This window comes from Bombina bombina, chromosome 5, assembly GCF_027579735.1.
Source record: "Bombina bombina isolate aBomBom1 chromosome 5, aBomBom1.pri, whole genome shotgun sequence".
NCBI lineage: Eukaryota > Metazoa > Chordata > Amphibia > Anura > Bombinatoridae > Bombina > Bombina bombina.
In genome coordinates, this window is record NC_069503.1 from 378,704,389 (window position 1) to 378,776,477 (window position 72,089).

Genomic DNA, 72,089 nt, shown 5'->3' on the forward strand with positions numbered 1-72,089 from the left:
TAATTGTCTAAATTCTGTATTTAAGACTACTGTTATTACTACTGAAGTATTTCCTATTTCTGACTCTATCTCTTATGTGATTGCTAAAGAATGGTCTAAGCCTGGTACCTCTTTTAACCTTTCTTCTAGGTTTAAGAAATTGTATCCTTTACTTGTAGCCAAGGATCCTTTAGATAGGAAGCTTGAATCTTATCCAAGAAGGGCATATTTACATTCTGGCTATATTCTTAGACCTGTTATATCTATGGCTGATGTTGCTGCTGCTTCTACTTTTTGGTTGGACAGTTTAGCACAGCAGTTGTCTTCAGATTCTGAATTACCTAACATCATTGTTTTACTTCATCATGCAAATCATTTTATTTATGATGCTATATTTGATGTTAGGAAGATCAATGTCAAATCCATGTCTTTAGCCATTCTAACTAGAAGAGCTTTATGGCTTAAATCTTTGAATGCTGACATGGTGTATAAAACTAGATTATTATCTCTCTCTTTTCAAGGTAAAGATCTTGTTGGTTCACAATTGGGTTTTATTATCTCCACTGTTACTTGGGAGTAAGGGAGTTTTTCTGACCCAAGACAATAAATCTAAGGGTAGATTTAAAGCTCCCAATCAGTTTCGTTCTTTTCGTCAGAATAGAGAACAGAAAACCACTCCTTCCCCTAAGGCTCTAATTAGAGACCATCTCCAAATTGGAATAAATCCAAGCCTTATAAGAAACCAAATCCTGCCCCTAAACCTATATGAAGGTGCGGCCCTCAAGCCAGTTCTTCTGGTCGGGGGCAGACTAAAGCTATTTCAAAGAGTTTGGACAGACTCTGTCCAAAATCAGTGGATTCAGAATATAATTTCTTAGGGGTGTAGAATAGGATTTAAAATAAGACTTCCTTTGGGAAGATTCTTTCTTACCCATGTAACAAAAAACCCAGTAAAAGCTCAAGTCTTTCTGATATGTGTTTCAAATCTCGAACTTTCAGGGGTAATTTTTCCCAGTTCCACAGCAGGAACATGGATTGGGGTTTTTATTCAAATCTATTCATTGTACCTATGAAGGAAAATTCTTTCAGACCTATTTCGGAACTGAAAACTTTAAATCGTTTTGTAAGAGTCCCAACTTTCAAGATGGTGACTATAAGGACTATTCTGCCTTTTGTTCAGCAAGGTCACTTCATGTCCACAATAGACTTACAGGACGGTTACCTTCACAATCCGAATTATCCAGATAACTATAGTTTTCTGAGATTCTCTTTTCTAAACAAGCATTACCAATTTGTTGCTCTTCCGTTTGGCCTTGCAACAGCACCAAGAATATTCTTAATAGTTTTAGGTGCCCTTCTATCTGTAATCAGAGAGCAGGGTATTGCTGTGTTTCCTTATTTGGACGATATCTTGGTACTAGCTCAATCTTTTAATTTAGCAGAATCTCACACAAAACTAGAGAGAGAGACGAATGAAGTTGGTTTTAGCTTGTCTTAACCTTCAGTCTCTATCAATCGCTTCAGTGGCTATGTGCATGGAAGTTTTAGGTCTCATGACTGCAGCATCAGACGCGATCCCCTTTGCTTGTTTTCATATGAGGCCTCTACAGCTTTGCATGTTGCACCAATGGTGCAGGGATTATACTCCGATATCACAACTGATATACTTAAATCCCATCACTCAGCTCTCTTTGACTTGGTGGTTAGACCATCACCTTATTTTTTAAGGGGCCTCCTTTGTTCGTCCTTCCTGGACTGTGATCTCAACAGATGCAAGTCTCTTAGGTTGGGGAGCTGTCTAGGGATCTTTGACAGCACAAGGGGTTTGGAATCCTCAAGAGGCAAGGTTACCAATCAATATTTTAGAGCTATTTTCAGAGCTCTTCAGGCTTGGCCTCTATTGCAGAGGGAACTTTTCATTCATTTTCAAATAGACAATATCACAGTAGCATATGTCATTCATCAAGGAGGGATTCGCAGTCCTTTAGCAATGAAGGAAGTTTCTCCAACATAGGTGTGTCCGGTCCACGGCGTCATCCTTACTTGTGGGATATTCTCTTCCCCAACAGGAAATGGCAAAGAGCCCAGCAAAGCTGGTCACATGATCCCTCCTAGGCTCCGCCTACCCCAGTCATTCTCTTTGCCGTTGTACAGGCAACATCTCCACGGAGATGGCTTAGAGTTTTTTAGTGTTTAACTGTAGTTTTTATTATTCAATCAAGAGTTTGTTATTTTGAAATAGTGCTGGTATGTACTATTTACTCAGAAACAGAAAAGAGATGAAGATTTCTGTTTGTATGAGGAAAATGATTTTAGCAACCGTCACTAAAATCCATGGCTGTTCCACACAGGACTGTTGAGAGCAATTAACTTCAGTTGGGGGAACAGTGTGCAGTCTCTTGCTGCTTGAGGTATGACACATTCTAACAAGACGATGTAATGCTGGAAGCTGTCATTTTCCCTATGGGATCCGGTAAGCCATGTTTATTACGATTGTAAATAAGGGCTTCACATGGGCTTATTAAGACTGTAGACTTTTTCTGGGCTAAATCGATTCATTATTAACTCATATTTAGCCTTGAGGAATCATTTTATTTGGGTATTTTGATATAATAATATCGGCAGGCACTGTTTTAGACACCTTATTCTTTAGGGGCTTTCCCAAAGCATAGGCAGAGTCTCATTTTCGCGCCGGTGTTGCGCACTTGTTTTTGAGAGGCATGGCATGCAGTCGCATGTGAGAGGAGCTCTGATACTTAGAAAAGACTTTCTGAAGGCGTCATTTGGTATCGTATTCCCCTTTGGGCTTGGTTGGGTCTCAGCAAAGCAGATACCAGGGACTGTAAAGGGGTTAAAGTTAAAAACGGCTCCGGTTCCGTTATTTTAAGGGTTAAAGCTTCCAAATTTGGTGTGCAATACTTTTAAGGCTTTAAGACACTGTGGTGAAAATTTGGTGAATTTTGAACAATTCCTTCATGTTTTTTCGCAATTGCAGTAATAAAGTGTGTTCAGTTTAAAATTTAAAGTGACAGTAACGGTTTTATTTTAAAACGTTTTTTGTACTTTGTTATCAAGTTTATGCCTGTTTAACATGTCTGAACTACCAGATAGACTGTGTTCTGAATGTGGGGAAGCCAGAATTCCTATTCATTTAAATAAATGTGATTTATGTGACAATGACAATGATGCCCAAGATGATTCCTCAAGTGAGGGGAGTAAGCATGGTACTGCATCATTCCCTCCTTCGTCTACACGAGTCTTGCCCACTCAGGAGGCCCCTAGTACATCTAGCGCGCCAATACTCCTTACTATGCAACAATTAACGGCTGTAATGGACAATTCTGTCAAAAACATTTTAGCCAAAATGAACACTTTTCAGCGTAAGCGCGACTGCTCTGTTTTAGATACTGAAGAGCATGACGACGCTAATAATAATGTTTCTGAAGGGCCCCTAACCCAGTCTGATGGGGCCAGGGAGGTTTTGTCTGAGGGAGAAATTACTGATTCAGGGAACATTTCTCAACAAGCTGAACCTGATGTGATTACATTTAAATTTAAGTTGGAACATCTCCGCATTCTGCTTAAGGAGGTATTATCCACTCTGGATGATTGTGACAAGTTGGTCATCCCAGAGAAACTATGTAAAATGGACAAGTTCCTAGAGGTGCCGGGGCTCCCAGAAGCTTTTCCTATACCCAAGCGGGTGGCGGACATTGTTAATAAAGAATGGGAAAGGCCCGGTATTCCTTTCGTCCCTCCCCCCATATTTAAAAAATTGTTTCCTATGGTCGACCCCAGAAAGGACTTATGGCAGACAGTCCCCAAGGTCGAGGGAGCGGTTTCCACTTTAAACAAACGCACCACTATACCCATAGAGGATAGTTGTGCTTTCAAAGATCCTATGGATAAAAAATTAGAAGGTTTGCTTAAAAAGATGTTTGTTCAGCAGGGTTACCTTCTACAACCAATTTCATGCGTTGTCCCTGTCGCTACAGCCGCATGTTTCTGGTTCGATGAGCTGATAAAGGCGGTCGATAGTGATTCTCCTCCTTATGAGGAGATTATGGACAGAATCAATGCTCTCAAATTGGCTAATTCTTTTACCCTAGACGCCACTTTGCAATTGGCTAGATTAGCGGCTAAGAATTCTGGGTTTGCTATTGTGGCGCGCAGAGCGCTTTGGTTGAAATCTTGGTCGGCTGATGCGTCTTCCAAGAACAAGCTACTTAACATTCCTTTCAAGGGGAAAACGCTGTTTGGCCCTGACTTGAAAGAGATTATCTCTGATATCACTGGGGGTAAGGGCCACGCCCTTCCTCAGGATCGGCCTTTCAAGACAAAAAATAAACCTAATTTTCGTCCCTTTCGTAGAAACGGACCAGCCCAAAGTGCTACGTCCTCTAAGCAAGAGGGTAATACTTCTCAAGCCAAGCCAGCTTGGAGACCAATGCAAGGCTGGAACAAGGGAAAACAGGCCAAGAAACCTGCCACTGCTACCAAGACAGCATGAAATGTTGGCCCCCGATCCGGGACCGGATCTGGTGGGGGGCAGACTCTCTCTCTTCGCTCAGGCTTGGGCAAGAGATGTTCTGGATCCTTGGGCACTAGAAATAGTCTCCCAAGGTTATCTTCTGGAATTCAAGGGGCTTCCCCCAAGGGGGAGGTTCCACAGGTCTCAGTTGTCTTCAGACCACATAAAAAGACAGGCATTCTTACATTGTGTAGAAGACCTGTTAAAAATGGGAGTGATTCATCCTGTTCCATTAAGAGAACAAGGGATGGGGTTCTACTCCAATCTGTTCATAGTTCCCAAAAAAGAGGGAACGTTCAGACCAATCTTAGATCTCAAGATCTTAAACAAGTTTCTCAAGGTTCCATCGTTCAAGATGGAAACCATTCGAACTATTCTTCCTTCCATCCAGGAAGGTCAATTCATGACCACGGTGGATTTAAAGGATGCGTATCTACATATTCCTATCCACAAGGAACATCATCGGTTCCTAAGGTTCGCATTCCTGGACAAGCATTACCAGTTCGTGGCGCTTCCTTTCGGATTAGCCACTGCTCCAAGGATTTTCACAAAGGTACTAGGGTCCCTTCTAGCTGTGCTAAGACCAAGGGGCATTGCTGTAGTACCTTACTTGGACGACATTCTAATTCAAGCGTCGTCCCTTACTCAAGCAAAGGCTCACACGGACATAGTCCCTGGCCTTTCTCAGATCTCACGGATGGAAAGTGAACGTGGAAAAGAGTTCTCTATCTCCGTCAACAAGGGTTCCCTTCTTGGGAACAATAATAGACTCCTTAGAAATGAGGATATTTCTGACAGAGGCCAGAAAAACAAAGCTTCTAGACTCTTGTCGGATACTTCATTCCGTTCCTCTTCCTTCCATAGCTCAGTGCATGGAAGTGATCGGGTTGATAGTAGCGGCAATGGACATAGTTCCTTTTGCACGCATTCATCTAAGACCATTACAACTGTGCATGCTCAGTCAGTGGAATGGGGACTATACAGACTTGTCTCCGAAGATACAAGTAAATCAGAAGACCAGAGACTCACTCCGTTGGTGGCTGTCCCTGGACAACCTGTCACGAGGGATGACATTCCGCAGACCAGAGTGGGTCATTGTCACGACCGACGCCAGTCTGATGGGCTGGGGCGCGGTCTGGGGATCCCTGAAAGCTCAGGGTCTTTGGTCTCGGGAGGAATCTCTTCTACCGATAAATATTCTGGAACTGAGAGCGATATTCAATGCTCTCAAGGCTTGGCCTCAGCTAGCGAGGGCCAAGTTCATACGGTTTCAATCAGACAACATGACAACTGTTGCGTACATCAACCATCAGGGGGGAACAAGGAGTTCCCTGGCGATGGAAGAAGTGACCAAAATCATTCTATGGGCGGAGTCTCACTCCTGCCACCTGTCTGCTATCCACATCCCAGGAGTGGAAAATTGGGAAGCGGATTTTCTGAGTCGTCAGACATTGCATCCGGGGGAGTGGGAACTCCATCCGGAAATCTTTGCCCAAGTCACTCAGCTGTGGGGCACTCCAGACATGGATCTGATGGCCTCTCGTCAGAACTTCAAAGTTCCTTGCTACGGGTCCAGATCCAGGGATCCCAAGGCGGCTCTAGTGGATGCACTAGTAGCACCTTGGACCTTCAAACTAGCTTATGTGTTCCCGCCGTTTCCTCTCATCCCCAGGCTGGTAGCCAGGATCAATCAGGAGAGGGCGTCGGTGATCTTGATAGCTCCTGCGTGGCCACGCAGGACTTGGTATGCAGATCTGGTGAATATGTCATCGGCTCCACCTTGGAAGCTACCTTTGAGACGAGACCTTCTTGTTCAGGGTCCGTTCGAACATCCGAACCTGGTTTCACTCCAGCTGACTGCTTGGAGATTGAACGCTTGATCCTATCGAAGCGAGGGTTCTCAGATTCTGTTATCGATACTCTGGTTCAGGCCAGAAAGCCTGTAACTAGAAAGATTTACCACAAAATTTGGAAAAAATATATCTGTTGGTGTGAATCTAAAGGATTCCCTTGGGATAAGGTTAAGATTCCTAAGATTCTATCCTTCCTTCAAGAAGGATTGGAAAAAGGATTGTCTGCAAGTTCCCTGAAGGGACAGATTTCTGCCTTGTCTGTGTTACTTCACAAAAAGCTGGCAGCTGTGCCAGATGTTCAAGCCTTTGTTCAGGCTCTGGTTAGAATTAAGCCTGTTTACAAACCTTTGACTCCTCCTTGGAGTCTCAATTTAGTTCTTTCAGTTCTTCAGGGGGTTCCGTTTGAACCCTTACATTCCGTTGATATTAAGTTATTATCTTGGAAAGTTTTGTTTTTAGTTGCAATTTCTTCTGCTAGAAGAGTTTCAGAATTATCTGCTCTGCAGTGTTCTCCTCCTTATCTGGTGTTCCATGCAGATAAGGTGGTTTTACGTACTAAACCTGGTTTTCTTCCAAAAGTTGTTTCTAACAAAAACATTAACCAGGAGATTATCGTACCTTCTCTGTGTCCGAAACCAGTTTCAAAGAAGGAACGTTTGTTGCACAATTTGGATGTTGTTCGCGCTCTAAAATTCTATTTAGATGCTACAAAGGATTTTAGACAAACATCTTCCTTGTTTGTTGTTTATTCCGGTAAAAGGAGAGGTCAAAAAGCAACTTCTACCTCTCTCTCTTTTTGGATTAAAAGCATCATCAGATTGGCTTACGAGACTGCCGGACGGCAGCCTCCCGAAAGAATCACAGCTCATTCCACTAGGGCTGTGGCTTCCACATGGGCCTTCAAGAACGAGGCTTCTGTTGATCAGATATGTAGGGCAGCGACTTGGTCTTCACTGCACACTTTTACCAAATTTTACAAGTTTGATACTTTTGCTTCTTCTGAGGCTATTTTTGGGAGAAAGGTTTTGCAAGCCGTGGTGCCTTCCATTTAGGTGACCTGATTTGCTCCCTCCCTTCATCCGTGTCCTAAAGCTTTGGTATTGGTTCCCACAAGTAAGGATGACGCCGTGGACCGGACACACCTATGTTGGAGAAAACAGAATTTATGTTTAACTGATAAATTAATTTCTCCAAAGGTGTGTCCGGTCCACGGCCCGCCCTGGTTTTTTTTTTAATCAGGTCTGATAATTTATTTTCTTTAACTACAGTCACCACGGTACCATATGGTTTCTCCTATGCTAATATTCCTCCTTAACGTCGGTCGAATGACTGGGGTAGGCGGAGCCTAGGAGGGATCATGTGACCAGCTTTGCTGGGCTCTTTGCCATTTCCTGTTGGGGAAGAGAATATCCCACAAGTAAGGATGACGCCGTGGACCGGACACACCGTTGGAGAAAGTAATTTATCAGGTAAACATAAATTCTGTTATCTTGGATACTTTCTTGGGCGGAATCCAATTTTTGTCAAATTTCTGCGATTCATATCCCAGGTGTAGACAATTGGGAAACGGATTATCTCAGCCGTCAGAGTTTACATCCAGATGAGTTGTCTCTCCATCCAGATGTGTTTTTTTTTATCTTGTACAGTTGTGGGGTCTTCCAGAAATAGATCTGATGGCCTCTCATCTAAACAAGAAGCTTCCCAGAAACCTTTCCAGGTCCAGGGATCCTCAGGCGGAGATGGTGGATGCCTTAGCAGTTCCTTGGTTTTACCAACCTGCTTATATTTTTCCACCTCTGGTTCTTCTTCCAAGGGTGATCTCCAAGATTATAATGGAACAATTTCATGTGTTTCTGATAGCACCAGCATGGCCTCATAGGTTTTGGTATGCAGATCTTGTCCGGATGTCCAGTTACCAGCCTTGGACACTTCCTTTAAGGCCAGACCTTCTGTCTCAAGGGCTGTTTTCCATCAGGATCTCAAATCTCTAAATTTGAAGGCATGGAAATTGAATGCTTAGTGCTTAGTCATAGAGGTTTCTCTGACTCAGTGATTAGCACTATGATACAGGCTCTTAAGTCTGTTTCAAGGAAAATGTTTCATCGGCTTTGGAAAACCTATATTTTATGGTGTTCCACTCATAATTATTCTTGTCATTCTTTCAGAATTCCTAGGATTTTACAGTTTCTTCAGGATGGTTTGGATAAGGGTTTGTCTGCAAATACTTTGAAAGGACAAATTTCTGCTCTTTCTATAGAAAGATTGCTAAACTTCCTGATATTCACTGTTTTGTTCAGGCTTTTATTCAAACCTGTTATTAAATCTATTTCTCCTCCTTTGAGTCTCAATTTGGTCTTGAAGATTTTACAGGCTCCTCCTTTTGAGCCTATGCATTCTCTGGATATTAAATTACTTTGTTGGAAAGTGTTATTTATTTTGGCTATCTCTTCTGCTAGAAGAGTTTCTGAATTGTTTGCTCTCTCTTGTGAGTCTCCTTATCTGATTTTTCATCAAGGCAAAGCTTTTTTGCGGACTTCATTTAAATTTTGGCCTAAAATTGTGAATTCTAACAATATTTATAGGGAAATTGTTGTTCCTTCCATGTGTCCTAATCCTAAGCATACTCTTGAAAGGTCTTTACATACTTTGGATGTGGTAAGAGCTTTGAAATATTATGCTGAGGCTACTAAAGATTTCAGAAAGACTTCTAGTCTATTTGTTATTTTTTTCTGGCTCCAGGAAAGGCCAGAAAGCCTCTGCTATTTCTCTGGCATCTTGGTTGAAATTTTTGATTCACAAAGCTTATTTGGAGGCAGGGCAGTCTCCGCCGCAGAGAATTATAGTTCATTCTACTAGATCAGTTGCCATTTCTTGGGCTTTCAAGAATGAAGCTTCAGTTGATCAAATTTGCAAAGCAGCAACTTGGTCTTCTTTGCATACTTTTACTAAATTTTACCATTTTGATGAGTTTGCTTCTTCGGAAGCAGCCTTTGGTAGAAAGGTTTTCCAGGCAGTTGTCTCAGTTTGATTCTAGTGCCTTTGATTTGAGTTTTTTTTTAATTTTTAAGAAAACTTAATTATTTTTGGATTTAATTTCTCAGCGGATTTAGCTGTTATTTTGTCCCTCCCTTTCTAGTGACTCATGGATTTCCACATCTTGGGTATTATATCCCATACGTCACTAGCTCTTGCTACTTACATGAAAGAAAACATTATTTATGTAAGAACGTACCTGATAAATTAATTTCTTTCATAGTGGCAAGAGTCTATGAGAACCACCCTATTTTTTGTGGTTATGATTTTTTGTATAAAGCATTTTATTTTTTCCAGTTCCTCTTTTTGTATGCTTTTTACTCCTTCTTTTACTCCTCACTTCTTGGCTACACATTAAACTACGGTATGAGTAAGGTGGGAGGTGTAATTGTATGCATTTTGAGATTTGGGAAACTTTGCCCCCTCCTGGTAGGAATGTATATCCCATACGTCACTAGCTCATGGACTCTTGCCACTATGATAGAAATTAATTTATCCGGTAAGTTCTTACATAAAAAAAAAATCATGCTAGACCACCAACCCACTGGAATGCACTTCTTTGCATTGTCAGACTTGCCTTAATTTGTTCTTCTTTAAATGCTCCCTGAAGATGTCTTTGTTCAAAGAAGCCTACCACCCAACTCAGTAACAAATTACTTCCACTTACCTAATAATTGCCCACATCTAACTCTGTACTAACATAATTTTCACCCTTGCGGTCCTCACCACCTGTTTCTTACCCGCCTTCCCTTTTAGATTGTAAGTTCCCATGGAAATATGGCCCTCAAATCTTCCTGCATTTTTTGATAAATTTTATCTTCTGTTACAAATGCTGTATAATCAATGTCTCTTCCTCCTCGGGTCCCTGGTGCGCTTCAGGTTGCCACAGTATTCTTAGTGTGCTGGGGTTGAATATTTTCTCGTTAAATTCCAAGTTTGTTTATAAGTGCGGCCTATTTTTTCTAATCAGAGAAGCAAGGTCTAAAAAGGTGTAAGTTCAATATCATCTGACACAGATAACTAGATATGTGTTAAAGGATATATATTTTCAAATTAAACCGTAATCAAAATTAATAGCTATAAAAACTTTATCAATCAATTGATAGTTAATAATATTTAATATAAAAAAACAGAAATTAAATGTCGTCCAACGTAGATAATTTAATATGTTAAAGAATGTATATTTTTAATAATATACAAAAGAAAATAAAAAACACATAGATATAAAAAGTGCTTTAATCAGTAAATAGAGATAGTATTGTTAAAACTGGAACATTAGTTTATAACTCCTGTTTATTGACCCGGGTCATGTTATAATTGAAAACCTCCAGTCTTATTTAGATATAAATAACGTTGCCAAATTTGGATATTAAAAGTTCATAAGTGACACTTTACTTCAGCATTGTCTTGAATCAATGTATGGATTTAAAGTATAAAGACGTCCGAGAGTATTGTTGTGGTTACAGCTGTAGGAATGAGGTTTGTGATCGTTAACTAAACCCAAATTTTTTTCTTTCATGATTCAGATAGAGCATGCAATTTTAAGCAACTTTCTAATTTACTCCTATTATCAATTTTTCTATCTTCTCTTGCTATCTTTATTTAAAAAGTAGGAATTTAAAGCTTAAGAGCCAGCCTATTTTAGGTTCAGCACTCTGGATAGCGCTTGCTTTTTGATAACTACATTTAGCACACCAATTATCAAGCATAACCCAGGTTCTCAGCCAAATATGGGCCGGCTCTGAAGCTATACATTCCTGCTTTTTAAATAAAGATAGCAAGAGAACGAAGAAAATTTGATAATAGGAGTAAATTACAAAGTTGCTTAAAATTGCATGCGCTATCTGATTAATTAAAGAAAAAAATTGGGTTTAGTTTCCCTTTAATGATAATACCGGTATAGCTGAAAAAGAGGTTACAGTACCTCTTCTTCCCTTGCTGAGTTGCACCTTTTCTGAAGTATACATTTTACAGCCTCTCCTTGTCTGTATTACAAGTGGATTCATGCAAAGCCTCAGAGCTTCTGTGACGAACAAACCCAAACCACGCGTCAGCTTCCATGCCATTTCAATATGGCAGGGTAGATGGGACAGAGTCTGTATGGATAGTCTTCTCTCTTTACTACTTCATGTAGCTTTTTAAACTTGTGTGAATATTTGATATTGATAGTTAGACCACAATAAACTTGTATTTCCCTATTAATAATGAAATATCTTTATTTTAGTAGCAAGTAACTTTGACAAAAAATGAAATTAAATATTTTCTTGGCAGCAGTTCGCTAATTCAAACACAGCATTTCTCTTAAAAGTAAAGGAAACTCAACATTTTTCTTTTGTGATTCAGACAGAGCATACCATTTAAAAAAAAAAAAAAAAATTTGACTACTATTATCATGTTTGCTTTATTCCCATGATATTGGCAGGAAATAGTGCTTTCATCTGGTGGATAACGTTCTTGCAAAACTGCTGCCATATAGTTCTCCTAAGCATGTATCCCTGCTTTTCAACAGGAGATAACAAGAGAAAAAAGAAAAATTGATAATAGAAGTAAATTAGAAAGTTGTTTAAAATCACATGCTCTTACTGAATCATGAAAGAAAATATTTGGGTTTCATATCCCTTTAAAAGCAACAATGCCATCTACATGTGCAAACTATGTTAAAAAATAATAATAATACTAATCAGTGCAATTATTCAAAATAGGATTTTCAGTCCTTAATATCAATTTTTATCTTAAATGGGTGGATTAAAATAAGCATCAAATATAAATCAAATTTATATGGAGAAAATAACCTCTTAACTTGTTAGACCCAATTGGTTCCTAGTATCAGAGATCAGTAACTATGTAAACATTGGTAAAAATTTCATTGGTGGATTCTTCAATTATTGGAGGTACACATTCATTAAATCCAATCCTAGAGGATACATGCTATGGATAGTAGCTCCCTCCTTCATAACACATCATAATCAATCTCTCATGTTGCTTTTCTATACTTATATCATTTTTATTAGCAGTAATTTGATCTCTTAGCAGTTATTTGGCCCTTACCTTTGATGTTATAATTTCAAAGAAATTAGAGTCCTACCATAGATAGGTTTTTCAGCAAGCAGATTTTTTATTCATGCCAGCTGTTAGTATAGGCTGTATTGCAGCAACCTCTACAGTATGGTGACAGTTTGTGTGATCAGATTTCAGACAACTTTATAAATAAGGATTTTCAACATCTTATAGAACTGATTAGGTCAACTAATGCTTTCATATGTGATGCAATTGTTGATATTATTAGGATAAATGCCAAGAATATGGCCCTGTTTTTGACTAGAAGGGCCTTATGGCTGAAATATTGGTCTCACTAACAATGTCCACAGCACCAAAATATCTTAATAATGCTATGTTTAGTGGTTGATCCCCTTAATCATAAAATATTGGTCAGTTGACTTGGTTTCTTATACCAGACTTTTGATTCTTCCCTTTCAAGGAAAAATTTTATTTGATCCTGGTCTAGTCGTTATTATTTCTACCATGACTGTAGGTAATAAGAAGCCTTTCTCCTTCAGAATAAGAAATCCAAGGGATGGGTAGGGCTTATAATAATTTTCTGTACTTCCATCAGTCTAAGAAACAAAAATCCTTCTCTTCTTCACAAAAGAATGACTCTTCCAGAACTTCCTGAAAATCCTCTTCCAATTGGAACAAGTTTAAGCTTTTATAAGCCTCCTTTTCTTCCAAGTCAGCATGAAGGTGTGGCCCCGATTAGCTATGTTTATGGAAGTGCTTGTTCTGATGAGTGCGGCATCAGATGTCATTTAATTTGCTCAGTTTTCATTGAGACCTCTTCAACTTTGTGTGTTGAGTCAATGGTGCAAGGATTACAATAAACTTTCCCAAAGAATGCTATGGGATTGTTTAACGATGAAATCTCTATCGTGGTGGATAAATCACCAGTCAGTCTCTTTGTGGTCTTGTTTTTTTCCTCCAGCTTGGACAATAATCACAACAGATGCAAGTCTCTCCTGTTGGAGTGCAGTATGGGGGTCCAGGAGAGCGCAGAGAGTTTGGTATCCTCAGGAGGAGAGGTTATCAATAAATGAATTAGAACGTGCAATCTTGGCTCAGCAGAGATGGTCTCTTCTGAAAAGTGAGATTTACCTGCGTTTTTATTCCAACAATATCTCAGCTGTGGTATATTTCAATCACCAAGGAGAACACACAGTTCTCTAGCAATTAAAGAGTTGTCTTGTATTCTTCAATGAGCATCCGCCAATGTATGCATCTTTTCTGCAATTCATATCTAGGCATGAACAGCTGGGAAGAGGTTTATCTCAATCACCAATCTTTCATCCTGGGTAATGGTTTCTTTATCTGACTGTCTTCAATCATATAGTCAAGCAGTGGGGTATTCCAGAGATTTTACCTGTTGGTATGACTAACAATTGGATAATATGAATATACTTTGTATACAATAAATATCAGACTTTTATTTCAACTAGGATGTGTCTGCACCTCTTTTTTCATTTTGATATATTATTCCAGAGATAGACCTGATGGTTTCTTATTTAAACAACAAGCTTTCCAGTTATTTTGAGAGATCCAGGGGTCCTCAGGTGGAGATAGTAGATGCTTTTGCAGTTTCTTTGGTCTTTTCGCCCGTCATGTTTCCCCAACTGTTCTGCTTCCAAGGGTGATAGCTTGAATCAAAAGGAAATTTCCTCTACAATTCTGATTGCTCCAGCTGGGCCTCTTGGTATTTGGTTTGTGGTCTTAGTGCAAATGTCCAGATTTCCATCCATAGCTTCTTCCTCTAAGTCACAGCCTGCTATCTCAAGGTCTTTTATTTTAAAGTTTTAGTTTCTCAACTTGACAGAGATTGAACGTTTAATTCAGAGAAGTTTCTCTGATATTGTTAAATGCTTTGATCCAGACTAGGAAACCTGTCACAAGAAAGATCTATCACAAAGTACAAATGCAAATTATTATTTGGCATTCTTTTAGAATTTCCAAAATTCTCCAATTTTTGCAAGACGGTTTGGATAAGGGCTTATCTTCAAGCTCTTTAACGGGTGGATTTAATCTCTTTTGGTTCTATTCCCCAAGAAAATCACCAACCTTCCTAATGTTCAGAGTTTTGTTTAAACATTAGCCAGATTAACATCAGTAAATTAATCCAATTTCTCCTCCTTGGTACCTTAATTGGTATTGAGAGTTTTGTGAGTTTTGCCGTTTGAAACAATGTATTCTTTAGACATTCATCCTAATCTTGTAAGGTATTATTTATTTTCTTCTGCTGGAAGAGTCTTTGAATGGTTTGCTCTTTCTTGTGAATTTCCTTATCTAATGTTTCATCAGGATAAGACTGTTTTAAGAATCAAATTTGATTTCTTACCAAAGGTAGTTTCTTCATACAACAACAATAGAGAAATTGTAGTTAGTTACAACTGTAACAAACAATAGATAACAAAGGGTCCTTGTCACACTTGTTTGTATCTCAGTGTGTTTGGTTGATGTACAGTATTGTTTGGCTGTAGATTAGGGACCCAGGGAGGAAGAGACCTTGATGTTGTCCTGGGGATATCACCATTTGGCAAAATGCTGTAACTAACTTTTCCATTTTGCTTTTAATCTGTGTGCTTGCAAGAGAGTGCCAGTTGTGTTGTGCTAATAAATTTGTTTTGTAATTTTCCCTATGGGCTATGCACCCAGGCTTGGCTGGTGTTAACTGTCTGAGTCACTCAAAGCTGTGCAGCTTCCTGAGAGTGCTGATGAGGGCCGGACTGGGACCAAAAATAGGACCGGGCATTTTAAGGCAGAGCAGCCCCCACCAATATTTCAAATGACCATATGGAGGACTGACAACTTTTGGTCCAGTGGTCAAGTACAACCCAGAGTCCCTGGGAACAGCAACTGCGCCACTTTGAAATCCAATATTTAATAATGAAAGTGAAACACATAGCATATAATAAATAAAATAAAGCTGTTTAAAATTGAACTTAAATGTAAACTATATAATGGTTATCAGAATCTATACACTGTGCATGCTACACTGTATAAGCGAGGAGTATGTATATGCCCCCACAGCCCCCTTCAATATATTATGCCCTCAGCCCTCCTGTAATACATTATGCCCTTAGCCCCCTTGTAATACATTATGTCCCCTAGCACCATGTAATAAATTATGCCCCCAGCCTCCTTCAATAAATTATGCCCCCCAGCCCCCTTCAATAAATGATGCCTGTAATACATTATGCCTCCAGCCCCCCTGTAATAATTTATGCCTCCAGCCCCCTGCAATAAATGATGCCCCAGCAATAAATTATGCCCCCAGCCCCCCTGCAATAAATTATGCCCCCAGCAATAAATTATTCCCCCCAGCCCGCTGCAATATGATGCCCCCATCCATAAATGATGCCCCCAGCCCTCCTTTAATAAATGATACATCCAGCCCCCTGTAATAAATTATACTCCCAGCCCCCTGCAATAAAATAATGCCCCCAACCCCCTGCAATAATATTATGCTCCCAGAAATAAAATGATGCCTCCCTGCAATATATTCATGCTCCCAGTCCCCTGCAATAAAATGATGCCCCCAGCCCCTGCAATAAAATAATGATCTCAGCCCCCTACAATAAAATAATGCCCCCAGCCTCCCTGTAATAAAATAATGCCCCCAGCCCCAGTGCAATAAAATGATGCCCCCAGCCCACTGCAATAAATGATGCACCCATCTGCCCTGTAATAAATTATACCCCAGCCCCCTGCAATAAAATGATGCCCCCAGCCCCCTGCAGTAAAATGATGCCCCCATCCCCCGTGCAATAAAATAATGATCCCAGCCCCCTTCAATAAAATAATGCCTCCATCCCCTCTGCAATAAAATGATGCCCCCAGCCCCCCTGCAATAAAATGATGCCCCCAGCCCCCCTGCAATAAAATGATGCCCCCAGCCCCCTGCAATAAAATGATGCCCCAGCAATAAAATGATGCCCCAGCCCTTCTGCAATAAAATGATGCCCCAGCCCCTCTGCAATAAAATAATGCTTCCAGCCCCCCTGCAATAAAATAATGCCCCAGCCCCCCTGCAATAAAATGATGCCCCCCTGCAAAAAAATGATGCCACCAACCCCTGCAATAAAATGATGCCCCCTGCAATAAAATTATGCCCCAACCCCCGGCAATAAAATAATGCTCCCAGCCCCCTGCAATAAAATAATACCCCTGTCCCCCCTGCAATAAAATGGTGTCCCCAGCCCCCTGCAATAAAATGATGCCCCAGCCCCTTGCAAAAAAATGATGCCCCCTGCAATAAAATGATGCCCCCAGCTCCCAGTGAAGTCCAGTGATTATATATTAGCCTTCAAAAACAAAAGAAACAAAAAAACTTTTACTTACCATTACCTTCCATGATCCTTCCAAAGGTGAACTCCTTCAGCTTCAGATATTCGTGTGGTGGATGGGAGGAGTAATTCAAGCAACATCCCTCCTCATTGGCTGGTGGGTGGAGAGTGTGACAGGGCTCTATGCTGTGTGCATATGAGTCCTGGGTGGGGGTAAGAGACTGGATGGTGGGTGTGGCTAAAGGATCCAGTCAGTGGGCATGGCTAAGGGATCTTCCCATTGGGTGGGGCTAAGAGATCTGGTCAGGGGGGGCTAAATGGTCCGTTCAAGGGGCAGGGCTAAGGGACCCAGCGGCCCACCGGGCATTTGCCCGGCATGCCCTATGGCCAGGCCTGGTGCCTCCATCCCCCATGAGGGCCATGCAGGGAAGCCGAGAGGATTCCCACCGCTGGATCTAGTGACCCCCGAGAAGGAGAACCTCTCCCGGTTCCATTATAACACGGTCATGGGCATATCAGCATTTGGTCAAATGCTGTAACTAACTCTTGCATTTTGTTTTGAATCTAGCTGTGTGGTTGCAAGAGTGCCAGACTTTCTGTGTATTACGTTAATAATTTTGTTTGTCATTTTGCCTATGGGCGTTGTACCTAGGTTTGGCTGAGGTTAACTGCCTAAGTGCCTAAAAGTTGTGAAGCTACATGAGAGTGCTGTGAGCTTTGCAGGGTCATGGGATGTTTGAGAGTGCAGTCCATTCACATGTTTTTTATATATATATATATACATAATTACTGGCCCTTCCTCTGGTTATTAACATACTTATTGGATGTGAACGGTTACAATTTACATATAATTATCATATACTATAATGTTATTTAAAAGCTAATATGGTGCCTCTCCTTCTAAAGTAAGCATTTACTAATCTAGTCATGTTTCTGGCGTGTGATTGTTCTGTCTTCCAGAAGAAAGGTTAAGTATACTTTTTAATGTCACCTGAAACAATAAACAAGACATTACATACATTCATGTTTTTGTTCAATGTCATGACATTTTCATTTTAATTATTATTATTGTTACCTTGCAGCCTGTTGACATAAACCATTTACATATAGGGCAAAAGGTACATGACTTTAGACTTTTTATTTTCACTGCAGCTGTCAATGAACAGAAAATCCGGTTAGACAACTTTGAAGCTGAAAAATTTATCAAACCTAATCTGCCACCGATTTGATCTTAACTGCTTTCACATTAGGATAAAAATACAATGAAAGCCAAAGCTTGTTCTGTTTTGTAAGCTTGCAACTAATGCAAACAGAATTTGATGATTCAGTGATACACTGTTAATACCCTCAAACCTCAGACAAGATAAAACACTGATGCACCACACAGTATCCATTTGTTATACTAAGAATGTTATACAAGGTCATTTATTTTCATTCTGTGTACAGACTCTTTTACCAAAATACTATCACATATTGATTTTGACATTTACAGTTTTTATTTTGGAAAAGAGATTACATTAAAAAATAGACACCTAGATTACAAGTCTTGCGCTATAGAGGGTGCAAAACGAACGCAACAAAAGTTGCTTTATTTCACCCTCCATAGCGCTGCCATTACAAGTTTTTTTTTTTTTTTTTTTAAATTTAATTTTTTATTGAGGAAATTCAAAATAAACATCACAGTATACAGTACAATATAAACAGGTTACTTTCAAAACATCTCTTGTAAGTCGGTACATATCATTTAAAATTGATGGGTGTAAAAAAAGTAGTATTACATAAGACCCATCCAGATAAAGCATAATTTCAAACATATAAAAAGTGATATTGTGTAATATTTCTATGGCAACACCATCTTAATCTAAACCAATATTAAATCTTACTGGCACTCACAACCTGTATCTTCCTCATTTTTTCTTATATAGGAAGGGGGATTATATGGGCCGCTAAATTGTATCAAATATATAATAAAGAATGGGAAAATGCGAGGGAATCTGTGTTCCGTAGTTTACACTAGTAAACAGATACTAAGGGAGAACCCTTAGGGGGGAATACGGAGCCAAACTACTTATGGAGCAAGATTAGTCAAGTGGAATTGTGAGGGTAGGGACTCTACAGTAGATAGAAGTAACTTAGTATGTTCCCTATCTATATCCTAGATATATAGTCCTAAAATATATCACCTGTGGCATGTAAAATATTGAGTTCCCCTGTTTAGGAAGTGCTCAGGTATATAAAGATGCATGCCTACTATGTTCTGCCATAGTCTGTCTAACATAAGAGGCTAGTATATGTTGGTGGGCTACCCCACAAAACTATGATATACAATGCCTGTAAGTTGTTCATGCTCGATGTGACTATAGCCTTCAAACTGAACTAAACAAAGTAGCTGAACAGGGAACTCCTAACCATAGTCAGCACGTACTATGCTCTAACTTTACTTAGCTGTTAATTAGATAAAAATATAGTAAACAGGTAATTGCCAGCTTATTTCAGTGGTCTGTCTGTCTAAATCAGAAAAACTATCCGTTAAACTACCTACCTCCTAAATGATATGGTATGCTGCCCCGGCCGCAGGCAACATTTACCTGAAATTCTTGTATAGTAAGAGTGGTAGCTACTCCTGTAGGCATAGTTGTTTAGGGTCATAATGTCCTCTTTTGGCTAATTGCATGTTATATATGAGTATCGGTCTCAGAACATGTCTAATGAATAACAAATCAATCAAGCAGCTCCCACACCATAAACCGATCCATGAGCAGTACTTGGCCTCTAAATCTATTCATTGGTGAGTTAGCAAGTGATATATAGCAAATATATAGGGCTGGCATATGTGTATGCCTCTAAATAAAAGAATCAAACTGCAGGTGAAAAATACTCTAGTCACCGGGCCGTGATAGCCCTGCTGGTGGGCCCTGACCTGTCATGCCCCCACTGCACACTCTTACCCCACTGCAAACCAGGTGCAGACTGAGACCAATCAAGGCCCCAGGAACACTGTCTCACACTGACCAAAATGTATTAAATTGTATGCAAATGCACATGGTAGCCTTCCTGCCCTGCCCACAACATGCCCCTCATCCTACAGAGCCAGGACCGCCAACATTAAGGGCCAGAGAAAGGGCACCCAACCTCCAGGGCCAGACCCCACACTCCATGGCCCTCACAGTGACAGACCCCTGCCAGGGCCCCCACTAAACCCACACTTACTTGCTTAGTTACTGATAGTGCAACTGAAAACTCCAGCTTAAGGAATGCACCAAGATCCGTGGAGATACCATTTGTGGCCCCCCCTACTTGCTGGTCCCTCTGCCCAGGTCCTATTTGCCTGGCTGATCAGGCATATATATATATATAAATAAACTACTGGGCCCCGGACATGTCTAGCTAAAATTTACCGGGCCTTGAGGTCACTGTGGTTGAGAACCAGTGGTTCTTACTTAAAACATGTAAGGTAGTATTGGTAAATATAGGCAGGGGTATATAGTCTTGTGTTTATCTGTCACAGTATAAATATAGGCAGGGATATATAGTCTGGTGTTTATCTGTCACACTATAAATATAGGCAGAGATATATAGTCTGGTGTTTATCTGTCACACTATAAATATAGACAGGGATTTATAGTCTGGTGTTTATCTGACACACTATAAATATAGGCAGGGATATATAGTCTTGTGATTATCTGTCAAGCTATAAATATAGGCAGGGATATATAGTTTGGTGTTTATCTATCACAGTATAAATATAGGCAGGGATATATAGTCTGTTTATCTGTCACAGTATAAATATAGGCAGGGATATATAGTCTGGTGTTTATCTGTCACAGTATAAATATAGGCAGGGATATATAGTCTGGTGTTTATCTGTCGCAGTATAAATATAGGCAGGGATATATAGTCTGGTATTTATCTGTCACAGTATAATGGGCACAGATATCCCCTAATGGCTGTATAGTAACCAGAGTCTTTACAAACTAATTTCTGTCTAATGAATATAACTGAATTGTTCTAGCAGGGAAGCGCAGTAACGAAAAATATCTACAGAACTATATCTAGCATAGGGGATGCGGTACACAGCCTGCAATATTCAAATAGTAAAGTGTGGGATTTAAATTAGGTCTCAGAATAATACGTTATCTAGCATACATATGATTAACTATGTTATACATCATAATCTAAGAGAACAATCATACTGACACACAGACATAGCTACTGCAAATCAAATAATAACGTGGGTAACAACAACAAACTAAAGTCTATCTATTAATATAGCTGTAAAATAAATACTTCATGTGCGTAGCTGATTCTACCGTACACCAAGCTCTGTGGGATATGCACTTGGCAACGGAACTAAATGGAGTGTCTCAAACCAACCTATTTACAGTCCATCTCTAGGAGCCTTGTAACATTAAACTACAGAGTCTCTGCAAGGGGTTTAGCATTTTACCCCACTCCTTTTCTGGCCGTTTGTTGTATCTTCGCTGCTGGTGACCTGTGAGGTATAAGCGATCCGTAGCTGTGAGATGTTATAGCTTTAGAGCCCCTATGAGATGTATGGGACCCAAGCAGGCTGTAGTGTTGCTCGTTTTCTCCGGTCACCGCTCCAGGACCGGGACTTCCTCTCCTCTCCTCTCGTAGGTCAGCAGGTGGGTATTTAACTCCTATGAGCCGCCCATCCGTCTTCTCAAAAATTCTCCCCTCCTGGGCCTGTTCCACCCTCTCAGCACTAGAAAAAGACCAGGTCAGTATCGTAGAGCCAGATCGTGCTGATGCTAGAGAGCTACGCATATTGATCCACTGTTTGGGTTTAGGTGGGTATATCTTCAGTGACTGCCTAGCATCTATGTACTCACCATCTCTAATTGTATTCAAAGTGATCGCCACTGTGTCATCAGGCTTTGCACGCTCAGTTAACACAGATAGCGGTCCTACGCCATCTTGGAGCTTATATGGTGCTGTGGAGCGCAGAGACCACTTGGAGATTATTGTGAGCATGTCAGAGAGGTGGCTCTCAAATATGGCAGATATCATATCCTCAAGTGTTTCATTAGCCATTTCCCTCAGCTGCAGATAGTAAATTAGCCGGTAATTGGATACGGTCTGTACTTTTGGTTGCTGCGTAGGCTAAAAAAGATGGCCACTCTCAGGGGTTCCTTTCACCAGGTCATGTTCCGTGAAAGTGAGGAACTGTCCATTAATCATTCCCCTTTTGGAACTTAACTATTCAGGTCTCCTGGACTCACCAATCTCCCCATGATGATGTCAAATTTGGGCTTGAACGGACGCTAAGGTTACTTTTGTAAAGATAATATAACTGGAGCTCTTGCAATGCACGTCCGTTCAGCTCCACAGTTAGCTCCGCCCCCCGCCATTACAAGTTTTTAAAAAGCTGCCTTGTGCATGCGATATGGTTGCAATGAACTCCATACCGCACAAAATCCAAGGGCTGAGAATACGTGCTTGTGAACGCTTTCCCCATAGACATCAATGGGGAGAGGGTGTTAGGTTTTTTTCTAACACCTGAAGCACCTAATGGTGATCGCCGTAACGCAACCCCATTGATGTCTCTGGGGAAAAAAACACCCTAACATAAACCCTAAGTCTAAACACCCCTAATCTGCTAACCCCCGACATCGTAGACAACGAAATAAAGTTATTAACCCCTATTCTGCAGCTTCTGACATCGCCGCCACCTATATAGTTATTAACCCCTATTCCGCTGCTCCCCGACCTCGCCGCCAATATAATAGTTATTAACCCCTATTCCCCTGCACCCCAACATTGCCCACACTATAATAAAGTTTTTAACCCCTATTCCGCCGCTCCCCAATATTGCTGCCACTATAATAAAGTTATTAACCCCTATTCCCCCCGCACCCCAACATTGCCGCCACTAAATAAATTTATTAACCCCTTATTAAAATTACAATATCGCTATCTTAAAATAAATAAAAACTTACCTGTGATATTAAAAAAACCTAAGTTTAAACTATATATTAAACTAACATTACTATTATACCAAAATTTAAATAACTACAAATGAAATAAACTAAATTACACATTAAAAAAACCTAACACTACTAAAAAAAAAAATCTACAATTACAAAAAATAAAAAATACTAGATTACAAAAAATAAAAACGACTAAATTATGAAAAATAACAAACGAAATGATCCAAAATAAAAACAATTACACCTAATCTAATAGCCCTATAAAAATAAAAAAAGCCCCCCCCAAAGTAAAAGAAAACCCTAAGCCTACAATAAACTACCAATAGTCCTTAAAAGAGCCATGTAGGGTATTGCCCTAAAGAAATCAGCTCTTTTTCCTGAAAAAAATACAAAGACCCCCCAACAGTAAAACCCACCACCCAACCAACCCCCCAAAATAAAAAACCTAGCTCTAACAAAAACCTAAGCTACCCATTGCCCTGAAAAGGGCATTTGTATGGGCATTGCCCTTAAAAGGACATTCATCTCTTTTTCATTGCCCTGAAAATGGCATTTAGCTCTTTTAAGAACGCCCAAACCCTAATCTAAAAAAAAAAAAAACACCCAAAAAAAGTTTAAGAAAACCTAACACTAACCCCCGACGATCAACTTACAGATTCTGAATTCCGGACATCCAGACGGCCAAGTCTTCATCCATGCGGCAAGGTCTTCATCCAGGAGGCGTCTTTTATCTTCATCCAGGCGGCATCTTCTATCTTCATCCTGGTGGCGAGGAGCGGGTCTATCCTTTAAGACATCCGGCGCGGAGCATCCTCTTCACCCCCGTACACTGAATTTTCAATGCAAGGAAGCCTTTTCAAAATGGCATCCCTTGCATTCCTATTGGCTGATTTGATTTTTGAAATTCAAATCAGACAATAGGATAAGAACTACTGAAATCCTATTGGCTGTTCAAATTAGCCAATTGGATGAGAGCTACTTAAATTCTATTGGCTATTCAAATCAGCCAATAGAATTTCAGTAGCTCTCATCCTATTGGCTGATTTGAACAGCTAATAGGATTTCAGTAGCTCTCATCCTATTGGCTACAGGTATGTTTTTATTTATTTTAAGATAGGGATATTGTAATTTTAAGTTAGTGGGTTGTTAGGCTTAGGAGTTAATAGTTTCATTTAGTTTTTTTGCAATGTGGGGGGCTGGCAGTTTAGGGGTTAATATGTTTATTTAGTGGCAGTGATGTGGGAGGCCAGAGCTTTAGGGGTTAATAACTTTAGTGGCAGCGATGTTGGGGAGCGGCGGAATAGGGGTTAATATCTTTATTTTAGTGTGGACGATGTTGAGTTGCGGGGGAATAGGGGTTAATAACTTTATCATAGTGGCGGCGATGTCGGGGAGCGGCGGAATACGGGTTAATAAATGTTATTAATGGCGGCTATGTCGGGAGCGGCAGATTAGGGGTTAATAAATTTAATTTAGTGTTTGCGATGTGGGAGGGCCTCAGTTTAGGGGTTTATAGGTAGTTTATGGGTGTTAGTGTACTTTGTAACAGTTTAGTTATGAGTTTTGTGTAACAGTTTTGTTGCGCAAAAATGATCTGACTATGAAAGGCTGTACTTAGTATGCGCTTTACTCATTTTCCTTATATCACATGTTGATTCAACTCTCTGATATATACACAATGGTCATCCTTATTATTATGATACTCATAGACATATATCCGCCTGATTCTTATTATCAACCCACTATTGACACAACTATGATATATTGTGAACGCAATTATGGAATAACAATGATTTCTTAGTGTGTTACTTATGGTTTAAATACTATTGAGTGATACATACACTTATGTTTGATACACTGTTTCTTTATTTATTTTTTTATCCTATATAATGGGGATGAATATGCACTATATATATTTTAGTTTCCTTGTTTATTTGTATAAGTGTGTATATGATAGTAACCTGGTAACTATTGCCATGGAAACACAGTTTTGGAGCTATTTTCTGTAATTGTTTGATGGGCAGGGCTTAGCACATTTAAGTTGCACTCTGTTCACTTGCACTAATGTCTGGTCTGAGGAAGGGGTCTGTTAACCCCCGAAACGTTACCACAATAAATAATTCATTTCCATATCCAAATCCAGTGAGTGCAGTCCTTGATTGAAGAAGATTATATATATATATATATATATATATATATATATACGTCATGTGGTACTTTGCCTATCATACCGCATAATGCATATATACGTCTGAGCTGTAGGAAGCTCCAGCAGTCTCGGCTGAAAAGTTACAGTCGAGAGCTGGAGTTCCTGAGCTCCAGGCATCTGCCTGCATATGGAATTGTGCTCCATTTCCATATGAAGGCAGATGCTTGATCGTTAAAGACATTGACACTATGTAGGTCACCATCTGTAATGATCACCTTCTTGGGATTGCGGGAGGTGGGTGGACGGCATAAGACAGATGGGGTGAGGAAAGACCCCTACGCTACAGAAAAAGGGAGAAGGATAAATAAACATAAATGGGGTGGGGGTCAGGGAGGTAGAAAGGTTGAGGATGGATCACTACACTGAGAACAAAAGAATAAAATAAAAATCTGCATACTGGCAGACTTTCTACTAGTACCTAAGATGGTGGTGGCCAATGGTGGGGTGAGGGAGAGAAGAGAGCTGTTTGGGAGTGATCAATGCTTTTTCAACTATTCAACTTCCACTTTGGCGCACTTGGCTTGAGCGGAAGTCAGAGCAGGGAGAAATTCTATCGCGAATGGGAGTTACAGCGTTTTTCTTTCAAAAATATTTTAACCATTCTAACAGCTGCCATTTCATATATCTCACAGAAATATTTTGAGTAATAGATCCCTTAAAATTTTGATCCTGTTAACTGGTAAACTTTTAGATCCTTTTGATTCTCCAATTAATCCAGATTTTTTACATTGTTATGGGTCCCTTTGGAAATATCAGTGATAATTAGTTTAAAGGGACAGTCAAGTCCAAAAAAAACTTTCATGATTTAAATAGGGCATGCAATTTTAAACAACTTCCCAATTTACTTTTATCACCAATTTTGCTTTGTTCTCTTGGTATTCTTAGTTGAAAGCTAAAACTAGGAGGTTCATATGCTAATCTCTTAGACCTTGAAGACTGCCTCTAATCTGAATACATTTTGGCCACTAGAGGGCATTAGTTCACATGTTTCATATAGATAACATTGAGCTCATGCACGTAAAGTGACCTAGGACTGAGCACTGATTGGCTAAACTGCATGTCCGTCAAAATAACTGAAATAAGGGGCAGTCAGCAGAAGCTTAGATACAAGATAATTACAGAGGTAAAACATGTATTATTATAACTGTGCTGGTTATGCAAAACTGGGGAATGTGTAATAAAGGGATTATCTTTCTTTTTAAACAACAAAAATTCTGGTGTTGACTGTCCCTTTAATCAAATACAGGTAAGTACAGGTAACCTTTTTGTCTATATCATTCATATTTTGACCATAACTTTAGCTGATACTTTGTCTATAAAGTTACTCTTGAGTGCATCTCCTTTTTAATATATAAATATTATAAACTTATTATCATAGCTAATAAGAGAAGTTACTTATTCAGATTGTACTTGGCTGAGGACTTAAATAAACATAAACAGATGCAGTTGCCTTCAGTGCTGCAAGGAAATGGCCTAGTAACTGGAAAAAGGTGGACTAAGGCATTGCCTGGAATAGACACTAAGACAACTAAAAATGATCAGAGCTCAGAAAGTGTATTAAAGCCAAATTCCATGCAAACCCAAGTTCAGCATATGATACTGTTTCCAGGTCAGCCAAGCAGCACATACAAAGTAAAGGGAATTAGATGGGTAAACCAGTTAGTTTTCACTATTTCCACATCCCTCAGTCACTAAGCAAAACCCTTTGATAGAATAATTGAGGTGCTGTGGGCCTTCAGGGGCTACTACTATAGTCTCCATTCTTGACTCTGCACATTTTCCCTTTCCCCGTTACAGGCTGTGCACCACTCAACCTTCTTTGTCTCCAGGGTGCATCCTTTGGCACTGGTTGCCGATCACTCCCAGACTCAAGAGGATACTAAACCTGTTTTTCTTTCAGTCTTGAGCATCCACTGACATAGGCTGGATCCTTCTCATTTGGACTCTTGTAAGGAAGCTCCTCTCTTTGGCTGAACCTCTTTTTCTCTTCTCTCTGTTATCCCGGCACAGCCAGTCTCACAGGCTATTCCCTTCCTAATCTTCTCACTGTCAAGTTGTGAGGCATGGCAGGATACATCTTGGAAATGACTGGCTTGTTCATTTACTTTTTCATAGTGTTTCAACTGGCAGAAAACACATTTTTTAAACCCATAAAACATGTATTTTTTACAGTTTAACTTATGCATTTGTTATGTAGTTAAGGTGTGGTCATTTTTAATATGTTAAGCATGTTTTTATACTGCCTTATCAATTATCATGAAAGAAGTGTTTGTGTTTGTTTAGCACAGAAAATATTTTGCTTATTTAAATACATCAATAGATAAGAGGAAATTGCATTCCAGAAAATATATGCCATGAAAATGTTATTTGTTATTAATGTACTGGTATTATTGTACACAAGTTCACATATTAAACAAAATAACTAGAGACAGGTGAATACCTATATTTATTGCCTGTATTTTATATAATTACATTATTATTATCAGTTATTTGTAGAGCTTTAGTGTTATTGCATAGTGCTGCTGTGAAATATATATATTTTCTATCATGTTATTTATTTTTCTTAGTGCTCTAGCTTGTAGTAAGAAAACAAAAATGCTTCAGTGAAAACAAAAGATAAATAGCTTTACATTGTAATTTAACACAGAGTAGCATTTGCCAGCATTTATTCCATTTAAAATGAATGTATGACCCCATAACAGGGTGTGGCTCCAAAGGAGTGGTGGTTAAACATCAGAAGGTAAAGTAGCTGCAAGGTGTTTATACCTGTTCTAATGTAGGTGTGAAGGTACTACAGAGGCATGCATCTGCTCTAGAGCAGTCACATGGGGCATACATACTTTCCTTAGATCTAATGTAGGTACTACAGAGGCATGCATCTGCTCTAGAGCAGTCACATGGGGCATACCTACTTTCCTTAGATCTGATGTAGGTACTATAGAGGCATGCATCTGCTCTAGAGCAGTCACATGGGGCATACATACTTTACTTAGATCTAATGTAGGTACTACAGAGGCATGCATCTGCTCTAGAGCAGTCACATGGGGCATACATACTTTCCTTAGATCTAATGTAGGTACTACAGAGGCATGCATCTGCTCTAGAGCAGTCACATGGGGCATACCTACTTTCCTTAGATCTGATGTAGGAATGTAGGATGATAGAAAATGCAATTTTAAGCAACTTTCCAGTTCAGTTCCATTATCAAAATGTCCACCACCTTTATATAAATATGCATTTCTGAGGCTCCAGATCGTACTGCACATGTGCAAGAATTCACAGTATATATGTATATACATATTGATTAGTTTATGGCTGTCACATTATTTGGGGAATTAAATGTAAGTATATTTGAAATTTGTCAGAAAAAAAAAAATCTACTACTCATTTTAAATTTAGTGATTTTGCATTGTCTTTCTATTATACATTTGGTTATGCAATTCTACTGTATTTAATGGTCCTGATTTAGGGCTCCATGTACTAAGCAGTCAGCGAGCTACCCGCAACAAATCTCGCGTCAAAACTCACAAACTGATATGTACAAAGCCGTCAACTATGTTAAAACTCGCATCTTTAAAATTGCGAGCGTACTTATCCGCCAAACCTCTCTACCTCTCCATTTTTCACTGTAATTAGACACATTTGACCACCAACTCGCCAAAAACGAATGTACTAAACAATCTATTTGTCCGCTCGCGTCAATCTCCACCTCCACCTCGTTATTTTTGCCTTGCCACCTTTTAGGTGGCGGGCAAGGTACAAAACAATAGGAAAGTCACTCTAGACGCCAGTCTAGACATATATAAAAGGCAGTAATATCAGCATTGTACTTACATTGTTCATTTCAGCAGCTATGGAGAGAATTCTGTATTTGTTTATTCTCCGTGTGATGCAAATCCGATCTAGAAGACAGAATACTGGAAATGTCGCTAATCGTATGGTTAGAAGAAGGAGAGTTCGTGTCCCCCGTGTATTCCTTCCACGGGTTGGTTTGCACGGCCTTTCTGACCGAGAGATCATACAAAGATTCCGCTTGATCATGAATCCATATTACACCTGTATCGAGAGATTGAAGATCATTTGGAGCCGATGACGGCTCGTTCACAAGCTATTCCGGGACTTCTGAAACTATTAGCTGCATTGCATTTTATGGCAACAGGCTCCTTTCAGGCAGTTTCTAGCGTCATTATTGGAATGAGTCAATCTGCTTTTTCACGCCACTTATCCAAAGTCATTGGGGCTATGATGGTTATTTTTCATCGATATGTTTGTTTGCCATCTACCCCTGAAGAATGGCAATCTATTAAGTCAAATTTCTATAGGATGGCTGGGATGCCCAATGTCCTAGGTGCCATAGACTGTACCCATGTTGCTGTAAGACCACTTCAAGCTCGTGAGGAGATCTATAGGAATAGAAAGCATTTCCATTCCTTGAATGTCCAGATGGTCTGTGACCCCAACATGAGGATTATCAGTGTCCGTTCTAACTTTCCTGGCTCCTGTCATGATTCTTACATCTTAAGGCAGACTGGGTTATACCGGAAGTTCGAGGACGGAAATATGCCTGAAGGATGGCTTCTAGGTAAGCATAACTGGCGTCTAATTTGTCTCTCATTTCAATGTACAAAAATTGCGCCCAATTTGTCGACTGTAATCTGTATACTTTAAATTTGTATTGTATAGTTCTCAATCTTTATAATTATTCTTATATTAATATTTATATTTATTATATCTTCTATTAGGAGATGGAGGGTACTCATGTACAGAATGGCTGTTGACTCCCTATAACAACCCACAGACCAGAAGTCAAGTACGTTTCAATGAAGCTCACCGATCTACCAGGGGAGTTATTGAGAGGACTTTCGGTCTTTTGAAAATGCGGTTTCGATGTCTTGATCGTTCTGGTGGTGCTATGCAGTATGCACCAGAGAAAGTTGCAAAAATTATATTGGTTTGCTGCATACTGCACAATATAGCAATTAAAAGAGGCTGTCCATTAGAAGATGAAGATCCAATAGATGCTGATGATTTACCAGAAGAAATATGTGTAGACCAAGCTAATAGGCGTGGTATGGCAACAAGGGACATGGTTTCCGAACAATATTTTGAAGATTAAAGTTTCGGTTGATCAATAAAAAACTTTCATGTTTTTCACACCTTGCATGTCACGTGTTAACAATTGGCCAGACAATTCAACTGAAAGTTAAGTACATCAGCTTAGTCGCGGCGAGCGAGGCGTCAAATTTATCAATATTCCGCCACTACTCGCGGCGGGCTAGACGTGTCTATTTATTGTGGGATTATTAGTACATAGCAACAGCGGACACCATTTCGCCCACAATGACGGATGAATTGACGGCTTAGTACATGGAGCCCTTAGGCTATACAGTACTGACAAAGGCACACATCTGCTCTGGGAACTGATCAGGACATAAAAGTGTAGCAGTGAACATAGGGACATACATATGCTCTTGGGCCTGATATGAACATAAACACATATCAGGGGACATACATCTGCTCTAGAACCTGGTCACTGATCATTCTGGAAGAAGGTACAACAATGTTCAGAGTAAAGTCATTTTTTTACTGGTACAAAGCTATTGCAACTTCTACAACGAAAATGTACATCTATGTATGTTATTTGTATTCTGTTGGAGATACTTTTGTGTGGCCAGGCATGTTTTTTTATATTATTAATAGGTCTTCATGGCAAATAAGCAATATATTATCCAGTTTTTTTTGGAAGCAAACTCTCTATTATAAAAAAAAATTCTTAGATGATTGTTTAGATAAGCATGATCTATTAGCATGGTTACTGAATATTATGCATTACAAGTATAGGATTTTGAAATTTCAACACATTTTGTGATTTGTTTGTGCAAGACTACATGCCCATTTTTTTAAAAAAATCTAATAACAAGAATAAAGATTAATACAGAAAAGGAGAAGCAAAACTAAAAAACAAACATACATAATTTTGTTGGGGTTGTAGAATAAAAAAAATATTTGTATATAGGTTGAATTGGCATTCAGGGCTAGATTACAAGTGGCGCACTAACGATTGTGCGCGGGTGATTTAAGAATATCTCAAACACTTTAATTTGCACAAATTAAGTGTGTTGGGTTAACGCAACTTGAAACCTTGTGTAAAGGTTTAGGAATAAAAAAAAAGTTGCACGAAACACAACATAAATGGTTTATGGATAAAAAAAAGTTGCACGAAACACAACATAAATATATATAAAAAATAACAGTTACATGCATATAAATACTACCTGAAAAAGTAATTAGTCATATAAATATTAATAAAAAAATATAAGGGTTCAAAAGTACATAGTATATAGCCATCACGCTACGTATATATATATATATATATATATATATATATATATATATATATATATATATATATATATATATATATAAGAAGTAAGTGAGTTGAATCCAGCACCATAGGTTTTAGTAAAGTTTCTTTCCCACCTGTGTGCACGTTACCAAGGAGTATCAGCCAAACTCCAGTGTATACAGTCCATGTAGAAAATAAGGTAACAGCACCACAGCACACAATCTTCTTTTAAAGGTGAAAAATCTTTATTTGAGGTTTAGCAACCAGTAAAAAAGCGACGTTTCGGACCTACATAGTCCTTAATCATGCATAAGTTAAAATCAAACAAACAGACTTTAAAAAGGGTATCTGGACCAATCATGCTTCAATTCTCAGTGTTAATTGGTTTAACCCATACCTATCCAGGTTTGTAAATTTCAACAACACAGTGACCTCTAGTGGTACCAGAATATATTCCATCATTTAAAACCATTATAAAAACAAATACAAATCATAATCTCTATTCAGACCATATGGATGTAATGTGTTCAGACGTTTAATCCACCATACTTCTTTCTGTTTTAGTTTTAGTTCCCTATTACCCCCTCTTCTATGATGGGGGATATGGTCAATCACTTGAAAGCGAAGCTGACTTACTGTATGGCCCATATTTGTAAAATGTGCTGATACTGGAAGTGACATATCTTTTGATTTAATGGATGCTTTATGTTGACTAAACCTATCCCTGGCGGCTTGGGTGGTCTCGCCAATGTAACAAAGGCCACATGGGCATTTAAGTAGGTAGATTGCATAGTTAGTTTGGCATGTATATAACCCATTGATTGTATATTGCTTTCTTTTGTCATTTTGTGCTAAGAATTTCCCTTTAATAACTGAATTACATTGGGCACAGTGTAAGCAGGGGTAACAGCCTTTATTAGGGGTAGTTAAGTAATTTACATCAGACATTTTAGTTGTACCTATGTCAGCTTTTACTATGTGATCCCTAAGATTTTTTACCCTTCTATATGATGGCATAGGAGGGAGTTTAAATGATTCTATCTCTGGATTATATTTTGACAAAAGGTGCCAGTGTTTTCTTACTATTCTAAAGATGTCATTACTCTTGTCACTGTATTCCATTGAAAGCACTAATCTATCTGTTCCTTTCTCTGTTGGTTTTTTATCATGTATTCTATCCAAATCCTGAATGTTTTTAGCGATATTTTCTTTTGGATATCCTCTTTGGATAAATTTATTGCCCATAGACACTAGTCTTTCTGGCAATACTTTTTGATCTCTAACTATTCTTTTAGTACGCAAAAGTTGACTCCTGGGTATGGATTTAAAAACAGTATCAGGATGGAAACTTTCATATCGCAGCAGAGTATTTCTATCTGTGGGTTTTACATATAGATCTGTACTTAATGTATTTCCATGTCGATATACAGTTGTATCCAGAAAGTTAATCTTTTGGATAGAGTAAGTAAGGGTAAATCTTAGGCCTGTCATGGAGGCATTGATATCCTCAACAAACTGTATCAGGGACTCCAATGAGCCCCCCCATATGCCAAAAATATCATCTATATACCTTAGCCACAGCTTACAATGGCTGATGAATGGCTGATTAGTGTAGACAAATTTGTTCTCAAAGCCACTCATGAACAAATTGGCATATGAGGGGGCTACATTGGAGCCCATGGCTGTTCCCCGCTTTTGCATGTAGTAAGTGTCTTGAAAGAGAAAATAATTGCAATATAGGACAAGTCTTAGCATGTCATCAAAAAAATCAATCTGAGATAGATTATATAAGCCACTGTCACTCAAAAAGCTTTTCACAGTCAATAGGCCTGCCTCATGGGGAATAGAGGTATATAAATTTACCACATCCAGTGAAAAAATTAACCAAGTATCCTCTATTTCAATCCCCATAAGTTTTGAAAGAAAATCATTTGTATCCTTAATAAAGGATTTTTGTTGTTTGACAAATGGAAAGAGGACTTTGTCCAGAAAGATAGAGATATTAGAAAAAATAGAATCGGTACAGGCCACAATAGGGCGTCCTGGTGGATGTAATAAGCTTTTATGGACTTTGGGTAATGTATAAAAAATTGGTGTTATAGGGTATTTGTTATACAAAAAATCATAGACCTGTTTAGAAATAATGTTATGTGTCAAAGCTCTATCTAATATGCCCTTAAGTTCTCTTTGTATTTCTTTAAGAGGATCATGATCCAGTATTTCATAAACCCCTCCATCTGACAGCTGTTGTAATATCTCCTGCACATAATAGTCAGTGTCTAACACTATTATTGCTCCGCCCTTGTCAGCATTTTTTATGGTGATATTTTTGTTATTTTTCAAAGTAGATATAGCCTCCCATTCCCCTTTTGTGAGGTTATGTTGTTTTGTGTAAGGATTTAATCTAGTTTTTTTCATTAGATTAGCAACATCTTGTTGAACAAATTTAACAAATGTTTCTACACCTGAGTTGCTTGTTGGAGGTACATATGAAGATTTTTTGTGCAGATTTAACTTTTTCAAATTCAAACATTCACTCTGCATATCATCTTCATTTATTGCATTAGTTTCACTTACATTGGCTACATTTTTACCACCATATATTGTTTTCAACCTTAGCAGTCTGAAAAATTTGTATAGATCTTTATCAATTTCAAACTCATCACAATCTTTCACTGGACAGTATGACAAGCCCTTCATTAAAGGGACACTGGACCCAATTTTTTCTTTTATCATTCAGATAGAGCATGCAATTTTAAGCAACTTTCTAATTTACTCCTATTATCAATTTTTCTTCGTTCACTTGCTATCTTTATTTGAAAAAGAAGGCATCTAAGCTTCTTTTTTGTTTCAGGACTCTGGACATCACTTTTTGTATTGGTGGATGAATTTATCCACCAATCAGCAAGAATAACCCAGGTTATTCACCAAAAATGGGCCGGCATCTAAACTTACATTCTTGCATTTCAAATACAGATACCAAGAGAAGGAAGAAAATTTGATAATAGGAGTAAATTAGAAAGTTGCTTAACATTGCATGCTCTATCTGAATCACGAAAGAAAAAATTTGGGTTCAGTGTCCCTTTAATAAGCTATGCTCATTATCTGTAAGCTTATATTTAGAGATATTAATAACCAGATTAATTTCAACATTTGCCTGTGGACTAGCATTGGGTATCACTGGTATAAACTCAGACAGTGTACTATCTACTATGTCACATTCTAAGGAGTTAATTTCAGGCAGTTCATTTTCCCTTATTATACCACACTCTAAGAGGTTAATCTCAGGCAGTTCATTTCCCTCAAGTGGATTTTCAGATAACACTGGAGTACTAGCAATATTAGACAGTTCGTTCCATTCATTTCCCTTTATGAAGTTAGTAACAGGCAGTTCATTTTTGTTAAACAGTAAGGGGTTAACAACCGGCAACTTTTTTACCTCTATTGTTGCTTTCTCATACCCCTGCGATGTCTGGCTCCTCTCCGTGACCGCTGCGGCTGCCCTTGCTGGTTCCAGGAACTCCGTGTGTGCATCTTGTACTCCCTTTGATCGGCGGTGCTTCCGCCCTCCCCTCCGGTGTCGCCTTCTGAGCCTGTGTCTAAAAAACTCTCGCCGGATGATGAGCTGTCTTCCTTTTCTTGCGCTGCTGTAGTTCTCGGCTGTCTCCTCCAGCGTGGGCCCTCACGTCGTGACGTCTGGTCATGTGACCACTGGTACACTCGGTTGTTAGCATAGTCCGTTTCATCCCGTATGAATTTAACCCTTTTCCTTTCTTCCAGGTCTGAACGGTATTGTGCCAGTAATGCATCTACTTCTTCTTTAGTAGTTTTCAGCATATCCAGGGTGAGTTTAGTTTCCATTATTCTTTCCACTTCTGATACGGTTTTTTTCTGTTTCTCAATTTCCAGTTGTAGGCACTCCACGGTCAGGACGATAAGGTCAAATGAGCACTTATTCAGAATGCTCTCAAATTTATTTTTATACATTTCATTGTTAGATAGAATGGTGGGCCTCAGTTTAACTCTTAAGCCTCTGGGGATCCTTTTAATACGGTAGTATTCTGCAAGTGTCACAGAATGCAGTTCCAGAGATATCAATTTTCTTTTTGTTCTCTCATACTCTTTTTTAGTGTCTGCTTCTGCAGTGACCCTTAAGAAATTCCTTGATCCCAGGGCCAATGAGGTGATGCGTGCTGCATCTATGTCTGAATAAGAGAAAGTAGAAGGCTGCTTGTCCTCCATTATGTTTTCACTCACTACAGGTGCTCGTGACTCTGCTGATTCCATAAACAAGAAGTAAGTGAGTTGAATCCAGCACCATAGGTTTTAGTAAAGTTTCTTTCCCACCTGTGTGCACGTTACCAAGGAGTATCAGCCAAACTCCAGTGTATACAGTCCATGTAGAAAATAAGGTAACAGCACCACAGCACACAATCTTCTTTTAAAGGTGAAAAATCTTTATTTGAGGTTTAGCAACCAGTAAAAAAGCGACGTTTCGGACCTACATAGTCCTTAATCATGCATAAGTTAAAATCAAACAAACAGACTTTAAAAAGGGTATCTGGACCAATCATGCTTCAATTCTCAGTGTTAATTGGTTTAACCCATACCTATCCAGGTTTGTAAATTTCAACAACACAGTGACCTCTAGTGGTACCAGAATATATTCCATCATTTAAAACCATTATAAAAACAAATACAAATTTATTCAAATCTATTTGGATAGAATACATGATAGAATACATGATAAAAAACCAACAGAGAAAGGAACAGATAGATTAGTGCTTTCAATGGAATACAGTGACAAGAGTAATGACATCTTTAGAATAGTAAGAAAACACTGGCACCTTTTGTCAAAATATAATCCAGAGATAGAATCATTTAAACTCCCTCCTATGCCATCATATAGAAGGGTAAAAAATCTTAGGGATCACATAGTAAAAGCTGACATAGGTACAACTAAAATGTCTGATGTAAATTACTTAACTACCCCTAATAAAGGCTGTTACCCCTGCTTACACTGTGCCCAATGTAATTCAGTTATTAAAGGGAAATTCTTAGCACAAAATGACAAAAGAAAGCAATATACAATCAATGGGTTATATACATGCCAAACTAACTATGCAATCTACCTACTTAAATGCCCATGTGGCCTTTGTTACATTGGCGAGACCACCCAAGCCGCCAGGGATAGGTTTAGTCAACATAAAGCATCCATTAAATCAAAAGATATGTCACTTCCAGTATCAGCACATTTTACAAATATGGGCCATACAGTAAGCCAGCTTCGCTTTCAAGTGATTGACCATATCCCCCATCATAGAAGAGGGGGTAATAGGGAACTAAAACTAAAACAGAAAGAAGTATGGTGGATTAAACGTCTGAACACATTACATCCATATGGTCTGAATAGAGATTATGATTTGTATTTGTTTTTATAATGGTTTTAAATGATGGAATATATTCTGGTACCACTAGAGGTCACTGTGTTGTTGAAATTTACAAACCTGGATAGGTATGGGTTAAACCAATTAACACTGAGAATTGAAGCATGATTGGTCCAGATACCCTTTTTAAAGTCTGTTTGTTTGATTTTAACTTATGCATGATTAAGGACTATGTAGGTCCGAAACGTCGCTTTTTTACTGGTTGCTAAACCTCAAATAAAGATTTTTCACCTTTAAAAGAAGATTGTGTGCTGTTACCTTATTTTCTACATGGACTATATATATATATATATATATATATATACATACATACATACACACGTGTGTGTGTATAATCTAAATAATAATTCTATAATCATATTTAATGTTTTTTATTGTGTATTTATTGTAAATATTTCACATTACAATTTCCTTCTTCATATTAAATAAATGTTTATACCTGTGTATCTATTCACGTAGATATATAGGTATAGATAGATATATATTACATTATCTTTATCAGATATATATATATATATATATATATATATATATATATATATATATATATATATATATTTAATAATAATAAAAAAATTCTATGTGAAGAACATTGAAATATAAAATATGCGTAGCGTGATTCGGGTTTTGCGCTTTATGTCTAATGCGGTGTTGGGTTACCGCATGTGAATAATTTAGAAAAAAAGAAAACAGAGGCGCCACCATGGCCCAGTACCACCAAGACAAGTAGATGTGAAGACAAATAACAATAGATATACTCACAAACATACAGCACACAAGTGGTGCTATTGAGGCGGGCTGGAACTTCACAGTAGTCCAGCTCACTGTTAATCCTTAGCAAAGATCCAGTAGAGATTCCTAGGGAGGCCTGAGGTGAGATGTATAAAGGAAAAAAAGGCAAACCAACAAGGCCCAGTAACGTTTGAGCAAAGGGAGGATGTGACCTAATGAGTATACTCACAGGATCCAAAGCACCTCCAGGTGCAATACCAGCAAGCTGGAACCACAAAGTCGCCCAGTAGACAATCCACAACAGGTAATCCCCAGCTTCCAGCTAAGAGAGATTATAAAACAGAGGATAGTGCAATGGTGCACCCCAAATAAATATTGGGTAAAATACCCCACAAGCAAGTGTATGTAAAAATCATAAAATATTTAATAACACAGCGACGCGTTTCTCAGCCTCCTATGGGCTGTTTCATCAGGCTATAATAAAACATTAAAATATACACTTGCTATATAACAAACTAAAAGACCCTAAAGTGATCTGATAGGACAATCAATTTGAATTTGCACCAATGTGTGATCAGTAACAATCAATTGCTAAGGCAACCATAATTGGCAAGGGAGTGGACAGGTGGACACAAGCATGCAAATAATTAACACAGCAAAAAAGTCCTAAGTATATCACCCATGCAACAATTCGTAACTATAGTAACCCAAGATCAGCATAAAACAAATAAATTCATACAAACAATTCATTAAACACTCAAATAGACATAATACATAAAGGTTTCATTGACACATGTAAAATTATATAAAAATCTATTCCATTAACCCCTGATACAGAGGCTGATAGATAGCAGATAACCATATTCACAGAGAATATATAGGGAATATATATTATATATTAATTAATACATAGACCATCTGTATTACAATGACGTTCTTAACCCACAGTAAACAAAACATCTTATCCCAAAGATTGATAGTAATAAACTCATAAAAGATCTTTTAGTTGATCTGTAATTAAAAAACATGACCATCAGTAGGTAATATTAAGTAAAGGTAAACAACCCTATGTGGTCTCATGAGCTGTGTGTGGAAAAACTGTCTTGCTCTTTACGGTGATGCAAGTATTGTGCTTAGTTACCTGCAAGGGATGAACGTCGCTTCATCGTGTGATTATTACATTAGCATACTTGTATAATACAGGGGCATCAGCTTATCTCAAACCCGAATTGATTAAAGAATACTTTTTAAAAGAATCAACGCCGTTTAAAGCGTAATCCTCTTTGTATTGTGTCATTTGACATATAGTGTCGATGCCGGAGCTTCCTCCAATAGTCTTCCCTAGTTTAGGGGGAGTGTGTGTCAGCTCCAATCAGCCTTCATGTCATGAAAAGGATATGTTTCTATTCCAATCAGCGGCCATTACACTAGCCATACTAGTGTGTGCGTATTCTCTAAGGGGAGCGTGTCTAAGGGCCAATCAGGGACGAGTAATAGGACGTACTTATTAAAATCTCCACAATTATTGGTAGGTAAGGATAGGTTTAAAAGGCATGTAAACCCACTCCAGTCAGCCTTTTTATCATGTAATTCAAATCCAATCGGCACCCATTTAGCTAACCAATAATAGTGTGTACATATTTTCTAAAGGGAGTGTGTTTTAAAGCCTATCAGAAGCGACAGGCAACGTTCCTCTTAATATCTCTATGGCCATTGGTAGACCGGAATACAATATGGGTGTATATTCTGCCGATACGAGACAGACCCAATCTAGTAGTTACAGGAGATGTTGGTATCGGTATCTGTATTGCACAAATACCGTGATGAGTAATGTTGACTGTTTAATAAAATATATATTACATCAGTATGCTAATAAAATGCAATATATCCTAAAACTGTTTGTGGTACTATTAATGGCTCTCTATCATTTGACGATCTAATGGTGAAAGAGTGTATACTAGTGATAAAATTAATATGGATCAACCTTAACTAATGAATCCAATGTTAGCAATCTCATATATCCAAATATATCATGTCATAATGAAAAAAATGTGACCCTTTGTGTCTTACGGACGGTTGTATGTGACAGAATGTGACACAACAGTTCATAAGTGAACATAAGTGTAGAAATCAAACTGATCTGAAGAGTGAATTTGAATTCTTAGTAATAATGGACTCAGATCTAATAAAGTTTGTTGCAGATAGACTGCAGTATGTGTCTATGATAAAATGTGTCTGGTTGATAAGAGAATTAGTAAGTGAAAAATGATGTGAAAAAGAACCCTATGTAGAGTGTAATATAACCTATAAATAAAATGTTAGGTGTCTTACTAGTAAGATGTGAATAAATATGAAAATATATAAATATAAGTGGGAGTGGAAGTGAAAAATTCAAATATTAAATTGAAATAATAATATTATTAGACATTAAGTGGTAATTATGAATGGTATGAAGTGTATATAATATAGGTGATAATAACAAATCGACAAGAGCAAATACAAAATAATAAGGTTGTAGTATCTTAATGCAATCACAGTCAACATTGCATCTAAAGAGTGTCAGATAATTAACCTACAATGAAGCAATATATAGTTGCACCAGTGACATAATGATGTCAAAACAGTCTCTTGTTATCCGTAAACAATCCCATAAAGTAGCATCTACATTCATTTGCAAATTAATAGTAATAGTGATATCTTACCCAATCTATCATATTTATATCGGGTTGTTCTATAGATGGATAATCCCTAAAACGGTTACTCTGGTAACCCTTCACTGGTGTGTTATGTAAACATGAAATATTATTTAAAAAAATTATAATTATTATTAATTATTATAGATGCTTTGAAATATACATATATTCTATGGATTATTTATAATTTTTTAGTACATCTATAATAATTATTTACATTAATTATTAAGATTTTCCAATATTTTATAATTAATAAATATATAACGCACCTTAAGATTACTCATGTAGGGTTAGCGCGCATGAAGAACTAATGTACTCCCGTCGGTTTTTTTGTGCAAACATATTTAACATATCTATCTAAATAGTCTTATGTTAGGCAGTTATGTTAAATTTGGAGTTTTATAGATGCCTAGTGGATTGTACAAGAAAATCCCAATGAACCATTTGGGAGATAGATGCCTTTTAATTCTGAGTTTTCTTTGGTGGACAGTTTGATAAATTTAGATATAAGTAAGTAATTTTGCTAGGAAGTGACTAACTTGTTTTGTTTGTTTTGACGCTGTCATCAGATGTGCAATGGGATGTGGCTATTGAAATTTGTTGAGGAAAAATATCTTTCTTATTTACATAGAGATGTTTAGGTGATATTTTCTAGTCAGCTTTTTACAGATATGCTGCGTTACTATTTTACAGATATGCTGCGTTACTTTCAAGTGTTTCAACATTTGGGTATCATGTGCCTTTAAAGTCTATATAGTGGTGGACATAATGAACAGAGGGCCCTAGTGCAATAATTTTTTTTGGGCCCCCCAAGACATCTTACATTTGCACATATATATAAAACTTTTGAATAGTGAATGCATACCCTCTGCATTTGTGTGTGTATGTATATATATATATATATATATATATATATATATATATATACACACCAACATGTTGTTGTATTTTGCCCAGAAATCAACTTCACCCAGCAGTGATTCAAACCTTCTCCCAGCTGATGAGTGGCAAACACCATGAAACAGTCTGTCCTGGGATGGTTCTGAATCACTGTGCTAACCCTAGCTAAGCTTATAATAGAATTCTATTCTATCTGTTGGTGGTTCCCAAAAAAGAGGGAACTTTTTCGACCCATTAAAGTGTCTCAACAAGTTTCTCAGGGTACCGTCTTTCAAAATGGAAACCATTCGTTCCATACTTCCTTTGGTTCAAGAGGGTCGGTTCATGTCAACCACAGACTCAAGGATCCGTAGCTTCATGCTCCCATCCACAGGGATCATCACAAGATCCTGAGATTCACCTTTCTAGACATTTTCAGTTTGTGAATCTTCCGTTTGGTTTTGCCACATCTCCCAGAATTTTGTCAAAGGTTCTGGGGGCTCTCTTTGCAATGATCAGGTCTCAGGGAATTGCAATGGCGCCCTATCTGGACGACATATTGGTTCAGGCGCCATCTTTTCAACAAGCAAACTCTCATACAGAGATCTTGTTGTCTTCTCTACGTTCCCACGGATGGAAAGTGCATCTGGAGAAGAGTGCCCTTGTTCCAGCTACAAGGGTGGTTTTCTTAGGAACCATAATAGATTCCCTATCTATGAAAATTTTTCTGATAGAGGTCAGAAAATCCAAAATTCTTTCCACTTGCCTCTCTCTTCATTCTACTATTCGGCTATCAGTAGCGCAATGTATGGATGTAATTGGTCTGATGGTCGCTTTCATGGACATCATTCCCTTTGCTCGATTCCATTTGAGAGCTCTGCAGTTATGCATGCTCAGACAATGCAACAAAGACCATCCGGATCTGTCTCAGAGAATAGATCTAGACCAGTCGACAAGAGACTCTCTCCCATGGTGGCTTGCTCAGGAGCATTTGTCTCAGGGCACATGCATCCGGAGAACTTCCTGGGTGATAGTGACCACAGATGCCAGCCAGCTAGACTGGGGAGCAGTCTGGGACTCATTAAAGGCTCAGGGACTATGGACTTGGGAGGAGTCTTCTCTTCCAATAAACATTTTGGAGTTGAGAGCGATTTACAATGCTCAGATAGCTTGGCCTCAATTGTCCTTAGCTCGGTTTATCAGGTTCCAGTCTGACAACATCATCTCAGTGGCTTACATCAACCACCAGGGAGGAACTCGGAGTTCCTTAGCCATGAAGGAGGTGGCTCGGATTATTCAGTGGGTGGAAGCTCACAATTGTTGTCTTTCTGCCATCTACATTCCAGGAGTTGACAACTGGGAAGCGGATTTCCTGAGCAGACAAACATTTCATCCTGGGGAGTGGGCTTTCCATCTGGAGGTGTTCTCCAGGTTAACCCTCAAGTGGGGGGAGCCGGCAGAATGCCAAGCTTCCAAGGTACGGTTCAAGGTCAAGAGATCTGCAGGCCACTCTGATAGAGGCTCTGGCGGTTCCTTGGGTTTTCGGTCTAGCATACCTGTTTCCTCCGTTTGCGCTCATTCCATGAGTCATTGCTTGTATCAAACAGGAGAGAGCGTCAGTAATTCTAATAGCTCCTGCATGACCTTGCAGGATCTGGTATGCAGACCTAGTAAATATGTCATCTCTACCACCTTGGGGCATGCCTCGAGGAAGGATCTTTTAACTCAGGGACCATTCCTTCATCCAAATCTCATTTCTCTGAAGCTGACTGCTTGGAGATTGAACGCTTAGTTCTGGCTAAGCTTGGGTTTTCTGAGTCGGTCCTTGAGCCCATGCTACTGGCTCACAAGCCTGTTACTCGTAAAATTTACCATAAGGTATGGCGTACATACCTTTATTGGTGTGAATCCAAAGGATACTCTTGGAGTAGGGTCAGGATTCCTAGGATTTTGTCTTTTCTCCAGGAAGGTCTGGAGAAAGGGTTGTCATAACTACAGAAAAAGACAAGAGGCGCCTCATAGGGGGAGTATGTCTAAATAGAGGAATACCCTTGATATGGTGACAAGTGGCAACTCGCATTAAGATGGGCACTACATGTACAGAAAGGGTTGTCAGTCAGTTCTATGAAAGGTCAGATTTCTGCTTTATCTGTTATTTTACATAAGCATCAGGCAGATGTGCCAGATGTTCAATCTTTTTGTCAGGCCCTGGTCAGAATCAGGCCTGTGTTTAAACCTGTTGCTCCTTCTTGGAGCCTTAACCTTGTTCTTAAAGTTTTGCAGCAGGCTCCGTTTGAGCCAATGCATTCTATAGATATTAAGTTGTTATCTTGGAAGGTTTTGTTTCTTATTGCTATCTGCTAGGAGAGTTTCGGAACTCTTGGGTTTGCAGTGTGATTCGCCTTACCTTATCTTTCATGCAGATAAGGCGGTTCTTCGTACTAAAGTGATTTCGGATAGAAATATTAATCAGGAAATTGTTGTTCCTTCTCTCTGTCCCAATACTTCTTCTCATAACATCTATTGCACAACTTGGATGTTGTGCGTGCTCTAAAATTCTACCTACAGGAGACTTAGGGTTTTCGCCAGTCTTCTGCCCTATTTGTTTGTTTCTCAGGAAAGCGTAAGAGTCAGAAGGCTACTGCTATTTTTCTTTGCCTCTGGTTGAGAAGCATAATTGGTTTTGCTTATGAGACTGCTGGTCAGCAGCCTCTTGAAAGAATTATAGCTCATTCCACTAGGGCTGTCTCTTCTTCTTGGGCTTTCAGAAATGAAGCTTCTGTGGAACAGATTTGCAAGGCTGCAACTTGGTCCTCTCTGCATACATTTTCAAAATTTTACAAATTTGATACTTTTGCCTCACCTGAGGCCTCTTTTGGGAGAAAGGTTCTTCAAGAGGTGGTGCCTTCTGTTTAGGTCTCTCTGTCTTCTTCTCCCTCCCTATTCATTCCGTGTCCTTTAGCTTGGGTATTGGTTCCCACTAGTAATTGGAATGACGTTGTGGACTCTCCATATCTTAGGAAAGAAAAAAAAATTGATGCTTACCTGATAAATTTATTTCTTTCCGTATATGGAGTCTATGATCCCACCCTTGATTAAGACAGTTATTTTTTACTAAACCTCAGGCACCTCTACACCTTTGTGTTATTCCTTTTTCCATTTCCCTTCGGTCGAATGACTGGGATTATGGGTAGGGGAGTGACACTTAACAGTTTTGCTGTAGTGCTCTTTGCCTCCTCCTTCTGGCCAGGAGTGTTATTCCCACTAGTAATTGGAATGACGTTGTGGACTCTCCATATCCGGAAAGAAAGAAATGTATCAGGTAAGCATACATTTTGTTTTTACATGTTTTCAGCTAATTGACTGCAAACGGCTCAAATGCACTTATATATATGTCTATATATCTGTACATATGTGTTTATATGTGTAATATGTCTGTAAATACATATATAAACTTAGAAATACATATGTATACACCTCTCTACATATACATACATATACATATTTAGATATGTATGTATCTCTATGTTAAAGCCCTTTTTTCCCCTAACACCTGAGACCTCATACCTTTGAGGCCTTATAACATTTTATTGGCACTTTTTAGAAATCATTTTTATTAGATAGTGTTAATAGAAGTGTACTTTTAAATGTAATTTTAATGTGTTTTGTGCAACTTTTTAGTTGAGCGTAACAGTTCACCAGAGCTCTGGAGCTCTGAGGTTGCGCTATCCCGTTGTGCGTTAAATTCAATTGTGCTCAATCAAAAGTGTTTACTTTCAACTTGTAATATGTGCGTTATTTTCGGCCCTCACACAGAGCTGTGATAAATCCCTTATGGCTCGTGAATAACAATTAGCATGCACACGTAATCTAGCTCTAAGAGGTTAAAAAAAAGTGTGTGAGTGATAACAGAGGGTTTGAAATTGTATAACAGGAGAGCATAACTCGAGCCAAAAATCATAAGTAGGAAGGGGGAGGTTACACAATGGCTCTAATACAGCAGGGAAAAGCTGGCTAGGAACATAATACTAGATTAACTAGGCTGCTAAAAAAAAAAAAGGTCAGCAAGGGAAGAGAAAAGCATGCTGAGCTGCTGCTGACAATATGAGATTAGCTTTAGTATCATCTGGAATAATAAATCACTCCTGCCTTGTCTAGACTCAATGCAGACAACAGAGATGGCTCCGCGCTGGAGGGGGAGGGCAAAGCAGGAGACATCTCTCAGTCTGACTGCACTGTGAAAGACAGGGAAACAGTGCAGCCGGAAATGTCATGCTACACTCGCTGTGCATCCTCCTGCTTTAGGACAGCAGTGTGTACACACACACACACCCTGCTTTACTCCAACCATTTTTACTTTCATTGCACTGTGGCTGTATGCATGTAATGAAATGTGAACATTTTAATAAATTAAAAAACTTCAAGAACTGTGAGAGGCCTACTGCTGTGCTATTGGATGCCCCCCTGCTAGGGTTGCCACCTGCCCTGGTCTGAGGCTCTGTGTCCCGGAACTAGCCTCAAATTCCCCGGGCTAAGCACTCCCCTGGCACAGCAGTGATTCAAGCACAGACTTTACAAAAAATAAGCTGACCAGTGGAGCGCTTAGCCTGGGGTTACTAACCAGGTAGGTGGAGGAGAAGCAATATAGCAAACAGGCTGCCAACCTGTAGGTTGTCACTATAGTGACCGTGACGCCCATCCTTTACGCTGCTTCCGTCTGGTAGGGTGAAAGGTCAGGAGTGTCACGGTGTACTCTTGCTATACATGTGGGTCTCGCTCTGCTGCACTATGCTCTCCTTGTTATCTCGGTCCCTAATCTCTGCTGCCCGAATTGCGGTAGCCCAGATCTCCAACTGTGCTCCTTGGTCCCCTGGGCCCTGCACGCTCCTTCACTAGATCTATATGGAAGGTCGGGGGGTGGGGCAGGTTCTCCGCTTAAGCCGACTTTCCTTTACCCTCATCGGGACTTCCCTGCTGTGTGTTGTATATTATATATATATATATATATATATATATATATATATATATATATATATATATATATTATATATTTCTCCTACATTGGTGTGTCCGGTCCACGGCTTCATCCTTACTTGTGGGATATTCTCATCCCCTACAGGAAGTGGCAAAGAGAGCACAACAGCAGAGCTGTCCATATAGCTCCCCCTGTAGCTCCGCCCCCCAGTCATTCTCTTTGCCGCTCTGTACAAGTAGCATCTCCACGGGGGTGGTAAAGAGTATGTGGTGTTAGTTGTAGTTTTTTATTTCTTCTATCAAGAGTTTGTTATTTTAAAATAGTGCCGGTTTGTACTATTTACTCTGCAACAGAAAATGAAGAAGATTTCTGTTAAAGAGGAGTATGATTTTAGCACCAGTAACTAAAATCCATTGCTGTTCCCACGCAGGACTGTTGAAACCAGAGAACATCAGTTGGGGGGAACAGTTTGCAGGCTTATCTGCTTAAGGTATGATCAGTCATTTTTCTAACAAGACCATGTAATGCTAGAAATTCCCTCTGGGAGAGGTAAGCCATTTTTTCTTAGACTTTGTATAAAATGATGGCTTATATTTAGGGCTCTATGCTGGTTGACACTATTGTGGGCTTTAAAATCGATTGCTTTTTAGCATGTTTTTCACTATATATAAGGTGTTTTTTCAGACTTTAAAACACTTTTGGGGTTTAATTTCGGCCTGGCACTTATTTGGACACCTAAATCTAGTCAGAAAGGCCCCTCCACCCTGGAATGAAGAGGGAGGAGGCCTCTTTTTCAGGCCTCAATTGCGCAGTTGATTTTGCCTAGGCAGTCCATGCAGCTTCATGTGGGGCATCAGAAGGACTCCAGAGAGGCTTATTCCTACTAAAATAATCCCTAAGCAAGGTAAAGACTACAGGGGAAGCTGTAGCATAGTACTGTAGTGTGTTAACCGGTTAATAACTGTTATTAGCTCCGGTTTGGGCATTAAGGGGTTAATTGGTCTGAAAATTTGTGTGCAATCTTTTCAAAGCATTAAGGCTCTGTGGTGAAAATTTCATTAAAATCGGATGTTTATTTCATGGTTTTTTGATGTGTCAGTAATAATGTGTGCTCTTTTATTATTTAAAGAGACAGTAACGTTTTTGTCAAAAATAATTTTTATTGCATTGTATTTCTGTTTAAGCCTGTCAAACATGTCTGAATCTTCAGATAGACTATGTTCTGTATGTCCAAAGGCCAAGGTGTTTCCCCCATTAAATTTATGTGTGCAGTGTGCCATAGCGTCCAACTAGCTTAAGGACAGTACAATCACACTTAAATATATAGCCCAAGATGATTCTTTAGCTGAAGGTAGTGAAGATAGCTTGCTTTCCTCTCCTTCTGTGTCAACACCAGCTATGCCCGCGCAGGCGATGCCCAGTACATCTAGCGCACCAATTGCGATTACTATGCAACAATTAGCATTTTTTATCAGAACTACCAGCCTTTCCTAGGAAGCGTGATTGCTCAGTTTTAAACACAGACATTGAGCAAGCAGACGCAGAGGATAATTTATCTGTAGTGCCCTCACATCAAGCTGACTTGGCGGTGAGGGAGGGCCTGTCTGAGGGAGAAATTTCTGACAGGAAAAGTTTCTCAGCAGGCAGAGCCTGATACTATAACATTTAAATTTAAGCTAGAACACCTCCGCGCCCTACTTAAGGAGGTCCTAGCTGCACTTGATGATTGTGATCCTTTGGTGATCCCAGAAAAATTGTGTAAAATGGACAATTTCCTAGAGGTCCCAGTACACACTGTTGCGTTTCTGATACCTAAGATAGCGGATATAGTGACTAAGGAGTGGGAGAAGCCAGGTGTTCCTTTTGTTCCCCCTCCTATATTTAAGAAAATGTTCCCCATTGTTGACCCCAGAAGGGACGCATGGCAGACGGTCCCTAAGGTAGAGGGGGAAGTTTCAACGTTAGCTAAGCGCACAACTATTCCAATAGAGGACAATTGCGCTTTCAAGATCCTATGGATAAAAAATTAGAAGGGTTGCTTAATAAAAATTTTGTTCAGCAAGGTTTCCTTCTTCAACCAATTTCGTGCATTATTCCTGTCACCACAGCGGCGTCTTTTTGGTTCGATGAACTAGAAAATTCGCTCCAGAAGGAGACTCCATATGATGAAGTCATGGACAGAATTCACGCACTGAAGTTGGCTAATTCCTTTATTTTAGATGCCGTTTTTCAATTAGCAAATTAGCGGCGAAAAATTCAGGTTTTGCAATAGTGGCGTGCAGGGCGCTTTGGCTAAAATCTTGGTCGGCGGATGTGTCGTCCAAAACAAAATTGCTTACTATTCCTTTCAAGGGTAAGACCCTATTCGGGCCAGAATTGAAAGAGATTATTTCAGACATCACTGGGGGAAAGGGCTATACCCTTCCACAGGATAGACCTTTCAAAGCAAAAAATAAGTCTAATTTTCGTTCCTTTCGCAATTTCAGGAAAGGACCGGCTCCTAGCTCTACAGCCTCTAGACAAGAGGGTAACACTTCCCAGCCCAAACCAGCATGGAAACCATTGCAAGGCTGGAACAAGGGGAAACACGCCAAGAAGCCTGCTGCTGCTACCAAATCAGCATGAAAGGATAGCCCCAGATCCGGGACCGGATCTGGTAGGGGGCAGACTCTCTCTCTTTGCTCAGGCTTGGGCAAGAGATGTCCTAGACCCCTGGGCTTTAGAGATTGTCTCTCAGGGGTATCTCCTAGAATTCAAGGACCTTTCTCCAAAGGGAAGGTTTCACATGTCTCGCTTGTCTTTAGACCAGACAAAGAGATGGGCATTCTTACATTGCGTAGAAGACCTTTTAAAAATTGGAGTGATACACCCAGTTCCAAAAGCAGAACAAGGACTGGGTTTTTACTCAAACCTGTTTGTAGTTCCCAAAAAGGAGGGAACGTTCAGGCCAATTCTGGACTTAAAGATCCTAAACATATTCCTCAGAGTTCCATCATTCAAAATGGAAACAATTCGAACAATTTTACCAATGATCCAGGAGGGTCAACACATGACTACCGTGGACCTAAAGGATGCATACCTGCATATTCCGATCCACAAAGTTCACCATCAGTTCCTAAGGTTCGCCTTCCTGGACAAGCATTATCAGTTTGTGGCTCTTCCCTTCGGATTGGCCACTGCTCCAAGAATTTTTACAAAGGTGTTATGATCCCTTCTAGCAGTGCTAAGGCCAAGGGGCATTGCGGTAGCACCTTACCTAGACGACATCTTAATTCAGGCATCTTCCTTCCACAAAGCGAAGGCTCATACGGATATTGTTCTAGCCTTCCCAAGGTCTCACGGGTGGAAGGTAAACGTAGAAAGAAGTTCTCTGTCCCGGGTCACTAGGGTTCCCTTCCTGGGAACAATAATAGACTGGGCCCTTGTGCAACTGCACCGACTAAACCACTAGTTGTTCAGCCCCTGAGTCTATAAACTATCGGCTAGATTACGAGCCTTGCGTTAGGCTTAAAAAGCAGCATTGGCCGATCCCGACGCTGCTTTTTAACGCCCGCTGGTATTATGATTCTAAAATTTACAGGTGTACCGCCCACTTACGTCAATTGCGTATCCTATATTTTCAATGGGACTTGCATAGCGCCGGTATTACGAGTCTGACCAAAAGTGAACTCTTAACTAAAGTGCTAAAAAGTACACTAACACCCATAAACCACCTATTAACCCCTAAACTGAGACCCCCCCCCCCCCCCCACATCGCAAACACTAAAATAAATATTTTAACTCCTAATCTGCCGAACCGGACATCGCCGCCACTATAATAAATATATTAACCCCTAAACCTCTGCACTCCCGCATCGCAAACACTAGTTAAATATTATTAACCCCTAATCTGCTGTCCCTAACATTGCTGCCACCTACCTACATTTATTAACCCCTAATCTGCCGCCCCCAACGTCGCCGCCACTATATTAAATGTATTAACCCCTAAACCTAAGTTTAACCCTACCCCCCAACTTAAATATAATTACAATAAATCTAAATAAAATTAGTACAATTAACTAAATTATTCCTATTTAAAACTAAATACTTACCTATGAAATAAACCCTAAGCTAGCTACAATATAACTAATAGTTACATTGTAGCTATTTTAGGGTTTATGTTTATTTTACAGACAACTTTGTATTTATTTTAACTAGGTACAATAGTTATTAAATAGTTATTAACTATTTAATAACTACCTAGCTAAAATAAATACAAAAGTACCTGTAAAATAAAACCTAACCTAAGTTACACTAACACTACACTATAATTAAATAAATTAACTAAATTAAATAGAATTAATTCCAATTAAATAAAATTATCTAAAGTACGAAAAAAAAAACACAAGATTTTTATACTAATTACACCTACTCTAATCCCCCTAACAAAATAAAAAAGCCCCCCAAAATAAAAAGAAGCCCTACACTACACTAAATTACAAATAGCCCTTAAAAGGGCCTTTTGCGGGGCATTGCCCCAAAGTAATAAGCTCTTTTACCTAAAAAAAAATTACAATTCACTCCCCAACATTAAAACCCACCACCCACACAACCAACCCTACTCTAAAACCCACCCAATCCCCCCTTAAAAAACCTAACACTAACCCCTTGAAGATCACCCTACCATGAGGCATCTTAACCCAACCGGGCCGAAGTCCTCAACGAAGCCGGGAGAAGTCTTCATCCATCCGGGCAGAAGTCTTCATCCAGACGGCATCTTCTATCTTCATCCATCCAGCACGGAGCAGGTCCATCTTCCAGACATCCGACGCGGAGCATCCTCTTCATCCAACGGCCGACGACTGAATGAAGGTTCCTTTAAATGACGTCATCCAAGATGGCGTCCCTTCAATTCCGATTGGCTGATAGAATTCTATCAGCCAATCGGAATTAAGGTTGAAAAAATCCTATTGGCTGATACAGTCAGCCAATAGGATTGAAGTTCAATCCTATTGGTTGATCCAATCAGCCAATAAGATTGAGCTGGCATTCTATTGACTGTTCCAATCAGTCAATAGAATGCCAGTTCAACCCTATTGGCTGATTGCCTTTTTTTTTCAACCTTAATTCCGATTGGCTGATAGAATTCTATCAGCCAATCGGAATTGAAGGGACGCCATCTTGGATGACGTCATTTAAAGGAACCTTCATTCAGTCGTCAGCCATCGGATGAAGAGGATGCTCCGCGTCGGATGTCTTGAAGATGGACCCGCTCCGCGCCGGATGGATGAAGATAGACCTTTGCATCTGCTGCACAACTACTTTTTGCTTCTTATTGATAAAAATAACAAAATCTCTACCTGAAAACAAAATGTGAGTGGTGAGCATAAACTGCTCGTTGGCACCGCACCCCTCCTAATGCAAAACTCGTAATCTAGGTGTATATGTTTTATATTACCACCAGTTTACACAGTGGTAATATAGAACATTTCAGATTTTAAATTCATAACATGCATTTCAGAAAATTAAATATGATAATGTTATATTATTTATGTCAGTTTTAATAGGGGCTTGAAACATAACTCATTGACTTCCCATTGACTTCATTTTAAACTGTTTTTTTTTTTTTTTTTGCAAATGTTTAGGAATGGAAACCCAGAGGGCGACCTGTAACAACACGATCTGGGCTCAATATCGCTTCCAATCACAAAAGGCTCACTAGTTGGATTAAACATACTGTCAATGCTATTCAGCTGAGTGCATAGATGCAGCCCAAATCGTGATGTCATCGGTGAGTGGAGCTTGGCAGACATTTCAAACTGGCCAGAAACACTATTCATTTTAAAATGACTTTTTTACAATTGCTGCTGAATGATATAGAAAGGGGTGCAGGAGACTATTTGCAGCTTAATCTAAGGTAAGACTTTAAGATGAATAAGGTGTAGACTGTCCCTTTAATGTTATAGATTAACAGATATTGCTTAGCATCATCTATAAGATATCATCCTAATTGCACCATCTGTGTATGAAAATTGCATATTGTGTTACTATTATACATGTCTGTAATTTCTTTCAGATTATGAAATCTTGTAAATTCTGAAGTCATTTGGACTTCATATATTAAAGCCCAGGCCCCAGAAGGACAATGTATCCCTCCAGGAACCTTGTCCGCCAGGCATCACTGCAAGTAGGCCGCATTCGCTGCCCACATTTGACATTGCACAAGTAATTGATTGTGCAGCTGCCCCCCATGCTCTCGCGCAGCCAATCATTTGAAAGCTAGGTTTCTAATCATCCCGATCAGAACTGATTGGGATGATTTAACTCTGCAAGACTTGAGGCATTGGAGAGAATAAGTAGCAGTGATCTTAAGACCGCAGCTACTTAACTAGTGTTTCTGGCCTGCTCTGAAACACTCGACCCCAGAAGATGCATCTGCAACTGAATAAATAGGGCCCAATATGTTTATACTCTTAAACCTCTCACAGTCCAAAAAAACACACACGGTTTGCGCTGTTACAGAGAGGTGTGCATAAAAATATACAATATACTACTATATTAAACTGCTATCCACAAGGAACTAATGGAGATGATAGATAGATAGATAGATAGATAGATAGATAGATAGTATAATACATTTAACTTTCAAGAGAATAATGGTGCAAAGCCCTCTGGACAAAATATCATTCAGATTACAGTAATGCTACTTTGCAGCAGGTAGCTTACTGCATACATGTATGAGTTATCATTTCAATATCAAAGAATTATTTGAAGCAAAGTTTACGCTCTACAGTTAGCTTCAGAGCTTTTTATTCAGCAAAGAATGTTGCCTTGCCTGGATAGGCTTTCTTTGAGACCTGCAGAGACTTTATACCATGATCCTATATCTCTTGGTTACATCTGAGCTAAAGAACATAGACCTTTGACACATTTTTTTTCAGGTAGAGATTTTGTTATTTTTATCAATAGGAAGCAAAAAGTAGTTGTGCGGCAGATGCAAAGGTCACACAATACCTTGTAAAGCTGTTGTGGTGCTACACAATTCAAATATTAGTCAATAGCACAACATTGCTACAGGCTTCAGAAATTACATGCAATTTATACCGGTTTCAGTCAGACTCCTTTGCACTATTCATAGCTTAAAAATCTCTCTTTATTCAACATTCATATTATGCAGCCAATCTCCTAGCTCTCTAAAGTTTGGCACATTGGTCCAAATGTCTTGGATATATTAATATATTCTCTATCAAAATGATGGTCTAAACTGAAAATAGTCTTCAGCAGTCTTATGGCTGCAAATTTCATAGGATTATATAGGCGAAAAGAGCCCAACAGTAGTTTTGCACCCGCTGCAGACCAGTAATTTAAAACCGGGAAAGCACATGATTCCTATAATTCCTGAACGTTCCTGAAAGCTGTTAAAAAAGATTAAGTAGTAATCAAAAAAATAAATGCAATTTGTGAAACCCAAAAGGCAAAGGGCTAAATTCATAGATTCTCATTATGCGGCCAAGGGGTCCTGTTGTTCAGGCAAAATTATATTAAAAATTACCTTGACGCTCATTTTACCTTACTTTTCTAGTCAAACACTAGTGCCCATTCCTGCCATTAACATTTACAGTTGTATTAAATAGCCCAATACATGATCTGTCACATTACAAACTTGAACTGTGAAAAACATGGAAAAAAGTAAATACATTTGTAAATGTGTGTATATGTTGAACATGCCTGTTTTGTTATTATATAGTAGTCTCACTGGATAGAATGGTATTTGCATCAGCAATCCCACTGATGAGAAAAAGTTTGATGGTGGGCATTTTAAAGTATTATCTATCAGCCAGATTCCGAGTTTTTATGGCTTTCTCGCTAATAACTTGCAAGTTATTTCCACCGCTCACCTTTAATAGCGCTGCTATTACAGGTTTGCAAAAAAAACGGCGTTTGCGGGCGATATGGCTGCGTTGAGCTCCATACCGCACACAAATACCAGCTCTGCTTAGAGCTGCTTTGACGTGCTCGTGCACAATTTCCCCATAGACATCAATGGGGAGAGCCGGCTAAAAAAAAGCCTAACACCTGCAATGACGGAGCGTAAAGCTCCATAACGCAGCCCCATAGATGTCTATGGGGAAAAAAAATGCATGTTTAAACCTAACACCCTAACATAAATCCTAAACACCCCTAATCTGCCGCCCCCAACATTGCTGACACCTACATTACACTTATTAACCCCTAATCTGCCACCCTCAATGTCGCCGCCACCTACATAAATTTATTAACCCCTAATCTGCTGCCCCCAACGTCTCCGCTGCTACTATACTAAAGTTATTAACCCCTAAACCTCTGGCCTCCCACATCACTAACACTAAATATATTAAACCCTAAACCTAACCCTAAGTCTAACCCTAACACTCCTAACTTTAATATAATTAAAATAAATCTAAATAAAACCTACTATTAATAACTAAATAATACCTATTTAAGACTAAATACTTACCTGTAAAATAAGCCCTAAGCTAGCTACAATATAACTTATAGTTACATTGTAGCTATCTTAGGTTTTATTTTTATTTCACAGCTAAGTTTGTATTTATTTTAACTAGGTAGACTAGTTAGTAAATGGTCATTAACTATTTTCTAGCTACCTAGTTAAAATAAATACAAAGTTACCTTTAAAATAAAACCTAACCTGAGTTACACTAACACCTAACATTACAATAAAATTAAATGAAAAAAAAATACATTTATCTAAATTACAAAAAAAAATAAACACTAAATTACACAAAATAAAAAAAAAATATTAAAAATAAAAAACAAATTACTCCTAATCTAATAGCCCTATCAAAATACTTCCAGCCTACACTTAACTGCCAATAGCACTTAAAAGGGCCTTTTGCGGGGCATTGCCCCAAAGAAATCAACTATTTTACCTGTAAAAAAAAAAATACAAACAACCCCCCAACAGTAAAACCCACCACCCACACAACCAACCCCCCAAATAAAAACCTACCTAAAAAAACCTAAGCTACCCATTGCCCTGAAAAGGGCATTTGGATGGGCATTGCCTTTACAAGGGCATTTAGCTCTTTAACATTGCCCACACCCTAAGCTAAAAATAAAATCCACCCAATAAACCCTTAAAAAAAAAAACTAACACTAACCTCCGAAAATCCACTTACAGTTTTGGAAGACCGGACATCCATCCTCATCCAGCCGGGAGAAGTCTTCATCCAAGCGGTAAGAAGTCCTCAACGAAGCCGGGAGAAGTCTTCATTCAAGCGGCAAAAAGTCGTCCTCCAGGCGGCAGAAGTCTTCATCCAGACGGCATCTTCTATCCTCATCCTTCCGACGCGGATCAGCTCCATCTTCAAGACATCCGGCACGGAGCATCCTCTTCATACAGTCCCAGCCATACACTGAAGGTTCCCTGTTGGTTTTTTATGGGTTTATTATTATTATTGGGTGGGTTTTATTTTTAGCTTAGGGTTTGGGCAATGTAAAAGAGCTAAATGCCCTTTTAAGGGCAATGCCCATCCAAATGCTCTTTTCAGGGCAATGGGGAGCTTAGGTTTTTTTAGGTAGGTTTTTATTTGGGGGGGGGCTTGGTTGTGTGGGTGGTGGGTTTTACTGTTGGGGGGTTATTAGTATTTTTTTTTTTACAGGTAAAATAGTTGATTTCTTTGGGGCAATGCCCCGCAAAAGGCCCTTTTAAGGGCTATTGGCAGTTTAGTTTAGGCTAGGGGTAGTAGATTAGGTGTAATTAGTTTAAATATTTCATTAATGTAATTTATTTCATTTTAGTATAATGTTAGGTTTAACTGTAAGACAGGTTAGGTTTTATTTCACAGGTAAATTTGTATTTATTTTTACTAGGTAGTTAATAAATATTTAATAACTATTTACTAACTAATCAACCTAGTTAAAATAAATACAAACTTACCTGTGAAATAAAAAAAAACATAAGCTAGATACAATATAACTATTAGTTATATTGTAGCTAGCTTAGGTTTTATTTTACAGGTAATTATTTAGTTTTAAATAGGAATAATTTAGATATTAATCGTAATTTTTATTTGGAATTATTTTAATTATGTTAAAGTTAGTTGGTGTTAGGGTTAGGGTTACGTTAGGGTTAGGTTTAGGGGTTAATAACTTTAGTATAGTGGCGGCGACATTGGGGGCAGCAGATTAGGGGTTAATAATATTTAACTAGTGTTTGCGATGCGGGAGTACGGCATATTAGGGGTTAATATGTTTATTATAGTGGCAGCGATGTCCGGAGCGGCAGATTAGGGGTTAATAATTTTATTTTAGTGTTTGTAATGCGGGAGGGCCGGGGTTTAGGGGTTAATAGGTAGTTTATGGGTGTTAGTGTACTTTGTAACACTTTAGTTACGAGTTTTATGGTACAGCTTTGTAACGTAAAACTCATAACTACTGACTTTCAGGTGGTGGTACAGATCTTGTAGTTATAGGCTGTACCGCTCACATTTTGGCCGGATAGGCAAACTCGTAATACCGGCGCTATGGAAGTCCCATTGAAAACAAACTTTCTCCTGTTAAGTGTGGTCAGTCATCATTACTTCTGGGATATTATCTCCTCCCCTACAGGAAGTGCAAGAGGATTCACCCAGCAGAGCTGCTATATAGCTCCTCCCCTCTACGTCACCTCCAGTCATTCTCTTGCACCCAACGAATAGATAGGATGTGTGAGAGGACTGTGGTGATTTAATTAGTTTATTAACTTCAATCAAAAGTTTGTTATTTTATAATAGCACCGGAGTGTGTTATTCATTCTCTGGTAGAATTTGAAGAAGAATCTACCGGAGTTTTTTCTATGATTTTAGCCGGAGTAGTTAAGATCATATTGCTGTTTCTCAGCCATCTGAGGAGAGGTAAACTTCAGATCAGGGGGCAGCGGGCAGATTAATCTGCAAAGAGGTATGTAGCAGTTTGTTATTTTCTGACATGGAATTGATGAGAAAATCCTGCCATACCGTTATAATGTAAACTCAGCCTTAAATGCAGTAGATGTAGCTGGTATCAGGCTGTCATGTATGTATATTTTACACTTCAGTATGCTGGGGAATGGTACTTCACTGGATTTTTACTGTATGCATAGACTTAACCTAATTTGCAGGGACTTGCAATAGGTTTTAAATAACAATTAATTTATTGAGGTTAAACGTTTTTTTTTGCTGGCATGTAAAAACGTTTATTTCTCTGAGGTACTGGGTGAAAAAATGTTTTGGGCACTTTTTTTTCCACTTGGCAATAGTTTTTGTTTAAATTAAAGCAGTTCACTGATCTCTCTCACTGTTATGTGTGAGGGGGAGGGGCCATTTTTGGCGCTTTTACTACGCATCAAAAAAAACTCAGTCAGAGGTTCATTTTCTTCCTGCATGATCCGGTTCATCTCTACAGAACTCAGGGATCTCCAAAGCCTTTTTTGAGGGAGGTAATCATCACAGCAGAGCTGTGAAGATTGTAGTTGACTGTGATAAAAAACGTTTATTTGTGTATTTTTTTCTGCTGCCTGGGTTAGTTATCCTTTGCTAATGGGAACAATCCTTTGCTAAAATTGTATATTTCTGACAGAGATTGATGCTATAACTTAATTATTTTCAACTGTCATAATTTTTTCTGTGCTTCTTATAGGCACAGTTCGTTTTCATATTATTGTAAATTACTTAAAAAAGCATTTCCAAGTTGCTAGTTAATTGCTAGTGTGTTAAACATGTCTGATTCAGAGGAAGATACATGTGCTATATGTGCTAATGCCAAAGTGGAGCCCAATAGAAGTTTATGTACTAACTGTATTGATGCTACTTTAAATAAAAGTCAATCTGTACAAATTGAACATATTTCACCAGACAACGAGGGGAGAGTTATGCCGACTAACTCGCCTCACGTGTCAGTACCTACATCTCCCGCTCGGGAGGTGCGTGATATTGTAGCGCCGAGTACATCTGGGCGGCCATTTCAAATCACATTACAGGATATGGCTACTGTTATGACTGAAGTTTTGGCTAAATTACCAGAACTTAGAGGCAAGCGTGATCACTCTGGGGTGAGAACAGAGTGCGCTGATAACATTAGGGCCATGTCAGACACTGCGTCACAGGCGGCAGAACATGAGGACGGAGAACTTCATTCTGTGGGTGACGGTTCTGATCCAAATAGATTGGATTCAGATATTTCAAATTTTAAATTTAAGCTGGAAAACCTCCGTGTATTACTAGGGGAGGTGTTAGCGGCTCTGAATGATTGTAACACAGTTGCAATACCAGAGAAAATGTGTAGGTTGGATAAATATTTTGCGGTACCGGCGAGTACTGATGTTTTTCCTATACCTAAGAGACTTACTGAAATTGTTACTAAGGAGTGGGATAGGCCCGGTGTACCGTTCTCACCCCCTCCGATATTTAGAAAAATGTTTCCAATAGACGCCACCACACGGGACTTATGGCAAACGGTCCCTAAGGTGGAGGGAGCAGTTTCTACTTTAGCTAAGCGTACCACTATCCCGGTGGAGGATAGCTGTGCCTTTTCAGATCCAATGGATAAAAAATTAGAGGGTTACCTTAAGAAAATGTTTGTTCAACAAGGTTTTATATTGCAACCTCTTGCATGTATTACACCTGTCACGGCTGCAGCAGCATTTTGGTTTGAGTCTCTGGAAGAGACACTTCAATCATCTACACTAGATGAGATTACAGACAAACTTAAAGCCCTTAAGTTAGCTAACTCATTTATTTCAGATGCCGTAGTACATTTAACTAAACTTACGGCTAAGAATTCCGGATTTGCCATTCAGGCACGCAGAGCACTGTGGCTAAAATCCTGGTCAGCTGATGTTACTTCTAAATCTAAATTGCTTAATATACCTTTCAAAGGGCAAACCTTGTTCGGGCCCGGGTTGAAGGAGATTATCGCTGACATTACAGGAGGTAAAGGCCATGCCCTGCCTCAGGACAAAGCCAAACCTAGGGCTAGACAGTCTAATTTTCGTTCCTTTCGTAATTTCAAAGCAGGAACAGCATCAACCTCCTCTGCACCAAAACAGGAAGGAGCTGTTGCTCGCTACAGACAAGGCTGGAAACCTAACCAGTCTTGGAACAAGGGCAAGCAGGCCAGGAAACCTGCTGCTGCCCCTAAGACAGCATGAATCGAGGGCCCGCGATCCGGGACCGGATCTAGTAGGGGGCAGACTTTCTCTCTTCGCCCAGGCTTGGGCAAGAGATGTTCAGGATCCCTGGGCGTTAGAGATCATATCTCAGGGATACCTTCTGGACTTCAAATCCTCTCCCCCAAGAGGGAGATTTCATCTGTCAAGGTTATCAACAAACCAAATAAAGAAAGAAGCGTTCCTACGCTGCGTACAAGATCTTTTATTAATGGGAGTGATCCATCCAGTTCCGCGGTCGGAACAAGGACAAGGGTTTTACTCAAATCTGTTTGTAGTTCCCAAAAAAGAGGGAACTTTCAGGCCAATCTTGGATTTAAAGATCCTAAACAAATTCCTAAGAGTTCCATCGTTCAAGATGGAAACGATTCGAACAATTTTGCCCATGATCCAAGAGGGTCAGTACATGACCACAGTGGATTTAAAGGATGCTTACCTTCACTTACCGATTCACAGAAATCATTACCGGTATCTAAGGTTTGCCTTTCTAGACAGGCATTACCAGTTTGTAGCTCTTCCATTCGGACTGGCTACGGCTCCAAGAATCTTCACAAAGGTTCTGGGTACTCTTCTGGCGGTACTAAGACCGCGAGGAATTTCGGTAGCTCCTTACCTAGACGACATTCTGATACAAGCTTCAAGCTTTCAAACTGTCAAGTCTCATACAGAGTTAGTACTGGCATTTCTAAGGTCGCATGGATGGAAGTTGAACGAAAAGAAGAGTTCTCTCTTTCCACTCACAAGAGTTCCCTTCTTGGGGACTCTGATAGATTCTGTAGAAATGAAGATTTACCTGACAGAAGACAGGTTAACAAAGCTTCAAAATGCATGCCGTGTCCTTCATTCCATTCAACACCCGTCAGTAGCTCAATGCATGGAGGTGATCGGCTTAAAGGTAGCGGCAATGGACGTAGTACCTTTTGCACGCCTACATCTCAGACCGCTGCAATTGTGCATGCTAAGTCAGTGGAATGGGGATTACTCAGATTTGTCCCCCACTCTAAATCTGAATCAAGAGACCAGAAATTCTCTTCTATGGTGGCTTTATCGGCCACACCTGTCCAGGGGGATGCCATTCAGCAGACCAGACTGGACAATTGTAACAACAGACGCCAGCCTACTAGGTTGGGGCGCTGTCTGGAATTCTCTGAAGGCTCAGGGACTATGGAATCAGGAGGAGAGTCTCCTTCCAATAAACATTCTGGAATTGAGAGCAGTTCTCAATGCCCTTCTGGCTTGGCCCCAGTTAACAACTCAAGGGTTCATCAGGTTTCAGTCGGACAACATCACGACTGTAGCTTACATCAACCATCAGGGAGGGACAAGAAGCTCCCTAGCAATGATGGAAGTATCAAAGATAATTCGCTGGGCAGAGTCTCACTCTTGCCACCTGTCTGCAATCCACATCCCGGGAGTGGAGAACTGGGAGGCGGATTTCTTAAGTCGTCAGACTTTTCATCCGGGGGAGTGGGAACTTCATCCGGAGGTCTTTGCCCAGATACTTCGACGTTGGCGCAAACCAGAGATAGATCTCATGGCGTCTCGTCAGAACGCCAAGCTTCCTCGCTACGGGTCCAGATCCAGGGATCCGGGAGCGGTTCTGATAGATGCTTTGACAGCACCTTGGACCTTCGGGATGGCTTATGTGTTTCCACCCTTCCCGATGCTTCCTCGATTGATTGCCAGAATCAAACAGGAGAGAGCATCAGTGATTCTAATAGCACCTGCATGGCCACGCAGGACTTGGTATGCAGATCTAGTGGACATGTCATCCTGTCCGCCTTGGTCTCTACCTCTGAAACAGGACCTTCTGATCCAGGGTCCATTCAAACATCAAAATCTAACTTCTCTGAAGCTGACTGCTTGGAAATTGAACGCTTGATTTTATCAAAACGTGGGTTTTCTGAGCCAGTTTTTGATACCTTAATACAGGCTAGGAAGCCTGTTACCAGAAGGATTTACCATAAAATATGGCGTAAATACTTATATTGGTGCGAATCCAAGAGTTACTCATGGAGTAAGGTTAGGATTCCAAGGATATTGTCTTTTCTACAAGAAGGTTTAGAAAAGGGGTTATCCGCTAGTTCTTTAAAGGGACAGATTTCAGCTCTGTCCATTCTTTTACACAAACGTCTGTCAGAAGTTCCGGACGTTCAAGCTTTTTGTCAGGCTTTAGCTAGGATCAAGCCTGTGTTTAACCCCTTAATGACCACAATGTACCCTGTATGTCACTGGTCGTTAAGGGTTTTTTCAGGACATAATAGCACAAGTCTAGCAAGAACACGCTATTAATGCCCTCCCTCCAGCAGGCTTTGTGGAATAGAGCAGTCTCAACGCTGGTGGCAAGTCCACGCTATAAAACAATAAAGTCCCAAAAAAAGGCCAGTGACATACAGGGTACGTCGCTGGTCCTTAAGGGGTTAAAACTGTTGCTCCGCCATGGAGTTTGAACTTAGTTCTTAATGTTTTACAGGGTGTTCCGTTTGAACCCCTTCATTCCATTGATATCAAGTTGTTATCTTTTAAAGTTCTGTTTTTAATGGCTATTTCCTCGGCTCGAAGAGTCTCTGAGTTATCTGCCTTACATTGTGATTCTCCTTATCTGATTTTTCATTCAGACAAGGTAGTTCTGCGCACTAAACCTGGGTTCCTACCTAAGGTGGTCACTAACAGGAATATCAATCAAGAGATTGTTGTTCCATCCTTGTGTCCTAATCCTTCCTCGAAGAAGGAACGTCTGCTACACAATCTAGATGTAGTCCGTGCCCTGAAATTTTACCTACAGGCAACTAAGGAGTTTCGTCAAACGTCTTCCCTGTTTGTCGTTTATTCTGGCCAGAGGAGAGGTCAAAAAGCTTCGGCTACCTCTCTCTCTTTTTGGCTTCGTAGCATAATACGATTAGCCTATGAGACTGCTGGACAGCAGCCTCCTGAAAGAATTACAGCTCATTCTACTAGAGCTGTGGCTTCCACTTGGGCCTTTAAGAATGAGGCTTCTGTTGAACAGATTTGCAAGGCTGCAACTTGGTCTTCTCTTCATACTTTTTCCAAATTTTACAAATTTGACACTTTTGCTTCTTCGGAGGCTGTTTTTGGGAGAAAGGTTCTTCAGGCAGTGGTTCCCTCCGTATAAAGAGCCTGCCTGTCCCTCCCGTCATCCGTGTACTTTTGCTTTGGTATTGGTATCCCAGAAGTAATGATGACCCGTGGACTGACCACACTTAACAGGAGAAAACAAAATTTATGCTTACCTGATAAATTCATTTCTCCTGTAGTGTGGTCAGTCCACGGCCCGCCCTGTTTTTTATGGCAGGCTAAAAAATTTTTGGATTATACTCCAGTCACCACTACACCCTTGGGCTTCTCCTTTCTCGTTGGTCCTTTGGTCGAATGACTGGAGGTGACGTAGAGGGGAGGAGCTATATAGCAGCTCTGCTGGGTGAATCCTCTTGCACTTCCTGTAGGGGAGGAGATAATATCCCAGAAGTAATGATGACCCGTGGACTGACCACACTACAGGAGAAATGAATTTATCAGGTAAGCATAAATTTTGTTTTTTGAAAGGTGCGGTAGTTACGTTGCGTTACGGCCAAAAATGTGTGCGGTACAGCTATACCTACACCTGTAATACCAGCGGTAGTGAAAAAGAGCCATAACGCTGCTTTTTCACTTATAACGCACAACTTGTAATCTAGCTGTATTTATTTAATTTATTTATTTAAAGTATGTCCTGGGTCTACAAAACATTGCGTCGATACAATAGGGTACAATAAAATACAAAAACAATATTAATACACATTATATACAAAATTTAACATAGAACAGGTAGGAAATATGTAATCAACCATAACAGGTGCATTCTCTTTTGAGATATGTAGAGAGGGATCTCTTAAAGGATTTTAGACTTGTGGAAGGTTTGAAAGTGTGCGGGAGGTTGTTCCAAAATTGTAGTGCTCTGTAGGAAAAGGAGGATCGAGCTGCTTTCTTTTTGTATTGAGGCAAACTAAATAATGTGCTGGTACTGGATCAGAGGTTACAGGAGGTGGGAATAGCTGGGGAGAGCATTCTGCTCAGGTAGTGTGGGAGCTTCCCAGAAAAGCTCTTAAACACAAGGCTGGAAAGATGGAGGGTGCGCCTGGATTTCAGCGACAGCCAGTTTAGTTCTTTTAGCATGTCACAGTGGTGGGTCCTGTATTTACATTGTAGCACAAATACAATGTATTAAGTTTATTAAGGTGAGTTTGCAGTGCAGGTGCATACACTACACCCCCATAATCAATGATTGACATCAGCATTTGCTGTACAATCTTTTCCTTTACTGTAGGGCTGAGGCAGGATTTGTTTCTGTACAGGGCACCTAGTTTTGGATAAAGTTTAGATCCAAGTTTTTCTTTGTGGAAGCCAAAAGATAGAATGGGGTCTAACAACATAGCCAAGTATTTGAAAGAGTGGACTGCGATCAGTGTGCAATTTGATTTTGTTTTGATGCATAAATGTCAGGGTTTTTACCTGTTTTGTTTGCCATGTGCTGCTGGCAGCCATTTTACTCACCTCACTTGCAGACTATGGTGCATTGTGGGGGATGCTGCTCATTTCCTGCATTTCCTTTTATGGCCAGGCTGGTGTGAATCATCCATGCGACACAGCTCTTGCCTGGGCTAATCCCTTGTGGGAGACTAATAAACCTGTGATTTCAAATTACCCTAAATTTGTGGTCTCCTTTCAAAGGGTATTTGATGTTCCGGCTCGATACCTCCTCTGCTGCTAAATGACTCATGTCCATTCAGCAAGGTACAAGATCTGTTGCTCAGTATGCCATTGAGTTCCGTACCCTTGCCGCAGAGGTAGGTTGGAACAATGAAGCCCTTGTTAAAGCCTTCCTTCATGGGCTCTCTGATGCGATTAAAGACGAAGTTGCTGCCAGAGATTTACCAGAGGATCTTGAGGCATTGATGTCTTTTTTTTATCCTAATTGACATCAGACTAAGTGAGAGGCCCTCTTTCAAGGAGCGCATGTGGAAGCCTCCTGTTCCATTGTCTACTACGTGTTCGTTCCCACCCATGCCTCCTTCTCCTCCCTTGCCTCCTGGTCCCGAGTCACCAGGTACTGCTGAGCCGATGCAGTTGGGATTCACGCGTCTCTCCGTGGCGGAGAGGACCTTTAGGAGGAGAGAGGGGCTCTGCCTCTACTGTGGGTTACAGTGCTACCTTTTGAAGTATTGTCCTACACGGCCGGGAAACGCTCACACCTAAGGTTCTGTCGGGGGCAGACCTTGCGTGGTTTGTCCTCGTCCCCGGAAACGCTAAAGAAGAAACCTTTGGTCACGGTTGTCCTTTCCTGGGTGGACTCCTCCATAGTTACCCAGGCTCTTGTTGACTGCGGTGCTTCTGGCTATTTCTTTGACAGTGCTTTTGTATCAAAACACTCTATTCCTGTTTTGCCTCGGTCCGTTCTGCTTGCTATTGAGGCCATTGATGGCAGGCTCCTTCAGCCCGCACTTGTTACTCACGAAACTGCTCCGTTATCCATGGCTGTTGGGGTCCTCCATTTTGAAACCCTCCAGTTCCAGGTGATAAATTCTCCGCATTTTCCGGTTGTTCTGGGTTATCCCGGGCTCCAAAAGCACAATCCCAGTCTCGATTGGCGCAGGTCCAAAATTTTGTTGTGGTCTCCGCAATGTATTTCCACTTGTCTTCGGAAACCAGTTAAAGTCTTGTGCACTTCTTCGGTATCTCAATTGCCAGAGGAGTACAGAGAGTTCCTAGACGTTTTTGACAAGGTGCGTGCCGGTACGTTGCCTCCTCACCGGTCTTACGATTGTGCCATAGACCTGCAACCCGAAGCCATTCCTCCTCGGGGCCGGGTTGACCCTCTGTCTGCTGCGGAGAATTGTGCTATGGAGGAGTATGTTGCCGATGCTCTGTCACGGGGGATCATGCGCAAATCCTGCTCTCCTGCAGGGGCTGGCTTCTTCTTTATGAAGAAAAAGGGTGGCGAGTTAAGACCATGTATCGATTATAGGGGTCTTAATCGTCTTACCATTAAGAATGCTTACCCTATTCCGCTCATTACGGAACTCTTTGACCGCCTCAAGGGAGCTATGGTCTTTACTAAACTTGATTTGAGAGGAGCATACAATCTCGTTAGGATCAAGGAGGGTCATGAATGGAAAACAGCATTTAACACCAGGAGCGGGCATTATGAGTATCTTGTAATGCCCTTTGGCCTATGTAATGCTCCTGCTGTTTTCCAGGAATTTATAAATGATGTCCTATGACATATGTTGCAACAATGTGTTGTGGTGTACTTAGACGACATCCTCATAACTCACCCACACTTGAGGCCCATCGTTCTGATGTTACACGGGTTCTTCAGAGACTACGTGAGAACGGCCTGTTTTGTAAACTCGAGAAGTGTGAGTTCCATCAGACTCAAGTAACCTTTCTAGGTTATGTTATCTCCGTTGCAGGGTTCTCCATGGATCCTGACAAGTTATCTGCAGTGGCCTCGCCCAGTTGGTCTTCGGTCTATTCAACGTTTTTTGGGGTTCGCCAATTACTATTGAAAGTTTATTAAAAACTTTTCTTCCTTGGTCAAATCTATAACAGATATGACCCGTAAAGAGAATGATCCACTCCATTGGTCACCTACTGCTATTAAGGCCTTTGATAGTCTTAAGACTGTCTTTGCTGCCGCTCCAGTTCTGGCGCATCCTAACCCTGTCCTGCCTTTCGTTCTTGAGGTCGATGTGTCTGAGACTGGAGTAGGTGCCCTCTTGTCTCCAGCGGAGAGCAATTATGAAATTGGTGACAGGGAATTACTGGCTATAATTTTGGCACTCAAGGAATGAAGGCATCTTCTCGAGGGTACTAGCGTGCCAGTGCTCATTCTTACTGACCACAAGAATTTAACTTATCTTTCTGAAGCAAAACGTTTGTCACCCCGACAGGCCAGATGGGCGTTATTTTTGTCTCGGTTTAATTTTGTGGTCTCCTACCTGCCTGGTAGTAAGAATGTTAGGGCTGATGCCCTCTCTCAACAATTTTCGCCTCTGTCCAAGGAGGAGTCTGTACCTACTCCAGTTATACCTCCTGACCATATTTTGGCTACGATACGTACTAATTTGACTTCTCCCTTGGAGGAGGAGATCCTGGCTGCACAAACCAATGCACCTCCTGAGAAACCTAGTGGTAAGTGTTTTGTTCCTGAGAATCTTTGAACTAAACTTTTGCACACTTACCACTATCCTAAAGCCGCAGGTCACCCAGGCAAGAACCAAATGATTTGGTCTTTCACTCGGCAATTCTGGTGGCCAGGTCTTCGTTCTGATGTTTCTGTGTATGTTGCCTCCTGCTCAGTTTGTGCACAGATTAAGACTCCTCAACGTCTTCCTGTGGGTCTTCTTCAACCTATTGCTAATGGTGAGCGTCCTTGGACACATCTTTCCATGGACTTCATTGTCGAGCTCCCCGTTTCCAATGGCAATACTGTTATCCTTATGGTGGTTGACCATTTTTCTAAAATGTCACATTGCATTCCCTTGAAGAACTTGCCTACCGCTCAGGAGCTTGCTTCAATTTTTGCCCGGGAGGTCTTCTGTTTACATGGGTTACCCAATGAGATAGTGTCGGACCGGGGTAGCCAGTTTGTCTCCAGATTTTGGCGTTCCTTTTGTGCTCAAATGGGGATCCAGCTTTGCTTCTCCTCGGCATATCACCCTCAAGCCAATGGGGCTGCAGAACGGTCTAATCAAGCTCTGGAACAGTTCCTCTGTTGCTATGTCTCAGATCACCACAATAATTGGTCTGAACTGTTACCTTGGGCTGAGTTTGCTCGTAATAGTGCTATTAATGCTTCCTCCAAGTTATCCCCGTTCATGGCGAATTATGGGTTTCAACCATCCTTGTTGCCCGATTCATTCATGTCTCAAGGTATTCCGGCTTTGGAGGAGCATCTCTGGCAACTCCGTTCCACGTGGGTGCAGATTCAGGATTGCCTTCATAATTCTATGCAGCGCCAAAAGTTCCAGGCTGATCGTAGGCGTCTGCCCGCGCCTTCCTACCAGGTTGGTGAGAGAGTTTGGCTGTCCTCCCGCAACTTGAACCTTCATGTGCCTTCCAATAAACTGGCTCCCCATTATGTTGGTCCTTTTCGAATACTCCGACGGGTCAATCCTGTGGCTTACGCTATTGACCTTCCTCCTGCAATGCACATCTCCAATGTTTTTCTTGTCTCCCTCTTGAAACCGTTGGTTTGTAATCGATTTACCACTGTGTTGCCTCGTCCCCATCCTATCTTTGTTGACAACCATGAGGAGTATGAGGTCAGCATCATTATTGACTCTCGTATGTCCAGGGGCCGCGTACAGCATTTGGTTCACTGGAGGGGCTACGGTCCGGAGGAGCATTCATGGGTTCCCTCCTCTGATTTTTATGCTCTTGCCCTCCTCCGTGCTTTCCATGCCCGTTTCCCCAATAAGCCTTTTGTCCTCCTGCGGGGGAGGGGTCGGTGAGGGTATGGTACTGTCAGGGTTTTTACCTGTTTTGTTTGCCATGTGCTGCTGGCAGCCATTTTTCTCACCTCTCTTGCAAACTATAATGCATTGTGGGGGATGCTGTTCATTTCCTGCACTTCCTTTTATGGCCAGACTGGTGTGCATCATCCGTGTGAGACAGGATGCAGTCTCAGAATTGTGATGTCATCACTTATTATTTAAATGGTCTCTGTTCAGTATGCTTTGCCTTTGCGTTGTCTCAGACCTGTTTGTGAGAGCTCCTGTATATTACCTGGCTATCTGACGTCGCTCCTGGTTCCTGATCCCTGGCTTGTTCCTGACTCTGCTGTTTTCCTTGTTCCTGATTCTGGCTCATCTGACTACTCACTTTGGCTCCTGACTCAGCTCGTCTGACTACCAGCTCTGGTTTTTTATTCCTGGCTTGTTATTTGACTTGTGGACTTTTTATTATTTTTTGCTATTAATAAAGGTGTGATTATTTTTGCACTTCTCGTCTGATTCCTGGCATCCTGACAATAGATGGGAATTTTGTAGTTTGTGTAATTTAGGTACCGTTCCAAAGATCATTATGACAGTTTTGTCAGTGTTTAGGAAGAGTTTGTTTTTTGAGATCCACTTTTCTACCTCTGTGAACTGGTATTGGAGAACTGCCTCAAGCTGCGGTAGATCGGATTTGCTTGTATAGATTACTGTGTTATCTGCGTACATGTGTACAGTTGAGGATTTGCAGACATTAGGCAGATCATTTATAAATAATATGAATAGTAGGGGGCTGAGAATGAAACCTTGGGGAACACCACACGTGACTGGGAGAGGGAGGGAGTCGATGTCAGAAATGTAGACATATTGTGATCGATCCGATACCAGGTTAGCGGATTATCACCATTTTTTTAGTTTGAGCAGTAGAATGTCGTGGTCAATTGTGTCAAAGGCCTTTGCAAAATCAAGGAAAATAGCTCCAGTTAGGTCTCCTTGTTCCATGCCAGTTTGGATGTGTTGCAAAATTTTAAGAAGGCAGTTGTGGTGGAGTGATTCGGGGCGGAAACCTGATTGATCAGGGGTCAGATAGTTAGATTGTTGGTAATACTCACAAAGTTGCGTTTGGATGCATTTTTCTAAGATTTTTGACAATACTGGGAGCAATGGTATTGGACAATAGTTAGAAACCAAGGTTATCTCACCACTTTTATGGATATGCACCACTCTTGCAGTCTTCCAAAGTTTAGGTATGTATCCAGACATCAAGGATTCGTTAATTAGGGTTGTGACAGGTTTAGCAATTGCCGGCGCACTGAGCTTCATTAGCATTGCTGGGATTTGATCAGGTCCAGACTGGTTATTCATTTTTAGATTAGTAAGGTGTTTCTTAATGACATTGATGGGTACAGGTCTAAAATTGAACTTCTCTATATTGGGTCTTTGCAGATTTAGTGGGGCCTGATCGACATTTGTAGTTTCAGGATGTGTGTCATTTATTGGTTTGTCAATCAGGGTGGTGGAGCATCCGACAAAATAATTGTTAAAGGCATTTGCTACTTCTAAGGGAAGTTGCAGGGTTTGGTTGTCCACTTTGACGTTGGAGGGTTGGGAGTGGATTGGGGGAGTTTTTAAGTTATTTATGACTTTCCAAAACTTTCTAGGGTTTGATATGTTATTGTTCAGATTTTCACAGAAATATTGGGCATTTGACAATTTTATTTGTTTAGTGCATATATTTTGCCATTGTTTATATACACAGTGATCGTTCATACTTTGACCATATTACAGTGCACAAAGGAGGAGCCTTTTTTAGCTGGAAGGCTAGGATGGAATTTGTTGGGGGAGCAGGGTTAGACTCTACATCATTTGCAAGGTCAAGTAACATAAGGAATAGGAATTTGGACATAATTTTTGTTTGGCCATATAGTGAATGGGATACTTTATTATTTTGGGTGGGGTAAGGGGGTTATTTTGTATAACTCTCCACCAGCACTCAGCTGATAAGTTACAGCAACAGAGCAGGCCATGGTTTATAATTTGTTTTCCAGTTTGAGGTGTGTGCTTATGGCGGTAGTGATGTGAACAAAATTGGAGTGAGAAAAGGGTTATCACGAATAACAGTATAGTCATATTTGGATTCATGTTAGTGGTATTGGGATTTTTTTTTGTTTTTTTTTGTTTTGCACATGTTAATGGAGTGAATTAGTTTATAGAGGCTTTTTTCATTTTCATTTGTGTGTTACTTGACAGTGGAAGTGGTTCTATGCAGAGGGAAGCTCACATTTACAAAACTAAGCTGTTAACTCCACGTTTGTGTAATTTTATGTCAAAGGCCACCTCTTATCTGAAAGCATTTGACAGTTTAACACAGCTAGATGGCGTTAATTCATGTGTGCCATATATACCATTGTGCTCACTCCCGTGAAGTTATTTATGAGCCAGCACTAATTGGCTAAATCGCAAGTCTGTAAAAAAAACACTGAGATAAGGGGGCAGTCTGCAGAGACTTATCTGTTGGCGCTCTACAAATACCTGATAATAATAATAATAATAATACAAGGTAATCAAAGAGGTAAAAATTATATTAATATAGCAATGTTGGTTATGCAAAACTGGGGAATTATTAATAAAGGGATTATCTATCTTGTTTAATAATAAACATCCTAGAGTAGACTGTCCCTTTAATAAGCAGTTATCACTGTTACAAAACATAAGACCTTTGTGATATTAAATATGCACACAATTATCATTCGCATTAGATTGATTGCAGGCATTGTTTTAGCAAATGTTCCCTACTTTGCTATTCATCACACTGTTTTCTAAGTTATTTTTCTCCATCATATACTGTATATGTATATTTAGTAAGATTCAATACATTTTAGGTAGCAGATACAATAGAAAACAATTGGGTATCAAGACAGATGTCTGAAATATCTATTGTCCTGCAGCCGTATAAAGAGGTCTACATAAAAGTGTCCCAAAACTTGCTTTATTGTAATTGTGCTGACCATAACAACACTCATGGATACCTTGTTAAGTTTATATTCAGATTCTTCTTAGCCAATGGAAAATGCTTGAAAGGGAAAGCCAACAACGGCAATGGTCATCCCTCAATAAAGATACAGGCTGTTGCTAAGGTTTTCCTCCCCACAGGGACTTAAAGCCCTTATGGACAGTGAGGGCAGAGGATTTTAGGAACAAGGAATCCGTTTTGACATTCTACAGTGAGGTCAGAAAAGTTTTCTTAAACAATAAATAGCATGGACACAGCCCATCCTATGAATACTGAAATTGCTTGTTGTATTGCTGATAGAATGAGTCAACCAACATTTTCATGACACCTTCCCAAAGTTATCAATGCACTTTTTGAAATTTTTGGCCTGTCATGCTAGATATATAAGAAGAATTGATCATGAATAAAAAGTGTAACAAAAATCATCTAAGTTTTCTTGTTATATACCTTGCACTGTTTCACATTTACCATGAGAACCACATTTGTGACACCTACTAACTAAACTGAAGTTTCAACTTTGCTTGTACTCAGCTTGACAGTTTATAAATGTTACTTATTTATACCAATCATATCTCCAAAGCTGTCATTAAGGAGACATTGTACACTAGATTTTTCTTTGCATCAATGTTTTGTATATTATCCTTTTATATAGCTCATCTGGGAGTGTTTTTGTAACAATATATAGTTTTGCTTATTTATAAATAACATTGTGCTAATTTTCAGACTTCTAACCAAGCCCTAAAGGTTTCGATGTATACTGATGTATACAGACATCAGATTGCTTCTGTTTGTATAATGGTTCTTTTAATATGCAGGGGGGGGGTCTGCTCTCAGCCCATTTCAATGGGTGTCCCAACCAAACCTTATCAACAGTGCTAAATTGGGAACTTCTAAGTTAGTTTTTAAAAGGTTTTATACTGGAATTTTAGATCAGCATCTGTGTATATTTATCTTTATAGTTGTGTCTATTAATTGCAGCTATATGAAAATTGGTGTATACTGTCTCTTTAATTTGCTGCACTTTTTGTTGAATTTTACTTAAAACATTTTAACTATTTTTATTTAATAACTTTGAATGTGAAAGGTACTTCTGTGAAGCTTGTGCAATAGTCAGTACAATTGCTTTCAGGGAAGCCACCAAGTTCATGGTTTAATAAATGGAGCCCCAAGAGTCATTATAAAATAGATAACTGCAAAACAGATACATAAATAAAGAGATAGAGCACCTTGCTACTGTGCTTAAGTCCCCCTAAGCAGAAAACATTTTTCTTTTCAAAATGTAATAGTCATGTATTAGAGCTCAAATATAATAAACACACAGCTCAGTTTTCTGCCAAACACAAACAATTTGACAAGCAAATATGCAATGAAGATGATTTGCACATATTTTGTGTTTAAACACATTTCGGCTGTGTTTATGATGGAGCAGCATTCTACTTCGGAACGTAATGTAATTA